Genomic DNA, 72,089 nt, shown 5'->3' with positions numbered 1-72,089 from the left:
GAGATCACCAAATGATAAATGTTTTGTGAGATTAGCCTTGCAGAATCAATGGTAGTGGTAAGAGTCTGTTCTTGGTAATACCAGTAAGGAGACAGCTGCAGTGACCAATGAGGGAGATAATGAGATCATGGATCAGAGTGTGTAAGGTATGACCGTATTTTCGATATGTTTTTAACAGGGCCGTAACTAGCTGTGTGCGAGTGATACCTCACACACAGTGCAGAGCCTTGGGGTTAAGGTGCTCTACCTGGCGCAATGTGTCTAAATGGCGAAACCTAGCATAGTGTGTCTAATGAGCTCTACCTGGCACATAGTGCCTAAGGAGTTCTACCTGGTGCAATGTGTACAAGTGGCACTACAGTGTGGTGTGGTGTGAATTGGTACTATTATGTGGCCCCGTCCCTATGTGTTCAGTGGGTGTGTGACACAGGGCACCAAAATGTCTAGTTAGGAAACTAATTTTTTATATGTATATAACATTATTCTGAGACAGATAGAATGTGGTTATATGGTTATGTATATAAGAAGAAACACTCAGACCACCGGAAGAAAGCTAAACCCACACAGTGGCTGCAACTCCTGCATTATTGCGTTGAATGCTCTTAACTGGTTAACAAAGGTAAGCTTTCCCCAATTGCTACAGAATAAGGCTAATTTATTTTCAATACTGCCAGTGTGATACAAGGGGAAGACTTACACCACTCAGGGCGAGATGTACTAAGCCTTGAGTGATAGAAATGGTGAGTGATAAACCTCCAACCAATCAGCTCCTACCTCTCATTTTTCAAACCCAGCCTGTAGCATGGCAGGTAGGAGCTGATTGGCTGGTGCTTTATCACTCTCCATTATATTACTTTTCAAGCTTAGTACATCTGGCCCCCCATGGGGTTACCTACTAACTGCAAGACTAAAGCAGTATTTCCAGAATGTAGCAGTTAGGTCTACAATATTTCAAGAAACCATTATGATTCTCTGGTCTTATAGTTGAGGACATAAGCAGTCTGTGTCTAAACATAACTATACCATAGCATTACAAATTCACACAAGCAGGTCACAGTGGGCCTTACTCTGATCGGTGCGGCCCGATCAGAATATGCGGCCGCGACCGTGCAGGCGAATCCCCGCCTTCCATACGGATCGCCACCTGCCGTCCGTACGCGGATATGTGGCGATCCGCATGAAATTGGACGGGGATACGCCTCCTCCGTCTTGGGAGCAGCCCCTGCATTCGATGGTCGCCGAACATCGAATGCAGGGCCGCACGCTCCACCAGGTCCCGCCACACAAGACCACACGGACACTTGTCCGTGTGAAATCATGTATGGGGGCGGGCAGCTGACATCCGGCGATGTCAGATGCCCGCCCCGTACCCACGCGTCACGGCCTCATTACCATGCATACGCCCCGCGTTTGCATGGGAACGCCCATGAAACGCGGGGCGTATGCATAGGGTAATGAGGCTAAGTAGCCCCTCACGCCCCTCTACGCCCCCTGTGCGGCGTATAAAGAATCTGTGCGGCGAAATCGCCTGCACATGCGCAGAGTGACCTCTGCACATGCGCAGACGATCAACATCGGCGGTCCGTCCGCATGCGGGAATATCCGCACCGATCAGAATAAGGCCCAGTGTGAGGATGTTTAACCAGTTTTATAATGCACCAGCAGCACTTCATACCATCCACTACGGCATGGTGGGACAATAGAATAGTGTGCCGGGCCTAAATCCTGACAAGTGCAGCGAGCCCTGCGAGGGTATGCGGTACACTTTAACGATGTCCAATTCGACTATGTAGACATTTGGGACAGAAAATCATGAAAAACTCAGGTCAACCTTTTTACTGTCAACCTTGTCTTTGTCAACCTAATGCATTGACCTAAGCCATGCCGACCTTCAGCAGACGGTCCAATACATGTCGACCTTATATGGGTCGACCTAATGAGAGCACCGTTAATTGTCGAATAACTCTTTTTGCAATGAAAAGCTTTTGCATGTAAAGGGGTGTACACACGGAGCGATTCTTCTAAGTGATTTTGACGACAAAGTCAAAATCGCTTAGAAGGTTAGTAAAGATCACTGTGAAGGTTAGACAAATCGCCCTATAATATCGCTTAGTAAAAAAGAGTTGCCAGGCAAGAATACTTTGACTAGATATCGCTGGCTGTCTGGTCAAAATTGCTGGTATTCACTGCTGAGGGCAATATAGTCAAAATCGCCCATAGACAAAATTGCCTAGTCAAAATCATTCACTAGCAAAAATCGCTCCATGTGTACACCCCTTAAGACCCTCATTGGCAGTACCACAGTAAATTGCAGCATAACATTTTAGTAGAGGGCAGTTAAAGTGGAGCCTTATCAATTGCTTTTGTATAAAAATGGCCAGAGGCGGACCTATCAATGGTGCAGCAAGTGCAGTGCACCGGGGCCCCAGAGGGCCCACTGCTGCCTCTGTTCACCCTCCTCTTGTTACCCACTATTTTTCCTCGTCCCACTCTGCCTCCCCCTACCTCTCCCTGTCACCCTCTGCTGTGTTTCATATTGTAAAAAATTGGGTTGGGGTGGTGGATTGGGGCCCAAATTATATTTTTGCACCTGAACCCACCAACTACAAATTTTGCCACTGAAAATGGCAATACTGAAACTTATATATAGTATATATACACATATACACTGGAGCTGGTGTGTGTTCGTCTGTGTGTGTGTGTGTGTGTGTGTGTGTGTGTGTGTGTGTGTGTGTGTGCGCGTGCGTGCATGCCTGTATGTGTGCGTGCATATACATCAGGCATTAATGCGAGGGTAGCAAACATCTGAATGCAGCCATCAAATGTTAAAATCACTACCACTATATAGACTTGCTTTCTCCCTCAAGGAGGCATTTAAGTGACAGCTGAAAGAGAAAGGGAGACAAATCAGCTAGAAAATCAAAACTGATCAATCCCTTTGCTGCTAGACTGTCAATCAATAAGTGATCCATCAAGTACAGCAACAGCATCATGGTTTACAGAAAATAAGTTCATTGCTACACAATATGAAGAACATGTTATTTGGGAAACATTAGAACTAAAAAGAATTAAATAGTATGAAATTAAAATGAACAAAGGAATAAATCTAACAAAACATCGGACCGAAAACGCAGTACAAAACTGTAAATGACGAGATTTGCCATAACCTGGAAATCACTCTTGCTATTTTTTCTGTTACCAAGAGTTTTGTAATTGTAATTGATTTAAATGTTTGCCTTACATAACTACCAAGGGGTAACATTAAGTATCGAAATATACTATTTTATGATGTCATAAAAACCTTAAAAGTTCTAACACATAAAAACAGCAAAAAATGCCCCCAAGAGGGAGCCCAACACCAGAGATATTTCAAAAGAAAATAATTAAATGAATAAATGTGCCAAAATGGAAAGCAGTATATCTAAGGAAACCACACAAAGGTTGAAAAGTTCACGAGCCGCTAGAAACCAGCCTTTCTAATTAAAAAACATATCACAGTAGAAAATATAATTCAGGTCAGAAGAAATAAATCTGGAAAATTGTGGTTTAACTGCTCAGTAAAGAAAAGGCTGTAAATTACTATAACTACACTTTGGTATTATCAGTATTAAATTTATCCTATTAAACAAATGCGAACAAGAGTATATAGAACTATATGTAGTGGTGTCCCGCTAATCTACGCACCTAACCCATATATTGTACCACATTATTATCACAGCAACTTTTTATACATATATTAGAATGATCACAATCCCTCATGAGGAACAATAAATACAATACATATAAATAAAGCACGTTATTGTTGCAAGCTGTAAGTAATTAGTACTCTGCTCCTCGATGATTAAAAACCACAATAGTACAGACATTTCTGCTAAGTGAGCTACTATTATATATGGGATCATATGCAGAAATGTTTATATAACCTGTACTTGGCCTCAGTGGCACAACAATAGCGCCACAGACCCCGGGACGGTGGGGAGGCTTTGACCAAGTTTGGGTGTCTGCGGTAGCTACTGTATTGCTACGCTGCCACCTGCCGGTGCATCTGCTGTGGTCGGGAGTGGACCCGCAGATTTACTAGCCTAGTCCGGCGCTCCTCCTGGTTGGCTCCTTATGAAAGATATTCCTATACAAAATGGCCTCCCCCGTGAAAGAAGACAGTTTTTGAGGATGCTGGGCCTCCTCTAGCATCCTTAACATTTTCATAAGGAGGCTGAGCCAGGAGGAGTGCCGGGACCAGGCTAGTAAATCTCCAGGTCCTGGGGCCCGACTCCCTACCACAGCAGATGCAGAGAGGTCATCACGTAAAGGAAGGTAAGGCAGGGCGGTGGGGGCAGAACTGGGGGCCCTGAAATTTTACCGGGGTCGGGGGCGCCAAAATTTTCCTGGCGGGATGGGTGGTTTGTCACATAATTTATTGTTACGTCACTGCTTGCCCTATATTGTCTTGTACTGTAGGTCACTTTTTTCTTGTTTTGTTTACTTGTTTATAAACTCTGTAATTGGGCGCTGCGGATCCATTGTGGCACTATATAAATGAATCATAATAATATTAACATGTACAGTATTTATGTTTTATAACGATAAGAAAATAGGGCTCTCTTGTCCTGCAATAAGAAATCTTGAAGTTCTTCCAGTTAAGGGAATGGCAATCTTCCTTTAAAATATGTGTGCACCGGCATTTGTTTTCATTATAGATTCAAAAGTCAAAACAGCATTAAGCTCCACTCGTACAACTACTGTACATTCATATTAAAATGTTGAGTTCATGTTTTCTCACCCAGAGCTGAACAAATGCAAGTACAGGTGATACAGAATAGTACACATCTGCAGCTATGTCCCCACCTGTGGCTGCAAGCAGTGGGGAAGTAGATACGTTTAATGAAAATGTGGTGATGAAAATATATGTCTGTGCATATGGATAAAATGGATTATAGGCATGATGATAGCTATGAAACCAAAAGGTATGGATTTGGATCGTCCTAATACACAAATCTGCCTATGGGCAAATAGATGCCTTTTTAATTATACATCCCTGCCTCTGCATTTATATATATATATATATATATATATATATATATATATATATATATATATATATATATATATATATATATATATATATATATATATATATATGTATATAATAACGATTTTCAAAAAAATGAAAACAGGAGGCGGCACTCAAAGAAAACGTGGGTAAATTGTATTAAAGCATAAAAGTGCAAAACTGGTCAGTATACATGACCATGTATACTGACCAGTTTTGCACTTTTATGCTTTAATACAATTTACCCACGTTTTCTTTGAGTGCCGCCTCCTGTTTTCATTTTTTTGAAAATCGTTATTATATACTTCTGATGTGGAAGGCACCTCACCTGTTGACCTATTGGATATACTAAGTGCCGGTCCTCTCGACCTCTATATATATATATATATATATATATATATATATATATATATATACATATATATTCATACTTTATAGCAGATTTTTTTAACATATGACAATTATTAAATTTTTGGCTACTTTTTTTGGAACAAAATACAGTATTTGAGTAAATTCTTCAAGATCATTATATTTATAATGATCTGTCTACTGATGGGGACCTCTGTACTGGAGGGCTTGCTAGTACATTTACACCAGTACCACCAGCTAGAGGTGAATTCATCTAGAGGTGAATGAGCCTAGAGATATATTTCTATCTGATTTTATGCCTGCAATCTACTGGGTTATGACCATAGTTGCCTACCCTCCTGCATTCTGCAGGAGACTCCCTGAAATAACAGCAATCTCCCTCCCTCCCTCATTAGTCTAGCAACCTCCCTCATTTCGCCTAACCCACATAATTGTTACATTTTGGGGGGGAAAAGGAATGAGAGATATATACATTTACATTGAATCATCAGCACCATTTGCTAGCACTTAATAAAGTATAGTAACTCTTATTAACTGTTTTGGGGCTCATCTACATTTGGATATAAGCCATTTTAAACTACACATCCACACCTGTAGGTGCCACGTTCACAATCTCTTTGCACAATCTCTCCATATATGGAACTAGACACACCCTTTGGGTGGAGCATTACACGCCCCCTCAATGTAGTGCTGTATAAAATTTTTTTACCAACTATAGTCTCCCTGAAACTAGTTTTCAAAAGTAGGCAAGTATGGTTATGACTGGACTATTGGATGACTGGTCAACGGTCGGAATCCAGACAGTCAGTATAGCAACGTCAAAATCCCAGCTGATTGACTGCCCAACAGTCGGGGTCCCAACCAACAGGGACTATTCTGCTCCACAACCTCCATTCAGGGAGAATAGAACCTGTGGAGAGCACAGCCCCATTGTCGGAATACCGGCAGTCAAGATTTCGATGTCGGCATACTGACCATCGGAATCCCGACCATCGGCCAGTCGTACCACCCCCTATGACTGTAAACCATCATGTACTGTTTTTATACTTGCTAAATCTTTATCAAGTATTAGCGCTGTACTGTACATAATTTACTAAAGTTCCATTTTTGGATTTAGGCCGCATTTCCCATATGTACTAAGGCCAGGATCCTCGGGGTTCAATCAGGGGGGTAACACCAACTTTTCCATTTTAGGGATAAATTTACTAAAGCTTATTAAAACAAAAAAGAGGTGATGTTGTCTATAGCACCTTTCCTTTCTTATAAGATTTATTAAATGTACACCTTAGAATCTAACCTGTAGATACACTATTGCTGAATGTACCACCAACACTGAAATTTATTTGAATTTCTGTTTTGACATTTTAAAAAACTTTGTTTGTTAACATAATGCAGACATCTATAAAAAAAATAATGACAAGGAAAAAAATTATAAATTATATAGTTTAATCCAATTGAATAGTTACGCTATAAGAAAACAGGATTTTTTAATACATTGTAGTCAAGTTGGCAATTTTCCTGTCAAACACGTCTCAGATGTGGGATTGCAGCCTAATAATTCTTACTTAGTTAATGTTACATTTTGCAAAATAAATTTTACTGCAGATGGAAATCAATCTCATGAAACTTTAGCACACTTTGACTATACCATCTTCAGCTTTAAAAAGGCAATTTATTCCTGACCAAATTTATGACTTATTTTACATAAAATATTGGCTTTTCAATCAAATATAGCTCAAAGCATTGGAACACTATGGATATTAAACATGTAACCTTACTAAAAGCACTCATTTGACAAATTAAATTCATTATAAGGTCATACTATATAAAAGGCAAATGGAGGGAAAAAAAAAACCCTCTGAATTCTCTCATAAACTCCAGAGGCGGCAGAATAAACTGGCAACTTTCCTGAAACACATAGGTAATTAGGCTTAGAAATATATGATTAAATACTATTAAGATCAGAATCATGATATCATAAAAACAATTCATAAGCCGTTTTCTTTTGATGAGCCAATGACAACCTTTTGTTTTTCAAGAAGTAGATGTAAAGTTCTATTGTATAAGCGTGTGGCTGTCACTATCCCTAGTTTCTGCTATATCACAATGGTAATAAGTAAGAAATGTTAGTGTCAATCATTCAATACAAGAATTTAAAGTTGAAGGAAAGGGTTTCAGCTGTAGGTATGGTAGCATATCTATGGGCTGCAGAATTACAGCCCCTTAAGTAAAATCCAATACTGTGGGAGATAATCGGTTGCAGTCTGTGTGACTGCACTGGCCTCACAGTGGGCGGGATGTACTAAGGTTTACTGCATTTTCAAATGTACCAAGGCACGTCCGCCGCATCTTCGCTGGCCAGGGTATCTCTACCTTTGGGTGGCAATACCCTATAGAAGCCTATGGGCTTCTTATCGCCGCCCACCACAGACGCCGACCCCACTAGTCTGTTCCAGTCTTCCTTCAAACACCTCCTCCCCCTAGAAGCATGTCACAGCTGGAGGTCCTTCTGGCTCCAGGGGGGAGGAGGAGGTGCCGAATCCTGGTATGTGACAGAGACATCACACACCACATCACAGGTATCGCGGGCGGCCTCCGTCACCGCATTGCGATGCTAGTCGCATATGTTAGTACATATTTGCTAGCATCGCTGCGACAGCGAGGGGCGGAGATGTATTTTAATACATCCCTCCCAGTCACTGCCAGTGATTTCTATTTGGAAGTCCTACCTGCCATTCACCCACAAATCAGGCAGTCCCATTAAAAGGTGTTTCCTCCCTTCTGGACTGCCAGGCCATCTGCGGTTACCATAGCGCTGACTTCCCGTAGGAAGCTACTCCCTGTCTGGTTGTCAGCCCTAGCCAACTTCTATGGCCTGCAGTCGATGCAGTCCACAGGCCTGTGTCAGTTGCTGAGTAGCACTACTTATGGGGACTAATGTCTCCCCTTCCCGCATGTGGCAGCTTGCATATTTCTTTTACATTTTTACATGCTTCCCGAATCTGGATATGGCCCCAATTCCCAATCTCATCTCCAATCTTGATGACCATGCCTTAACCATCTAATATGCACTATGGAGAACTTTGGACACAATTGCTACATCAAAGAAGAATATTTTGTATTGCATTTCAATCATTTGTGCCTCATAAATTATGTCATACAGTAGATCAACTATTTCTGAACTCCCTAATGCAGTGGTTCCCAAACTGTGTGCCGTGGCAACCTGGTGTGCCTTGGGGGACTTGCAGGGGTGCCTTGGGTTGGTGGTCCAGGACCAATTCAAGTTATATATGTCCAATGTACTGTAATAGTGAAATTTGGGGCAGACAGTAGTGAATCCTGTCTATTACCCTATAACTGATCCTAAGGATGAGTTATAAACACAGTTTATTAAATTAAATATGTGTTTCTGACTTTCTTAATGATAAACCTTTAGCCTAGGGGTGACACAAAAAATTTCTAGTGCATTGGGGGGCCGTGATTCAAAAAATTTGGAAACCCCTGCCCTAATGGATTTTTTATTTCCTATTCATACTAAAGCAGAAAATACTGTATGGCACCTGTTACCTGTGCTGGACTTCCACCAAATACCATTTGGATTAAATTTTTCCCTTTCCAAAAATAGTTAATATGATTGTTATTTGTTCTGTTAACATCCAGCATCAACATCAATTGGCTGTCGCCCAGATGACTTTATAGAAATGCTGCGGCAAACTCTATCCCTAGTGTACATATGTGCAGCTGAATGTATAGGGACTGAGATGCTCACGGTCAGCAGGAGAAACAATAATACCATCCAGTATTCTCCCCGTACTTGCGTAGGCTTCCTCCGGGTACTCCAGTTTCCTCCCACATTCCAAAAATAAACTGGTAGGCTAATTGGCTCCCAACAAAATGAACCCTAGAATGTCTGTGTGTGCGTGTGCATGTGGTAGGGAACATAGATTGCAAGCTCCACTGGGACAGGGACTGATGTTAATGTTCAAATATTCTCTCTGTAAAGCTCTGCAGAATATGTATGCGCTATATAAAAAACAGTTATTAATAATAATAATAATAATAATTGGTGTTCCCTTAAATCCCATCAAAGGTCAAACCATCAAAACTTGCACCAACCCAATGGCAGGTATACTGTAGTTTCTCCATCTGACTCTGGGTTCCTGAATGGACAATTTTGTGCTTCTCTGATATTTACTTCTCTGATACTATCTCCATCGCAACAGAATTTTGAGGGGAACACATTTTTTATTTAGTCATTTTTGTGCATGCACAGTTGCACAGAATTGCTGAACTTCATCAACATTAACATTTCACATGGATTAGAATCAGACCATTTAATTTAACTGCAAATATGGTAACCTGATGTAAACAAAATATGTTTAAAATTATTTTGCAACATTTCAGTGATTCTGAAGCCCTGTACACATGCATCTTATAGAAGAAAAATCGAATTGAATCCTAAACGAAATCGAATGGTTTTTGAGTCACTTTGGATCTACATTCGATTCTATGCGCACTCCTGTTTTCACAAAATCTAACAGAAAAATTTAATGTGCAGCCAAGGAAATATCGAATTCGATCTAGTAAATCGAATATGTACAATGTACCATGAATGTATATCGAATTTGATATCTAATGCAAAAGTACAGATCTAATGCCAAATCGAATGGAAAGATTTAATGCCAGATCTCATAGAAAATCAAATCTAACATCGAATCAAAAGCAAATCGATTTGAGGGCTTCAGTCTCAACCTTCAAAATTTCCCAAGCAGATCATGTTTGGAGGACCTCTGTTTGTGGAAGCAGGTGAGATAATTACTGACCTAGCAAAATAGATGAACTCCCCTGTGTATGATTAAAGAAACCAATAGGTTAGTGGAACTTGTGGACTGGAGTAAGGAACCGCTGCTTTATTACATTTCAATGTTTTGATGAGAATAAATGAACAGATACACTTGTGATATTTTTATTTCTTCACAATATAGACTAGTATTTTTGGATTAATTAACTTGTAACCTAAGACATTTAATTGTGTTTTATAATTGCATTATGTCATATAACTTCCGGTGGGGGCCGGGAATGGTCGCAAGCATGCGAGCTTCCATCTTCGGCCCCCAGAGAAAGGGCACCCCGTGGATGGAAGGAGGATGGAGGATGGGAGGGAGAAGGCAGAGGAGAAGAGCTGGCATAGAACATGGTGATCCCCACTCCCTCTGGCCGGGACAGGGCACCGCCACAGCCCCTGCACTGACCCGGCACTGAGGAGATGCACGCAGAGGAGACAGAAGTGGCGAGGAGGAGGGGGACCCGTCTCTGGATGCGGCACATGAGCCGGCCGCAGGCATCAGCTCGGCCCCCCCGGATTACAGCCCGCGGCGCACAGCTCGGCCCCGGTATTGACCCCAAATGCGGCATAGGACCTGGCCGCAGGTGCACAGCTCAGCCCCCAGAGGCGGCGCACCCCATTGGCACCTGGCAGCGGCACCCACCCAATGCTGCGGCACCCACCAATGCTCTGGGCGATACACACCTGGAGGCAGCCCCCCCCCAAGGGAGGAGGTAGTTTCAGACTATCCATGGCAGTTGCGTGGAACACAGCCCAGGGAGGGCCCAACTCCAGCCCCAGGCCTCACTGTCTCTCCCCAGGCCTCAGTGACTCCCCCCCCCCACCACCACCGCCCATGCTGGCTCTCCATGCTGGTTCCCCTACAGGAAGATGGCCTGTTGAGGTTCAAGATGGCACCGCAAGGAACTGTGCACTCAGCTATGTAAACCCGTGTCTTTGCTCTACTGTTACATGCCTGCCTGCCTGCTGACCCTGATGGGGGCCTAGGTGCTGTGCAGCTTGGCGGGTATGTGTTCCCTGTGTGATAACTATTCTGTCCATGCTGATATTGTTACCTACCTGCCTGCTGCAACAACCAGCTGATGGCTGCCTAGAAGCTGTACAGCTCAGCGGGTATGTGTTCCCTGTGTGATAAACTGTACTGTTCCTGCTTATACTGTCACCTACCGGCTGCTGCAACGACCAGTGGCGCCGCTGATGGCTGCCTAGGCGGTGTGCAGCTCGGCAGCCATATGTTCCCTGCATGTAATGTCTTAACCCCTTCACGACATATGACGTATATATACGTCATATGTCCGTTGCGGGGGAATCAAGCCAGCTCACGGAGTGAGCTGGCTTGAAAGAGAGCAGGTAATGGCTGTATATTACAGCCAGGTCCCTGCTCTCACGGCCACGAGCGTCGAGTTCGCCGATCGTGGCCGTTTAACCCTTTAAGCACCGCGGGCAAAGCGCCCGCAGTGCTTAAATAGCTGATCGGAGGGGGGGCGCCCCCCTCCGGCGCCGATCGGGGCCCCCCGCAGCGAGATCGGAGGGTGCCGATCGGTTGCCATGGTAGCCAGGGGTCTAATGTAGACCCCTGTGCTGGCCGTGTATGCATACCTATTACATCCTGCCTCAGGCAGGATGTAATAGAAAGTGCATAAAATCACTACGTTCAGCCATAGAGCTCTATGGCTGAACCTAGTACAGGCGATCGCGCCCCCTAGTGGTCAAGTACACTAGGGGGCCTTGTAGTAAAAGTAAAAAAAAAAATAAAGTTTAAAAATAAAAAAAAAATAAAAAAATATTAAAAGTTCAAATCACCCCCCTTTCCCCATTTCCCAAATAAAAATAAATAAAAAATAAAAAAAATAAACATATTTGGTATCGCCGCGTTCCTAAAAGTCCGATCTATTAAAATATAACATTAGTTATCCCGCACGGTTAAAGGCGTAAACGGAAAATAATCCCCAACGCCAAAACTACGTTTTTTGGTCGCATCGCGTACCCAAAAAAAAATAACTAAAAGAGATCAGAAAGTCGCCCATATCCCATAATGGTATTAATTAAAAAGTACACTTCCGCCCGCAAAAAATGAGCCCTCACCCAGGTCCGTAGGTGGAAAAATAAAAAAGTTATAAGCCGCAGAACATGGCGACGCAACGCAAATTAGAAAAACCGTAAAAGTTGCGATTTTTTTTTTTTGTGGTAAAACATAACGAAAACTATATAAGTTTGGTATCGCCAGAATCGTAACGACCCATAGAATAAAGATAACCCATCATTTTAAACGAACTATGAACTCCAAAAAAAGCGTAACCAGCGCAAAATTGTGCAATGGCGTTTTTTTTTTTTTTTACCCCACATTGAATTATTTCCTGATTCCCCAGAATATTATACGGTACAGTAAATGGTACCATTACAAAGTACAACTTGTCCCGCAAAAAAAAAGCCCTCATGTGTCTATATAGCCGGAAAATTAAAAAAGTTACGCTTATTTGAACGCAAGGAGGAAAAAAAAAAAAAATTACCTTAAAAGGCAATGTCGTGAAGGGGTTAATGTAATGTATGCAATGCCCCCCCCCCTCATCCCTGCTTGATGCTGCACTGTAATCCACAAAAAAATCCTAGTGTGCACAAGCACACATGGCCAATAAAGTTGATTCTGATTCTGATTTATGTCATTAGGCCTCCTTTGACTGCCAGGTCTATTTAAGCAGAACTTTTGTAACAAAATACATTTCACATACAGTGTAGAGTTTATTCTCTTGGGAAAAACATGTTTGTAGTTACTAAAGGCATCACTATGTGTTCAACTAAGACAATAGCAGTGCAGGAGAAAAAGTTTAGCAAGGTCAAACATATCTCCAATACTTTTCTGTTTTGCCGGCAGATGATTACTGAAATGACAGACCGGAGAGAGATTTTTCTGTTCAATGTCATCGGTAGTTCTACTTGGTATTCTGCTTTTCTTTTTGCTTCTATACATGTATCTAAAATGAACCTAAAGGGAATAAACAAAACAATTATCTTTTGTTGTAGTTCTATTTCTGCTACAATTAGTTGCTGTGTAATTTCAGCCTCCTATCGCCGCCCATGGGGGAATCAGCTACCTTACTCATACAAACATATTAGGCTGGAATTTGCAGAGCTGGATGGAATTTATGCCACCAGGTCATCAAATACCATCCACACCAAAGTCTCCAGTTGGTGCAGCATACATTTTTGGATTTTATAAGTGAATATGCGACCAAGATTTTGCTACTTACAGTACACCAGCTTGTCTCTGGATAGGCAGGTCATGGGCAATGTAACAGGGTAAGTGTCATTGGGTCTACCGCATGAAGGTCGACATGCATTGGGTTGACCACTGAATGACGACATGGGCTTAAGTTGACACCTGAATATGTCCACTAGGGTTTAGGTCAACCGGATCATTTGGTCGACACAAGCACTCGGTCGACTTGAGGAAGGTCGACCTTTTGACTGTTGACTTTCTCCATGTCGAGCTTATGCTTATGTCGACCTAATGACCTTGTCGACCTAAGCCCATATCGACATTTTCAGGTGTCGACTCCCAGTGGTCGACTCAATGCATGTCGACCTTAGGTGTGTCGACCTAAGGACCGTATACCGATGTAACATATACCAAGTGTAGTAATGAGTTTTTCAAATGAGTTTGCTCAGTTGTGAATACATGTGGACCATGTATTACTATTTGCAGTTGGTCAGAGGCGGGTGCAATTAATAATGATAATGATGAAGATGATGATGAGAAGGAGGAGGACTCTCATCAGCAATAGTGAACTGCTTGTGAATAGCTGGCTGCAAATGCACTGCTAGCACCCGTAGCTGCTTTCCTTACTACTCAAACATATACATAATGGCCCTTATTCTGGTTGACTTGCTCTTGCGCGAATTCGCAAGGGGGACCTATGTTTTGCGCATACGTAGCTGCATTTCGGCGCATGTGCATATGATGAGAGCGTGTGAGCTCTGCACTTAATCTGTTCGTTGATTGCACGCTCCCTGCCTTGCGAGCGGGGGGGGGGGGGTGGAAAGGGGTGTGTAGTGCTGGCCAGGGGCATTAGCATATGCATACTCCCAGCATTTCATACATATGGTAATGCGGTTATGATGCACGTGCCGTGAGCCGGCAGCTGAAATAACCGGATATCAGCTGACCCATGTCACTGCATTTCTAAGTTGATATGTATGAGTTGTCTGGACCACCCGTACATATGCGTGTACCTTTCCTATCATTCAATGGTCGGCGACCATCGAAAGATGGGGGAGGTTCCCCCTAGCATGCGAATGGTTGTTTATGTAAAACATCCATTCGCATGCCGGACGAACGAACCCGGCGTGCAAATGGGGGCGGGTGTACCACCATTCGCCGGGCGGGTTCTGGATGACTCGCAATGGTGTGAATTTGCGCCCGATCGAGTCACCCAGAATAAGGCCCAATGCAGTTTTCCGTGCTGTATTAGAAAAGGGCTTTACGTTTTATTGATGTCTAATTGAATATTTGCTTTCTGTGGACCACAGCTACTGCTCTTCTATTGAGAATCAGAGCTCACATACCAGCAGCCGCAGTGATTGGTTGCGGGGCCACAAGCTCAGTTTGAATGAGGAGCTATCACCATGCGGAATTTCAGGGTGCATTCTGTATAAGTGCCACTGCAGGTTGCATTCTGTATAAGTGGCATTGCAGGGAGCATTCTTTATAAGTGGCACAGTAGAGTGCATTCTGTATAAGTGGCACTACAAGGGACATTATGTGTGTAAGCAGCACTACAGGGGTTATACTCTTGCCCGGGTTAGCTTATCAGGGATTTGCTTCACCGCACCTGTGTATTCCGCTGAAGCTGTTCTTTTCATAGGATATCCCCATTAAAAAAAATAGTAAAATGGACATTTTTGGGGAAATGGAAATTGGCAGGTTGTCTGAGGATGAATGGAGTGAAGCACTTGCTTGTCCTCCAGAATCTACTGCTTCGGTTAGATTTCAGCAAATTCAATTGTTCATTCTGCATAGAACCTATCTGACTCCAGCTAGAATGGTAAAGTTTGGTGGGAGGGCTTCAGATATATGAAATAAAAATGTCAGGGTAGCGCTGGAACCTTTTGGCATTTATTATGGGACTGCCCGGTTGTGAAACCCTTTTGGGATCAGGTGATACAAGCTATGTTTTGCTGCCTTGGAGTGTCTGGTGACGATGTCCTGGACTAGACAGTATGCTATTAATCTATGTACATTGGCTGAAGTCTGCCTAGCTAGACTCTGGATGGCTTCCTCGGCTCCTGACTTTAAGGCCTGGACTTCCTTGGTTAATGCTACAGTACAGCATGAGAAATATTTATTATTCGTAAGGCTGAATTCAAATGTAATCATATTTGGTTTCGATGGCTTTCTTCAAAATATGCATCCCCTCAGCATTCCATTAATTGATTAATGCTCAGTATTTTTTTTTTTCTGGTTTCAAGGACAACTATTTGTAGACCATTCTAATTCAATTCTACTAACAGTTTGGTCTATACTGTAGCCTTTTGGGTGTCTCAGGGCAATTGATTTGTACTGTGTCCTAGATTAAAAATGAACATGTATTCTGTCTTCATAAATGTTGTAAGTGTAATGATAAAATTGCTTACCATGTGATATTCTTATATATTTATTTAAATATATAATCATATTTTTCTTTCTTACATTTTTTTTTTAGTTTGTTAAGTTGATGTTCATGTTTTCTATGTCCTGTGAAAAAATCAATAAAAAAATTACTCAATTCACTCCCAATGTTTTAGTACATGTTTAGGTCCATGTGCGTGTATGTGTATGCGTGTATGCCTTAATGTAATATAACAACTTATTATGTGCTAGTTATAATCTAAGCGGGGAGGCATTGGGTAATTCAGCACTTGAAAAGGATCTAGGAGTCCAATTAGATAAACTGGGGTGTAGTGCTCAATGTCACATAGCAACAAAAAAGGTCAACAGAATTCTAGCATGTATTAAAAGGGGCATGGATTTGTTTAGTTCTGTTAACTATTCGAGTTATAGTTCAAAATAAAAACAAAAATGTTTGTTTCATGCTATACTATAAAAAAAATTTTTTGGCACTTTTGGGCACCCATTGTACTCTTCTACAGAATTTTTATGTGTAGAATATATATCAGGAATCATTAGGCTGATATGACACTCTGCCCATGTATTACCTCTCTGTCATAGGAATAACTAGGAAAACTCATAGAGACAACACAACTTCAATATCGTTTAATATCACTTCACATGTACTATATATTGTTGAGCTATTACAACCATCATTGTACAGATATTTGATGTCTCAAAGTATTCTGTTGTCTATGTACCATGTTTAATGTGCTGACTCCTAATAAAAACATTTTGGAAAAAAAAAAAAAGGAGCATGGAAACTAGGGACTCAAAAGTAATTATGCCACTGTACAAGGCATTGGTTAGACCACATCTTGAATATGGAGTACAATTCTGGACCCCACACTATAAAAAGGACATCATAGAACTGGAAAGAACCCAAAGAAGAGCAACAAAGCTAATAAAGGGAATGGAGAATTTAAGCTACGAGGACAGATTAAACACATTGGGATTGTTTACGCTAGAGAAGAGACGTTTAAGGGGGGACATGCTTAACATGTACAAATATATCAGGGGACAATATAAAGAACTGTCCAGCGCATTTTTACTACACAGAAGGACTCTAGGACACGTGGGCATGAGTTTAGATTAGAAGAGAAAAGATTTTGTTCCCTTAGAAGGAAAAAAAATTTCACGGTCAGGGCAACCAAATTGTGGAACTCTCTTCCTGGTGAGGTGGTGTCAGCAGACACAATAAATATGTTTAAAATAAGGATGGACAAACATTTATTGATTAAAAACATCTAGGGGTACAATTAAGAAAAATGAAAATTTTAAAATAAAATATCAGTATTCACTACATGTAAACGAGGGTTAAGCTAATAAACCAAGGTTGAACTAGATGGACGCAAGTCTTTTTTTCAGCCTTAACTACTATGTAGTAATGATCTGCTGGTATAGTCATTTACAGTCACACAGTCCAGCTTCACAGTGCAAAGTAATAAACAGGATTCCTGAATCGTTATTGAAGATTGTCCTGCCTAAACATCAAGGCTAAAACATACAAACAAATCTAGTAACAAACAAGTTTTCTTTAAAAAAAAAAAAAATAGATGTCTATCAAATGCCACCTCTTGGTAGAGTGCGCGCATTGTAAATCTACTATATTGATTTACAGGGAAACATGGAAAATGTGACTTAGAGAATTCTACGTGACAATTATATCTCTCAATTTACTGGGGAGAATAATCCCTTCCTGGCTTCAGCAAATGCCAGTTAAACAACAACATGGATCGATGCTCTGACTTTTTAAACCTTTTTCAGAAAGTCTCAGTAGCAATTTTGTTGTCCAACATTTAATAGGAGTAGATTCACTAAATAGTGGTTTGCGACTCAAAGCCATAGTAATGTTTACCTACTAGGAGAATATGAGTTTAAGTCAAAGCTGCGCAATGCAAGTAGTTGTTCTCTAAATGTGTAATTATGTAATAACTGTGTCAATAGCCCTGTAAAAACTGCCATTCCACTGTGATGTTGTTTGTGAAAATAAGATGCTGGCTAATGGTGCCCATACATGGTGCGATCATTGCATGCGTTTTGGTCTAGATCGCATCGCACGCAAATTGCATGCGATACACTTGCGATCGGGACCTAGTTTAAAAGTATGTGCAGCACATACTTTGTTGAACTGCACGATGGGATGTGTGCGGGAGTGCGCATCACACCCGCAAAACGTACCATGTATGGGCACCTTAACACCAAAAAAGTAAGGAAAAAAAATAGATAACATTTAGAGAAAAACCCTTTGTATATGTTACTATGCTTTTGTCCCTACATGGTAAATATAGTGTAATGGTATCATACTTGCCTACTATTATTTTAACCTCTCTAGGAGAATCCTGGAGAGGCAACACATCAGGGGGGTGGGGACAAGGCTGACATCACTAGGTCCCACCCCCATGCTACAATACTCTGTGATTCGCGGGCCCGTGGAGAGGGGGCTGGGCATAAATGCCTCAAAATTACGTGACCATGTCATATTAGCCCAGCCTCCTCTCCGCTGATCCGCGATTTGCGGTAATTGAATCAGCGGGGAAGGGGGTTCTGGGGTTTCTGGCCAGAAAGTGAGAGACTTGCACACCTTCCCGGGGGGAGGCGGGGAGGCGTTAGACGGACCCGATTTTCAGGAGCCTCGCAGCCATTCCGGGAGTGTAAGCCTGACTTGTATTGACATTAGAGCTTGTGGATTCACACTATAATTTACAAAATAATGTGTTACAACATACACAGGGGCAGATTTATTAAGCTTGGAGAAGAGATAAACTGGAGATAAAGCGGAGAAAAGGTAAAAAGAGGTAAAGCACCAGCCAATCAGCTGTTTTGAAAAAGACAGTTGGGACTTGATTAGCTGTGCTTTACCTCCTTTTACCTTTTCTCCGCTTTATCTCCAGTTTATCTCTTCTCCAAGCTTAATAAATCTGCCCCACAGAGTCTAGTTACAGCACGCTAACAGTATGTATAATTATATGTAGATTACTAAAAAATTGGTGTATGTTCACTAAGGAAGAGAATTGCTGGACTGGTTTATATTGCACATGTGTTTTACATGCATTTGAATCTAGAAATGTACAGTATGTATCTTTTAGGGGTAGATTTACATACTAAAGCTTCTTCAAATGATAAATGGTGGTGTTGCCTATAGCAACCAAGCAGATTCTAGGTATTTTTTCTATATTACAGTTTACAAATTGAGAAATAGACCACCACTTTTGTAGAAGTAAATCTTTTTTTTAAGAATTTCTCAATAGGAAACTTTTGGCCTAGGGGTGCCATAAAAAAGATCTTATATTCGAGGTCGCCACGACTTAAACATGTTTGGACTCCACTGCCTTAGATTGGTATTGGTTCTGGTAAGCAATACAAACTTTGTTGCTAACCATAATCCTTACCTTAACCTCCTGCCTGCAGTCTAAAGCTGGATACTCACTTGTCCAATCCTCTGTAAAATCCAACTCCTGACTAACCGGTTTGTTCAAAAAGTGTGTACCCTCCACTTTACATCCCCGGGCAAGGTCCTTCGGTCCTGACTTGGCCAATGTAATAGCCTGCGAGTTTATAAAGTTGAGGTTACTATATTGTGAGATTGAGTTTTTTTCATATGTAAACTGACACATTATAATTTGAGATTCATTACAAGGTGTAAGTTTTGACATAAGCATGCACAGATCAAAGAGTTAAGAAAGAGTAATAAAATGAAAAAAATATATATAATGTGAGGGTCTTACCCAAAAAACAGAACCTGAATAAACTGCAGATGCTTCTTTGCTCACTTCACAAAATAATTGCCCCCACTGGTTTAAAGTGTCTATAAAGCTGATATGCTTATGTTATACTTGCCTACTCTCCTGAAAATTGAGGGAGACTCACAATTTTTAGGTAGTCCCTTACACCCATGGTAGAGAAGGCAAATCTCCTGCATGCCACCCATTTCCTAGCGAAGCAGGTAGGATGTGGAAAAAGTCACCAACATTGCCCCGCCTCCTAACCCTAGAACCGCAAACCAATGGCAGTTTTCTCTGGGGTGCTCATCACTCACAAGCTGGAGATGAGCAGGATAGGAGACTGTGTAACTGGATACAATTACCAATTACTGCAATCACAGCGGGTTTAATCTTAAGGTGCCCATACACTAGTAAGATTTATCTTCAGATCTGGCTGGTTGGAACAAAAACATGGGTATGGATGAGTGACAGTTTGTCAGTTTTCCAGCATTTCCAAGCAAATGGTCAACTGTCATTTGCTCTCATCCATAACCATGTTTTTGTTCCAACCAGCCAGATCTGAAGTTAAATATGCGTGTGTATGGCCACCTTTAGGCATTCTTCCTTTATTGGTCTTATCCTCATTCTACATTGTTTGTCAATTCATCTGTATCTAATATGGAATTATGTCATTCTTACCTGTGATCATGTAATTTTACTGATGCTGGGCATCTTGACAAACAATTTCCACATTCTGATTGTTTTATATGTGTCTTGTGAATAAATCATATTTTTTAAGTTTTGTGAAGTTTTGTAAAACGGTTCTATTAAGATATATACATTTGTACAATTAGAAATTACCAGTTGGCTTATTGTTGCAACCTCTTATAACATGTGTGTATATATATATATATATATATATATATATATATATATATATATATATATATATATATATACTTGGTTGTTCTGTTTTATCAAGAAGAACATACAGGATTCTATTTGCATTTGTTTTTTAGCCACTGTTATTATTCGCTAGTGTCCATCTCTGTAATTACTCTTTCCCAATCGACAGCATTCAAACTCCTATTTGTTCTGCATCTTTCTCAGTGTCTGACACATCTAAATGTACCAAATCTCTGCTTTAACTTTGTCGTTAATTCCACTTCCCAGAACAGCAGATCATTATAAAGTCTCGCTGCATCACTTGTTAAGTTTGTTTTAGTTCAACTTCTCAGCATTTGTGCCCATAAGTTCTGCAATATGTTCTGTCTCCAATCTGTGCTCTGTGCCTTGTCTCTCTGTGTCTCAACATACTCTATTCATTTGTCTGAGTGAGTTCTCCAACAGCATTTACTTCTTGTGCTGCTGCCTCCAGCGCTTTCATATTGGCTTCTGATGCTTCAAAGGTTCTAGCAATTTTTTATGTCTGCTTTCTACTGTCTGTGTCTTTGAACATGCAGTTCTGTGCAGTTTTATCTTAGTTAGCCACTCCTCTATTAACTTATGTTTTCTGTAACAGAGAGTTTACAATAAGCACTATGGGGGTGATTTTGGTCTCTTCGCTCACATGTGAATTTGCATGTGAGCTTGATGTTTGTGAAGTGTGCATGGGCACGTGCCGGGTACGTGCAGCCACTGTGTTCTCACCGGGTGCACACACACAAGTCTGTGGGCCTGGGGTGGCGGGCTGGGGTATTCACCCATAGGAACGCCCAGCGTTCCCATGGAACTCACCCAGCGACCATCGCATGATGTGAGTGTTTCCCAAAGGCATGTGAATGGATGTTTATGTTAAACATCAATTTGCAGCCATGCGGGTGAAATTGCAGTGCGAGGGGGGGAGGTAAACCGGCAAGCAGCATCTGGGAGGACTCACAAGGCTGCAAATTCACAGTCTTGTGAGTCAACCAGAATAAGGGCCATATATTTGTCTCTCAATGTCTTATTTCGCATTTTCTCCTGCAGACACACCATGACAAGCATTAGGTTGACAAATGGAAAGTTGACAGTAACATAGTAATATAGTAACTGACTTGTAACTACTGACTTGAGTAAGTCATATCGGTACTTATGTATTATCTGGGCTCCCATGTTAAATGCACCCCATTTTTTCATACCCCTACTATGCAACTACGCATGGAGTTGATGTTAGATAGTGTGGCGAGCGCAGCGAGCCACCGTGCCCGAAGCGAGGCGAGCGCAGCAAGCCCAGCGAGGGGACGCGATCTCATAAGAAAAACGGGAGCCCAGATATTACATAAGTACCGTCATATCTATAGGATTCCCCTAGTGGCGAAAAATGTATCCAGTTTTGATTTAAATTCATTAACAGCAGTTTCTGTAATCACCCCCACCGGCTATGAGTTCCAGAATTTTACAGCTCTAAAGGTGAATCCTCTTCTTAATTCAGTACGGAATTTATTTTCCTGGAGCAGTCAAAAGGTCAACATAAGTCCAGAAATAAGAAAGAGTCCAGGGATAATAAAGTTATCATCTAGTAGTTATCCAGTTAAGGCAATCAGGAATGTGTATGATACAGGGTGACTGGCCCACAAGGGTGGGTCCCAATGCTTAGGGGGCTCAACTCCCCATCGCTGTGCAGTACTGTGTGCTGAGCGAACTTGCTGAGCGATCTAGCATCTCTCATATCCATGGGCAGATTTAGCGAGGCACCCGGCACGTTCCCCCTCCACCCCCCCCCCCCCCCCCCCCTATCGTTTAGTTTTTTGGGGTTTTTTTTACTATTTTTTTAAGCTGCCCCAGACACTATATAACATAAGGGCTGGGCTGGCTGTCAGTCAGCCTGTAAGCCCTTCCTTGTTGGCTGGTATTTCTCAGGATTGGCTCCCTTACACACGTGATATCTGCGTAGTGTAGAGGAGATAACTTACGGACGTCGCCCGCCTTCCCGCCCACCTTCCCATGGTTGTCCACAGCGCAGCTTGGGGTTGGGGCCGGGTGTCACTGCCAGTCACTGCCAGTGACTTCCGGTGACTCCCACAGATGCACGCCGGTGGCCCGGCTATGGCATCAGTGGAGCGGCTGAGGCTGCAGGGCTGGCACCCATTGGAGGAGTCTGGATGCTGACTTCCTGGTAGTCCTCCTGGGCTGGTCTGGTGACTCGTAATTAGTGAGTTTGAATTATGAGCATCAGGCAGCTCAGCTGCACATGACAGTGCTGCTGTGGGGAGAGGGGCAGCAGGTGGCATGGCAACAAGCCTGGAACTCCCCATCTCAACAGGCATGTAATCCTCCCATGGCAACAAGTATGAAACCCCCTGTGCCAACAAGTACAAAATTGCTGGCATTGAGCACGTAGCTCCTGGCAACTAGCATGTAGGTAAGCGCACTTATGTGACGTAATGTATAATAGGCATTATGGCGTGTGACATAATATGTAATGGGCATTATTTCATTTGGTATAATAAGTAAATGGGCATTACCGTGTGGGGCATAATGTGAAGTGGGCATTACGATGTGGGGTGGCATGCTGTATAATGTAAGAATAAAGGGGGGGTTGAAACCGCGCTCGCTAAGAACATGCAACAGGTGTGGGTAAATAATGAAAAAGATTTTTAATAAAACATGAATAAACTTAAAATAATCAGATAAATCTTGTATCCGTTAAAATTGGGGGTACCACAATGTATAAACGAGAGCAAGAATAGTCACCCACAGTTCAGCCGTGTAATGTCCTGTGTCCGTTCCTATAGTGCCTCCGGATTATTGTCCCATTTAGGATTGCCAATACAGGGAAACTTGTTTTAGGAGAGGTTCTAATCTCCAATCCAGGGAGTGCCTATTGTTGGGAGGTGCTCTACCTGGTGTGCATGGAAGTATTATCCCTTGGTTCCTGGCTATGAGAGTAGTTCTGGAGACTGGTCCGGTCGCAGGAAATGAACAGTGGGGCGTCTGGATAATTAGGGTGTCCTTGCTCCCCTCACCAACGCGTTTCGCTAGAAAGCTTTTTCAAGGTGATCGCTTTCTTCTAGCGAAACGCATTGGTGAAGGGGAGCAAGGACACCCTAATTATCCAGACGCCCCACTGTTCATTTCCTGCGACTTCCCAATTTTAGAAGCCGCAGCTCCAGCAGATCAACTCCTCCCAGGCGCCCTTTACGGCCACTTTGGTGACCTATTTCCTTTCTACATGCGTTATAATGCGTAAGATGCATTACATTGTGGAGCATAATCTGGCCATGCCCCTATTGTCATGTAGCTACTCATTTAGTTTCATTTGACCACGCCCCCTCACAAAACATGGCCATACCTGCTTTTGTCGTGGGTGCCTATAGCGCGCACTTATCGTACCGCTAAGAAGTAATTTCTACTTGCACCAATTGGTACAGCATTCCCATTTGAGGCCACAACCATGTTTTATTAGGCCATACACCCTTTTCTAGAAACCTGCTCACACAACGGCACGCCTCTTTATTAATTGTGGTGCCCCCCCCCCCCCCTATAATTTTTTTCCTCAATCCGCCCCTGCTCATATTGCTCAGCAAAATCTCCCCATGTTTAAGCACCTTAAGTCAGGTCAGACACAGAACATGTGCAGGACCTGTCCTAAATTCTATTTGTTACTTCTTGTAGTCTTCTTATCTGCCTCTTAATTATAATTATCTTCAGAATGACATTGCATTAGCTCATCAGAATATGATAATTGTTCAGATCTGCTGTCAAAATTTTAAAACCACTATTTGGCAACAACACTAAAGGCCCACACACACTAGAACGATTTTTTGTCCAATTTCCGACAGATCATCCAATAAATTGGCTGATTTTTTACGATAATCGGCAATAATCGACCGGTTATTGCCGGTTATCAGTAAAAAATGGCCGATATATCGGACGATCTGTCGGAAATTGGACAATCTGACAAAAAATCGTTCTAGTGTGTGGGGGCCTTTAGAGCTACTATGCGCCAATCGCAACATAATTATTTACTGTCAATATTTATCATCTTTAGCTTATCACTGACAAGTGCAGTTTGTTACATTAGCGCCACTACTGTATCACTTTCTGTTTTTGCTGTTGTTGCTTCTTCTGGTGTTGGATTAGTTTACCCAAGGACAGCCACAATAATTAGTGGGCACACACAATTGCAATTCAATTGTTTCTGTGCACCCTTAAATCTGGCTTATCGCTCACAAATAGTGTTTAGCTGCATAAAGCTGCAAAACTTTACTAAACTAATAAACATGATGGGAAATGATCGACACCTGACTTTTCTCATATTTCATCTCTGGATGGTGGGAGCTAAAATGGGACTGCAACAGCTAATGGACGTCTGATGGAATAGCGCTGATAGATGACCATTAATTTAGATGCCCATAAAAAAATGAATTCCCCCTGTGGGCAATATTTTGAGTCACAAAAATGATCAATATTTTCAACTTTCAATCTACAGTAAGTACTGTAGCTAAAGGTGTACAGAACATTCACCCCATGGTGCATATGTACAGAGTAACAGTAGTGATTGAGAGGCACAGGGGGTGATTTACTAAGATGGGAGATCTACTGAAGATGGGATGCTGCTATGAGCAATACATCATATTATATCTATTATCTTTTAGAAGGTGCTAAAGAAATAAGTAGATTCTTATAGGTTGCTACGGGCAACATCCCATCTTTATTAGACTACCTCACAGTAATCCAGGGCAGATACTGAGCAGTGACTATTCAATGGCACAAAGATGTGTTGTCTATTGAGCATGTTTGTATCGTATGTGTGTACTGTTTAACCCCTTGATTGGTGTGTTTTGCTGGGGCAGGACAAACCTACCAGGGCAGGTTTGTCCTGCCCCAGCAAAACCCACCACAGATCATAAGAAGCCTCCACCGCCCCCCCCCCCCCCCCTCATCTTTGCTCCGGCGTTAGCACGCCGGAGCTCCCCTGCCGCCGCTGCCCCAGCTGCCTGTCAGTCATCAGGCAGGCAGCAGGCTCGGGAATGTTTCACAGTGGCTCGGGAGGACTTGGGTGCCTGAACCCTCCCGAATCCCCCCGAGCCACCCTGAACATCCCCGAGCCTGCCACCTACGTCACTACAGAAGGATGAGCAGAGGGACCCGGGGGGAACAACAGGAGTGGTGGGGGGGGGGTGGTGACAGGGGGGGGACCCCTAACGGTAGTGCGCCAGTGGTGCTCCAATGGAGGCACCACTGGCGCGCACCTACTACATAGTGGTATGCCCGGAAATTTTCCAGGACAGCCCGCTGCGGCATACCACTTAAGTGGTTAATGAAGTAATAAAAAAATTGAACCATGGCTTGTTGTATTTGTGGCCACCGTATATACTACTGTATCTAATAGTAAAAAATGTTTTATACCCCTTAACTCTATCTGGCACATTTCTCACCCCCTGTACCACTCCCCTCCACATCACTCACAGCCACGCAGCACAGGCTACACAACATTGCTAATTCTGTGCTGCAGAGATCCCATTTCCCTCCTCCCTTTAGCCTGCGCACAAGCCAATCAGGGTGCCGCAGGCTGCAGTTTAAAATTCGCTCAGCTGTTCATACTTGCGGCTGTCAGTGTGTGCACCACTCTGCAGAGAGAACTGATAGAAGGAGCACAGTAGCGCGGATCGGATCCTTAATAGAGATCCCTTCCATGGCGAGTTGCGGGGGGCCCTTTCAGTGCAAGAGTCCTAGGGTTACCTACCTCCAGATCCCTCCCTGCACTGATCCAGAGACCTTAAATCCCCCAGCAGAGGGGCTCCCGGGAATCTGCAATAGTTGTCGTGGACTCAAAAGAACCCTTTGCATGGTCCTGGACTGATGCCTGCTCTCTATGCCCCCTCCCAATGGTTAACACCTGGTGGCAAAAGTCTCCATTGCCTCAGAGAGTTATGCCACTGCCTCCATCCCAGTTTGTCAGTAGTTTGGGCTTCAGAAATGAGAGAAGAATATCCATTCCAAGCACACAGGTATATCCATTCCCAGGTGACACTAATAACCCTGTGGAGGTTAGAAATACTGTATTCATACTAATAACATGAGACACAATTACAGTCCATAGTTCTGTACTTATGGCAGAATGTAATAATGACTCAATTGGCTGTAAAGTTCCATTATAACTGTATGAATCAGTCCTGGTGTATTGTACTCAGAAGAGTCGGTATGACACATGCACGTGTTCAGTGACATAATAGCCAGTGTACTGACAAACAATCACTCCAAATAATATAGAACAGCACTTGGACTGTGTATAAGTCTAGGTCTCACCAATAGATGTCCACCAACAGGAACGCGCTTCTTTATTGGTCCGTTGTTAATGTTCTACATGGTGTGAAAGTGATTGCTTATTTCTGGGACTCAGGTACTCTTTATTGATATAATATTTTGCATATACAGTTTTGATGTGAATTTGCAACAGCATTACTGTATTTCAATAATAAAATGTCTTAATTATATTTAGCTTGCTCGAATAATACAGTTTTTATATTAATATGTATTTGTCTGACCAGTGGCGTATCTATAATGGGTGCAGTGTACGCATTGCACACAGGCACCCAGGAGCGCTGCAGAAATTGCTGGGAAAATGGTGCATCAGCCATTTTTAAGGCTATCTGCGCATGCGCAGTAGAGTCTGCACGCTCTAGTGCTCAGACTCCATAGCACAGCAGAGGATTGTGCCTGCACAGGTCTAAACACTAGAGCACTCAGATTATTTATGTCCAAGAATACTTCAGAGCTGTAGTTACAAAAATTGGTTACAAAGATTCTTACTACTGTACACTGTTATGTAAGTGAGGTAGGAAACCCAACGATCCTGGGACAAAACTAACATTTTAAAGGGATTTTTTCATGATCCTTTAATCATAATCAGTCTAATTCTCCTTCTTTGTCCTTTTTATGAGAAAATTCTGACAATACCGTGGCAACGGCTGCATAAGAAAAAAATTGGAGGAAGAAACAGTAAAAGATAATTAACGGAATATTTCTATGATTACACTGGCTAAGCCCCATCTTCTCCACCTAACACATTTTTAACCTGCAGGGATGGAGGGTTGAGGGGCAGGGGAAAGAAAAGTATACTTACTCTGTCAGGATTCCCTCCATTGGGAAGCCAGCATGGGTATTCTGAATGCTGGCCTCCCCACGGCCAATCATCCGTATGTATCCCCATAGCATCTATAATTTTCTAAAATGGACCTAACATTTCAGGATATGAAGTAGCAGCAACCAGGGCTTCCGAGAGGGGGGAGGGGGGGCAGGTACAGTTTACCAGGGCCCAGGCTTGTCAGGGGGGCCCGGGTCCAGACACACACAGTTTTTATAAAAAAAATTGGTGGCAAGTGCGCCAGAGCTGTGTAGCGGTGACAGAGGGAGCTGGGACGTAGACTGGCATGGGGGCGGCAGCATCACAGAGGTCTTTCTGAGAACCATTCTGCTCTCTGGCTCCAGGGCCTGTTGAGAGCCCGCCACGTGACTCAGGAGTTTACCGTGGCTCGGCGACAGTAGGATACTTGAATACTTTGGGTATGTAGTATGTAGTCCCTGGGTGCCGGGAGGAGCTGGAACAGAGAGAGGCCACCTCCCATGGGAGTATCGCCCACTCCATAGCATCCTGCCTGCCAAGCTCCCCACAATCCTGTCCCAGCCACTGCCAGCTGCAGCAGGTGTCGGTGCCATGTCTCCAGCCCAGCAGTCCCAGATCTGGTTCCCCACCCATGTCCAGGTCACTGTGTTCCAAGGTGGAAGGTGGGTAGCTGGGTGCTCTGTGTCTGCTGCCTCCCTGCATGCTGCTGTGAGGTTGTGCGTCAGCTTGTTTGTATATTCCCTTTTTGCGAGTTTTATACCTCGAGTCAAGGAGTTCCTGGCTTCTTTGTACTGTGCCCTGTCCCAGCTGCTGTATGCCTCCTCCTTGGCTTGGCAGAGTTTCCTGAGCTGGCTGCCGAACCATGGCTTGTTGTTGTTGAAGGATCAGATTTGCTTGGTTGGTACACATAAGTCCTCACAGAAGCTGATGTAGGATGTGACTGCATCCGCTAGTTCATCTATGTCAGAGGCAGTGGCTTCGAACACCGTCCAGTCAAAGCAGGCCTGAAGCTTTTGTTTTTGCCTCGATTAACCAGTTTTTGACAGACTTGATAACAGGCTTTGCAGTCTTTAGCTTCTGGATATATGTCGGAAGAAGGTGGACTATGCAGTGGTCGGAGAGACCCAGTGCTGCATGGGGTATGGATCGGTATGCAGACTTTATGGTGGTGTAGCAGTGGTCTAGCGTTTGCCCCTCTCTTGTGTGGCACGTGACCTGCTGCATGTATTTTGGGAGCTCCTGGCTCAGGTTGGCACAGTTGAAGTCGCAGAGCACAATGAGCAGTGAGTCTGGGTGTCTATGTTCGGTGTCCGTTATCAGAGTGGCCAGCTGTAGTTGGGCTTCTGTTGGACTTGGTTGTGGAGGGATGTATACTCCTACTAGGATAATAGAGGCAATTTCCTGAGGGGAGTTGAAAGGTTTGCATTTGATGGTAAGAGTCTCTAGTTGGGGGCTGCATGACTTGCCCAGGGACTTTATGTTGGTGCACCACCTTTCGTTAATGTAGACGCAGATGCCCCCTCCTTTGGATTTGCCCAAGAGCTCTTTGTCGCGGTCGGCCCTGAAGAGGCTGAAGCCTGACAGAGTCACTGAGGATTCAGCGATATGGTCTTACAGCCAGATTTCTGTGAAGCATAGGATGGAGGATCTTGCAGTGGCCGACCTTGCATTTTGTAATAGCAGAGACAGCTCATCCACCTTGTTAGCAAGAGATCTGGTGTTTGATAGCAGGATTGCTGGAAGGGCAGATCTTTGGCCTCTGCGTTTCCACCTGACAGCAACTCCGGCCCGGCAGCCCCTATTGCGGTTACTGCACCATTCGAATATGCCAGACTTCTTTGCTGGCCGCAACTTTGCTGCATCCTTTCTGCACAGGGCAGTAAGGGCAGCTTGGACTGTGAGGGCTGCCAATCTGCCCACTTCCTGCTCCGTCAGGTGGTCTGCTCCAGGGGTGAGCTCCATTTCAGAAGGGCTTCTCTGCTGTGCTTCGTCACCACACTTGGCAGAGTAACCGCACTTGATGGGGGGATGAACGAGGACAAGGACAGGGGGAGACAAGGGAAGACATATAGTTTGGTTAAGCTGCACAGCTCCGAGGCAGCCTTCTGCTGTGCCATATTTGTGGTATCCAGTATGATGAAAACACTTTTGCTCAAGTCTGTGAAGCTCCAGGTTATTTCTGTGTTAGGTTATGACATATAATATAATATGTAATGGGATTGTGACATGTGTAATAGGGAATATGGTGTAAATGTTTGGCGTGCACTGTCCCTGTATATGTCTTGGAAGCAGCGACGGAACAACAAGTTGCAGACCCTGTGGTGGCTTGGGGGAGGCAGCACCAGCAGAGTGTGCAGGGAGCTCTGTCCGTGGGGGCCCACAGAAAATAGTTTTATTGGGGCCCAGGATTTCTCTTGGCAGCCCTGGCAGCAACTGAGTGAAAGTTACCAGGAGTTAAATAATACATAAGAATGAGGCTGACAATTGTCTTGATTGGTGTTGGATTGTCTTGCTCACTCAGGACTTTATCTTGACTATAGTGTAAGGCAGGCTTTCCCAACCACGGTCCTCAAGGCACACCAACAGTGCAGGTTTTGTAGATATCCAGGCTTGAGCACAGGTGACTTAATTAGTACCTAAGTGATTCTGATTAAACCATCTGTGCTGATGCCTGGATATCACTAAAACCTGCACTGTTGGTGTGCCTTGAGGACCGTGGTTGGGAAAGCCTGGTGTAAGGCATGAGCTATATATTCTTTTCACAATACTCTGCTTTAAATGGGGCGCCATCAGCAAATCAAAGTTGGAAGCCCATCATTGTTGGTGTTTTGTAAGGGAAAGTGGTTGGAGGATGTCCAAAGTATTGGCAACCTTTCAAGCACCATAACCCCCCATATTCTGTATATGGCTACATAGCTTGCACCCCACTACCTTTTGCTTTGACCCCCACTTTCCACGTCCATTATAAATTCCAAGTCTAGCCCTGTTAGAAAGCCTTACCCAACTACTTGCATAAAGAACACATATGCACTTTGAATAATTGTATTAGTCATTATAATGTACACAGTAGAGTACATAAGCCCTGTCATTTACCTTCTGTCATATAGATAACAGAGTGTGATCTTTCAAGTCATTAGGAGAAATGATTGGATAGTTCCGCATTACCTAAAGCAATGACATTTATTTCCATAACAGCCAAGTCCTACCAATAAAAAATGTAACAGGAAATTAATTTTTGAAGGTCATTTATATAACCACATTTTTTTATTCCATTGATAAAATGGACCCATTTTTTTATTGTTTCTTCCTTTGCTGTATACCTTACTGTCTTCTCAAGCATATATTGTGAGCAGACAGATGAAATCCTTAACCTTTTGTTATACACGTGTGACACTATTTAATTGAAGCTTACTGCAACAAATTGTTTGGAAATTATAATAGGTACTGAAAACTGGTACATCTCCAAAATGTCTTTATATCGGGAATCCAGATTGGCTTCCAGCCCAGCTACTATAAATATAGAATTTTTATTCATGCCAAGGGTATATCAATCTCTGCAATTGGAAATGTAAGTTATGGCAGTAAAAACAAAATGACATTTAAGATATAAATGTGACTAGAACAAAATCCTAAATTAATGCAGTTGGCACATCTGAATATGTGTATTTATGTTCTATAAGACACTGATAGAAAGACTGTTTTCTAACATCAATAATGCAAAAGGTAGTTTATTAAAAAAGGAGGTAATTCATTGTCAAAAAAATGAATGACTGACCAAAGTTCTAGAGTAAAAAATGGAAGACGTCCTATGCGAAAGCAACACAGAAATAGCAGTACATACTGTAAAAGAAGATTTGTGAAAGGCTTTGTCAATTAACCTACCAGTTTGTTTTTGGAATGTGAGAGGAATCCAGATCAGCCAGCAGAACCCCCCACATATTTTATTTAACTAACCCAACAGATCAGTCTATGTTCCTTTTCTGGGAAGTTGGCCCTGCCCCCTCTCTGCTGTTCTCCTTTACACATCCTTCTGTCATGACTCTGTTCCACCCACATCATGGCTGCATCATGACACCCCCTTCCCCATTTCAACTCTTGCCCCATACTTATCCCAATAGCCAGTCCTCCTCTCCTAATGATGTCCCACCTTTACAGTGTTCGGACTTGTGTATATGAGATATCTGTCCAGAGTTATAATATATAGAGAAAATACTGGGTAGCTTGTGCACTTACTTTGACTTTTTCCTGCATACTCCGAGCTGCAACGAAAAATGCACCCTCTAGGACTTAATGCGTTGGGTGACCCATAGATTCTGGGCACTTAAAGTGAAATGTATGGGTTAATGTCTGTTACCCATGTGGGGAAATCAACTATTATTTATATAGCATTAAACACAGTGCTTTATTTGAGTTGTAAACACTGCAGCTTATTTCATCAGCCCCAGAAACTACACAGATGCCTTGGTCACATTCAAAGCTGATTTTTCTGTAGGTGGCGCCATGAAACTACACAAGTACCCTATTGAATGAGAATGTCTGTCCTTATTTTGATTGGTATTGTACCTATACCCATAATACCACTTCCGGCGTGCCGGACCGGAAGTGACGTTACAGCACCTGGCGTTCTGCTGTGTCAGGATGCCAGGGTTGCCTGGGATACCCTGGATGCCGGCAACGGTAACAGAAAGTTCTGCGCCTCAACAGAGGACTATGGGACATGTAGTTTTACTCATTAATTAGAGTCCAGCTGAGGCGCAGGAAGGGACTTACTATTTAAAGAGTTCATGTACAGGGATTCAGGACACCTTTAAAAAGTCCTCTGCTGAGGAAGAAACGCGTTGGTGGACTGTACACGAATTTCAGAGGAGACCGTGGAACCGGGATTTGGACAAAGAAAGCGCCCAGCTGAAGTGCCATTGTGGGACTGTGTGTTTGAACGCATTTGGAACTGTTTACATTTCAGTTCCCACAGAATCCAGTAATCCTCAGTCTCAGTTCTATTTAGGATACCTGTGCACTTTATCTACAGTGCTTATTGTGTGTGGAGATTTTATTCAATGTTTTATTCAATGTCTTTTTAAAGAAATCGCTGTTATTAAATGATTTGTTTGTGATGGACGTACTTCACTATTCTATTAATTTATTCTTTCATATGTGCTGAGTGAATTGGAGACATCAGTATAATTGGAAACATCGCTTCGCTCGCCCGCGCTGCGGGCTCGGTGGCTCGCTACGCTCGCCACGCTATTTAAAGTCAACTCCATGCCAACATGGATAGTGGAGGTATGAACTATCCATGTTGGCATGGAGTTAAGTTACTTTTTTGGACATATTTCGTGGCGAGCGTACACCCGGAAGTAGCACGGTGCCATGCTGGCGCCGTAAGACTACACAAGTACCTTCAATAGTTTTTATTTATTTCAATTATTTTCTACATTGTAGATTAATACTGAAGACCTCAAAAGTATAAAAGCACACATATGGAATTATGTTGTAAACAAAAAGTGTTAAACAAATCAAAAAAAAGTTTTATATTTTAGATTCCTCAAAGTAGCCCCCTTTTGTTTTGACGGCAGCTTTGCACACTCTTGGCATTCTCTCAACCCAGTTCATGAGGCAGTCTCCTGGAACGGTTTTCCAACAATCTTGAAGGAGAGTTTAATGACATCACACAATACATTGCATAGTGAATATTAATAATAAAACAAATACATTGAATATACCATATAATTATTAATTAAACAGTGTGGTTGGGGGGCCCCAGAGATATCCGTGTACCGGGCCCCAAGATTTCTGTTCTCAGCCCTGGCAACTCTACAGTAACGTTTAACCCCAATCGGTATTTCTGATTCAAGTCTTACTACATAGTCTTATTCTCTAATATATATATATATATATATATATATATATATATATATATATATATATATATATATATATATACATACTGTATATAAACTGGGATCCACAGCAGCACTCACTCGGATTCCTAGCGATTAAGACGCCACGCAGTGGGATTTAGTGTATAGCCGACGTTTCGGATGTGACTCCTTTATCAAGACCAATAATCCAACAATACACACATAGACAGAGTTTACCTAAATATCGTGTCCACCAGTCACGTCACCTCCCGCCCTGTCCGCCGCCGGTATGCTATGGTGTCCATGCCGCTTCCGGGTTCAAACTGACCTCCCACCTCACATGTCAGCATCGTGACGTCAGAGTCTCCCCGGCTCAGGCTTGGGTTGCCAAGCAACCAAAAGCTGCTACTCCAGGTGGATGCGTGACCTGTAGAAGACATACAAAAATGTGCTGCTGTGGATCCCAGTTTTCATTGTTTTTTTGCAGCACCCCGGTCACATTGATGGTTGAATCCTGGAGTGCCTTGTCCTGTACCATATGCTATTGAGTAGATGGATTGCTTCTCTATCTCCTCCTAATAGTGCACCCGGAGCTTGATTGTTACCATATCGTGCACCAGAAATCCTACAAGTGTTGCACCACCATTATTTCCCAGCTAAGGGACACATGGTATAACGGTAGACTTTTATTGCACTGGGTGCTGTTCTCATCATACTCAGATGGTAACGATCAGATACAGGGTACCATAATGGCCACAACGAGGGGTGCTGCATCGGACGGAGATGGCATTGGCTTCACAGCCTTCCCAATGGGTGAGAGACTGCGGTTTTCAGATGATGAATCCACAGCTGTACTCTTCTCAGAAATACTGGATGAATCCAGTGGATGTCCCACGGTGGAGGATGTATACAACAATTTATTAAAATTTAAAAAGAAGGAGGTTGAGTTTTTAATGCATGGCGTGACCCTCTCGGAATATTACCGGGAGAAGAAGATCCCGAGAGGGTTCAGAGTCAAAAATGTGCCCTCCATAGGGCGATATAGCAGCAAATTTTGTCGAAGGTGGGTGGCAGTTTTAAATAACTGCTCCTTCGATTTGATGACTCTTGTTATCGAAGAATCTGCAAGAGAGATGACAGATACACAGAAACGCATTGCTGACTATCAATTGGCTCACCTGAATATGCTGATCGAGGATAAAACCGAAGATTGGCTAGCAAAACTCAATACCACTGTGACAGCCTTTAAAAAGGAACTAGTTGCCAACGGGTTCCACCAAGAACTTTAGGAGGAACACTCGACAGCATCGTCAGCCTAAATAATGGAATCTTGAGACTGAATCGAGTAGTGAATCCGCCAGTTCTCATACGGAAACCAGAGACCACCGGGCTTCAAAAAACGACAAGCACCCAGCGATTGGGGTTCGCACCAGGGCGGGCATAGAAAGAGAGACCGACCCCAATGCAGGGGTGGGCAGGGGAGCAGGATCAAGAGGCAGGGGGCGAGGAAAGATAACTTAATTTTTAACTTGTACAACAGGACTTTAACAGAGGTAGAGACGAGGGTCTTGAGTCGGGGGCTCTCATTTGTGCCAACACAAAAATGTGACGATTTTAAGTGGAAGAAGGACTTACACCGAGTACACCGGAACCTCAAATTAAAGGACTTCTTCAATAGAGAGGAGCCTGTTGGTGAGGTGGTCCCACCCACAGAATTTGAAAAGTTCAAAAAGAAATCCAGATTCGACCCACCATCTAGTAATACCTCGATTGCTAGTTTTGTCAGAGTTCTCGATGTCCAGGTCCAGGCCTCTGCTTCACAGACCGCTGCTTATTCTAACTTATCGAAAGATGAGTGGGGTGCTCTCAAAAACCTTAGATCATATGAAGATATAATGATCCTTCCTGCCGACAAAATATATATATATATATATATATATATATATATATATATATATATATATATATATATATATATATATATATATATATATATATATATATATATATATATATATATATATATATAGAAGAGTCTTGACCCGGCACTGTGTAAATTGGTAAATCTGCTGCGGTCGGTGCCCCCACATCCAAAGAAGGAAAATATAGCAAACGTCAGCGTGGCACTCCGGACAATAGTAAAAGAATTTTCAGACGGACACCAACTGTAGTCAACGTTTCATTTCTTTTATCAGAAATTTCATCAGGATACAAATAGCAGTGAATTACATACCTTATATACCCCACATAATCAATGCCGAATAGGTCCCACGCCTCCGGGAGCCACGCCGCGCCGCCGGCACTTGTGACGTCATCAGTCCTGCGTCCACACACGCGGCCCAAAGGAGACGCGTCACCATAGCAACTCACATCCATACAACAACGTGGTGCCATGGAAACAGTACTCCTACGGGCTCACGCGGTGGACACTGAACGAAAAATGCGTCCAACAAAATACCGTGGTTACGTCGGCATGGTTACCCTACAGCGCTGACCTTACCAGCTGCAATATACAAAATACAAACAATCCCATCACATACACCCAACAATATGAAAACATTAAAAACACCAAATATAAGCATATGTGGTACAATGAATAGCTGCACTTGAAAAAGGGATTTTTCTAAAAAACACAAGGAGGCATACAAGAAGCATAAATTCATAAATCAACATTACAGCAGTCGTTCAGTTCAACCCGTTCTCTGATCTTCCATGACCTGAAAATATCCCCAGAAATAGATGGGTTAGTACAACCTAAAGCTACAATTAATTAATGGGTACATCATAGTATGCTAAGGCGATACTGAAACGATATTTACTTAAAACATGATAATGTGATATTCTCATTCAGGCCCAAGGGTGCCAACACCTTAAGCCTGTGAATCCAAGAGGATTCTTTACACAGCAACATACGCCCCCTATCACCTCCTCTCATAGATGGGGCTACCCAATCAATAATGCGATATCTGATGGTATGTATGTTATGTCGACACTCAGCAAAGTGGCGAGCCACCGGCTGCTCGCTAGTACCTTGCTCAATCGCTGCCCTGATTGCCGACCTGTGTGCCGTCATTCTTTCTTTGAATTTACACACGGTTTTGCCTATATAGGCAAGACCGCAGGGACAGAGGATTTGATACACCACGAATGATGATTCACAAGTGAAATGTTCTTTAATTTTATACACAATACCATTGTGTTTAAATGTATTCCCTGTGAGGAGATATTTGCAAGTAATGCATGAGCATTTAAAGCAGCCTGGTTGTTTAATGGCCAAAAAGTTTTTGGCATTATTAGTTTTTTTAGTTACATCTGCTTTAACTAATAAGTCCCGCAAATTTTTAGGTCGTGAGTAACATGGCATGATTTGTGTTGTTTTAAGACCGAGCTCTTGGTCCGATTGCACAATAGGCCAGAGCCTCCTAGTGTTCTTAAGTACAAGGTCTGATTGGCAATGAAATTTATTCACCCAGGGAAGTTTATTAATTAATTCTTTAGACGGTGATTGTAATAACAATCGTTCCCGTGGGATGAGCATCACCTTCTCTTTAGTGGTCCTAAGGGCTGACAAATCATACCCCCTCTCAACAAATCGGGTGATCAGGTCGTCGATTTGTGTCGATGCATTAGACGTATTGTCATTTATACGTCTAATGCGTAACATCTGTGAATAAAGGAGGCTGTATTTAAAATTTTTTGGGTGGCAACTGTTACTGTGTAGGAAGGAATAGCGATCTGTATCCTTAGAGAACACAGTGGTGTGTAATGATCCGTCAAGGATAGAAATTCTTACATCCAAAAAATCTATTACATTGCTATCAATCTTAAATGTGAATTTCACTGGGCTATCACTGGCATTATGACTCACAATAAGGTCATTGAACTCAGTCTCAGACCCTGACCACAATAACAGCAGGTCGTCTATAAATCTAGTATAGAACACAATTTTTTCAGAAATACATTTTTGAGTAAAGAATAAAGATTCTTCCACCCCAAACATATAGGCGTTGGCATATGCGGGTGCCACCGACGACCCCATTGCACAACCCCTAGTTTGGAGGTAGAAGACCCCATCAAATATAAAGTAATTTTTTATCAAAATCAATTCAAGCATGGCTAGCAGGATCTCAATCTGCGCACCATCAAATTTACCATCTGCTAGTAACAACCTCTTAACCGATTGTAACCCTTCCTGATGCGGAATCACCGTATACAGGCTTGTTACATCGGCCGTTATCAACAATACATTATCCAATTTACCTTCCAAACAATTTAATTTGTTTAAGAGAGACGTGGTGTCCAACAAGAAATTAGGGTGCCTCTGGACCAGGGGTTGCAATATAGTGTCCAACAAAACCGACGTTGGTTGTAGTAGGCTATCCTGGGCTGATATAATTGGGCGTCCGGGGGGGGGTTTACCCCTTTATGCACCTTCAGTAAGGTGTATATTAACGGGACCAAGGGGTGTGTTGGAATCAACACTTCGAATGTTTCCTCTGAAATCAAATGAGCATCCCTGGCTTGAATCAGTACTTCTTTAAGATCTTTTGTAAATACCGATGTCGGGTCTCCCCTCAATCTTGTGTACACACCAGGGTCATGCAATTGTCGAATGATCTCAGTCTTATAGTCCCCAATGTCCTGAAGGACAATTGCTCCCCCTTTGTCCGCTGGGCGTATAATTAGGGTATCATTTGCCCGTAGGTTTTTAAGCGCACTTTGTTCACTACTGGTCAAGTTAGGTGGATGTTTAGTTGCTGTGGCAACGTTGTTTCTAACATCATTGTCCAGAACGCGGATAAAGGTCTTGATACTTGAGTTGTTGGACAACGGGTCAAACCTGGAAGGTTGTTTGAATTGTTTAAGTTTCTCAGGTATTTTTACATCACTCCTGGTTGGTTTATCAAGGAAGAATTCTTTAAGCTTTAGTTTACGCTGGAGTTGATGTTTCTCCACATTCCAGCGCAGGTCATCAAATGATTGAGAGGGAGCGAAAGACAGCCCCTTAGACAGAAGGCTAATCTCACTCTCACTCAATTCATGGCTTGATAAATTTATTACTACTTCCCTCTGCCGCTTGCGGGTGGTTTCTTTGTTTTGGCGTTTGCACTGACCACCACGTCTTGTGGGTTTTCTTTTGGGGTTCCTCGTCGTGTTGTCACCCCTAAAGGGATGGTCGGGCCCCTCCTTCTATTACGTCTGGTGTCGTTCTCACTTGCTGAGCTCACACCTTCTGTAGAAGTGTCAGTGTCAAACAGCGTATTGTGTTGTTTATTGCGGCGAAAGAATGGGCGACGATTAGTGTCCTGATTGCCACCAGACAGCCATCGGTACACCTAATGGTTGTCATAGTCTTTCTCAACTTTCAAAAATTTTTCTTTTTTAAATTTAATTAATTCCTGCTTATAAGTGGCCAGCTGGGATTGGGTTTTGTCTAACCAGACAGTATCTTTATCAGCTTTTAATACTGGTAGGTGATCCTGTTCAAACCCGGTAATCTTGGTTTGCAGTGCGATCATCTCTTTATTTGATTGTTCAATTACCAGCAAGGTTAGATCTGCTGAACATTTGTTCAGTATCGAAATCCATTTACGGCAAAAAACTGGATCGAACCGACCAATAGTTGAGCAATTCCGTACTCTCAGACCCCGTGGGATCTTTTTTGCACGGAAATAGTCACTGAGTGTGATAGCATGATAATTAAAGTCTATCTCCTTTTTCTTCATTCTCAGTAAATCAAAATAAATAGATTCAGGTGTGTGGGCTTCTGCTAAACCCAATAGGTGATCCTTACGCAAGATACAGTCACTGTCAGGCTCGGAATAACTGAGGAATTCCTGTAATGGAATCAATAAAGGATTGAATTGCTCACTCATTTCTGAGTTACCTTCCGCCATTGTGTCAGCACCCACCGTACACAGCTAATAAACTTAATGTGCACAGAAGATCCACGTGAAGAGAAGGGTGATTTTGTAAAAAGCTGCTGTCAAGCAGAGATTCCTGAGCATATAATAACAACTTGTGTATATTGCTCACGTGCCTTGGTCTGGTTCAGTCCCAATGTCCATAGGCTGTTCCAATATATAGAAGAGTCTTGACCCGGCACTGTGTAAATTGGTAAATCTGCTGCGTCCGGTGCCCCCACATCCAAAGAAGGAAAATATAGCAAACGTCAGCGTGGCACTCCGGACAATAGTAAAAGAATTTTCAGACGGACACCAACTGTAGTCAACGTTTTATTTCTTTTATCAGAAATTTCATCAGGATACAAATAGCAGTGAATTACATACCTTATATACCCCACATAATCAATGCCGAATAGGTCCCACGCCTCCGGGAGCCACGCCGTGCCGCCGGCACTTGTGACGTCATCAGTCCTGCGTCCACACACGCGGCCCAAAGGAGACGCGTCACCATAGCAACTCACGTCCATACAACAACGTGGTGCCATGGAAACAGTACTCCTACGGGCTCATGCGGTGGACACTGAACGAAAAATGGGTCCAACAAAATACCATGGTTACGTCGGCATGGTTACCCTACAGCGCTGACCTTACCAGCTGCAATATACAAAATACAAACAATCCCATCACATACACCCAACAATATGAAAACATTAAAAACACCAAATATAAGCATATGTGGTACAATGAATAGCTGCACTTGAAAAAGGGATTTTTCTAAAAAACACAAGGAGGCATACAAGAAGCATAAATTCATAAATCAACATTACAGAAGTCGTTCAGTTCAACCCGTTCTCTGATCTTCCATGACCTGAAAATATCCCCAGAAATAGATGGGTTAGTACAACCTAAAGCTACAATTAATTAATGGGTACATCATAGTATGCTAAGGCGATACTGAAACGATATTTACTTAAAACATGATAATGTGATATTCTCATTCAGGCCCAAGGGTGCCAACACCTTAAGCCTGTGAATCCAAGAGGATTCTTTACATCTATGAGAGGAGGTGATAGGGGGCGTATGTTGCTGTGTAAAGAATCCTCTTGGATTCACAGGCTTAAGGTGTTGGCACCCTTGGGCCTGAATGAGAATATCACATTATCATGTTTAAATATCGTTTCAGTATCGCCTTAGCATACTATGATGTACCCATTAATTAATTGTAGCTTTAGGTTGTACTAACCCATCTATTTCTGGGGATATTTTCAGGTCATGGAAGATCAGAGAACGGGTTGAACTGAACGACTGCTGTAATGTTGATTTATGAATTTATGCTTCTTGTATGCCTCCTTGTGTTTTTTAGAAAAATCCCTTTTTCAAGTGCAGCTATTCATTGTACCACATATGTTTATATTTGGTGTTTTTAATGTTTTCATATTGTTGGGTGTATGTGATGGGATTGTTTGTATTTTGTATATTGCAGCTGGTAAGGTCAGCGCTGTAGGGTAACCATGCCGACGTAACCACGGTATTTTGTTGGACGCATTTTTCGTTCAGTGTCCACCGCGTGAGCCCGTAGGAGTACTGTTTCCATGGCACCACGTTGTTGTATGGACGTGAGTTGCTATGGTGACGCGTCTCCTTTGGGCCGCGTGTGTGGACGCAGGACTGATGACGTCACAAGTGCCGGCGGCGCGGCGTGGCTCCCGGAGGCGTGGGACCTATTCGGCATTGATTATGTGGGGTATATAAGGTATGTAATTCACTGCTATTTGTATCCTGATGAAATTTCTGATAAAAGAAATGAAACGTTGACTACAGTTGGTGTCCGTCTGAAAATTCTTTTACTATTGTCCGGAGTGCCACGCTGACGTTTGCTATATATATATATATATATATATATATATATATATATATATATATATATAGTCAGTTGGAAGCGGCACTCTTCTCTAGCCAATTTGTGGTAAAGAATAGTAGCGGCGGTGCCTTCCTAGTAAGGACTCCTTCGGGTCAAATTGAATTTTCGTCAGGGTGCTAATACAACAATACATACATAACAACTTACTTAAATACCCTCAGTGCAGGTCAGAGACCTCCCCAGCAGGGCAGGGCGCGCCAAAAATCAGGCATCACCTGCACCTGAGAGGGGTGGGCTCGGAGTGCACCTGAACAAACATGTGAAAAAACAAACAAATAGGAAGCAAGCATTTGGTTACCTAGGTGACTAACATCATACTGAGCTCGCCCAATAGAAAAACCATTTACAACATGTATTAAATCACATTTTGTACATAAATATACATAAGTATAAAGATACATAATAAATATACAGATATAATGTTCAAACACAGAATGTATCCTGAAAAGAGAATTTAGACAAAACACAAAAGACCGAGCTGTTCATTTAGGCCACGGGGTGACAGGGTATCTAACCTGTAGATCCAGCGGGACTCAGCTTGCAATAGCCACAGACCTCTGTCACCTCCGCGCTTGTTCTCAATAATGTGCTCAATGATCCGGTATCGCAGAGACGCCAGATTATGTCTGGCTTGTACAAAATGTCTGGCCACAGGATGATCACTGTGGCCAGCTTGCAGCGCTGCTTTGATAGTGTGTCTGTGCGCTGCAGCCAATTTATATATATATTAAATTTTGTTTCAAGACAAACTCTTAATAAATGCCATGAACTATAAGCAATGTATTATTTTAAGGCGCACCAAGACTGTATTACTCATAGCTTGCATAGGTACCCCTTCTCAGTTAAATATTTTAAAATGTTATGAACTACTGTATGCAATGATGCAAACTGAACATTGCCTGAGCATGTTAATGAGGAAACATACATTCCTAATTTGCCGAAAAGGTTTCAAGCAGGATCTATCCCAATTTATATGCAAAACCTACTGCTGTTTCTGTGACTGCTGCCCCAAGGACATGCTGCCTAATCTTATGATGGACAGTTAATAAATGAGTGACCAACTTGTAAACCTCAGGGCTTTTTCTTGTTTTTTTAAAGAAATGAAAAGAAATACAGCTGATGTGAAAATAAACAATTTCGTTATTGGCTTTGCCCATTCACATTAAGTATTCTGGAATTATTGTTAAATATTAATTATGTAATAGCTTCTAGTATTGAACTGCAGAAACTTAACCTGTGTGCAAAGGAGAACTCAATAATTGGAACAGTTGCCACTTTCATTTTAAACTTTGCAGAAACACAAGTCTAGTGCAACGGATTGCTTTCCATTGATCTGTTCTTTTGTCACACTGTAAAACTCAAACTGAACGAGTATCACTGAATGAAATACTGATTAACTGGACAAGTAGTAGCTACATTATTATCATTATCATCATAATCATCATTATTATTTACAACTATTATTTACAAAGAATTTACATTTATGGTATAAAAGCACAATATAAAAACAAAGGTAACAAGGCTGTGCTCTGCTTTACAGTTTTGAAGGTGACCAGATAGTCAACTTTGCTTAATAAGCAGGGCTTTACTCTGCAGACTACCAAGACATGTGGACACTTGGGGCAGGGTTGGGAAAAATAAAACTGGTGACATGCTGCCAACACTTGGGATATATGCAATAGCCTGTCAGTTGCAGACAGGGTGGAGATTCCGCCAAGTCTGGACATATATTTAAAGGCAAACCCTACCTGCTTTTCTCCTTCTGTATGATTGCCTCTTTGAAAGTATGCCAGGATTTGATGGAAGACGCCTTCATCTCGCAGGCTACAGATAAACCAGCCTGTCTCTCTTTTCTAATACTGACCGGCTCATCATTCGATGATTCATTGAAGTCTTCTGTGGAGCAATTCCCTGTTCTTCACCTCTGGCAACTTAACAAATGGTCTGGTCTGATTTAATGGTAATCTATTCAGATGTGCAGAGCAAGAGCAATAGATGAAGGAGGAAGTGAATACTGTGAGATAAGTTTCATTTAAACATGTGTGTAGTTATTTAGTTTCCTGGAAACCCACATACAAAGTGGATGCTTGAATGATAGCCCCACAAATCCCTTTATTAGCCTTTATGGTGCAGTCAGCATCCCGGTGGTCAGGATGCCATAATTCAAAATGTTGACACATCATCTTGACTGCCACCAGAGGACCAGTGTCAGAACCTCAAATAGGATTAGAATGCCAAAATACAGACAGTCGGCTTCCCTATCAGTAAGTACGCGGGTCAGGCTAACATGCTACTGGGGAATGGGTGGTTTGGTTTAGGCACTAGTGGGGAGAGTTAGGGTTAGGCTGCAAGGAGGCAATGGTTATGTTTGGGCTGCAGGGAGGGGGGTTAGGGTTAGGCACTTAGTAGGGGAGATAGGGTTAGGCTGCGGGCCAGGGGGGGTGGGGTTGGGTTAAACAGTGAGATATAAGGGTTAGGTTTAGACACCTAGAAGGGAGGGTTAGGGGAATTCAGCAGGAAAGGTTAGGAGTAGGCTGTTGCAAGGGAGGGTTAGGTGGTAGGGTGATAAGTTTAAAGTACATACAGTATGGGGCCCCTGTTGGGATTCCCTTTATTGGGATGCCATGTTCAGCCTTTTGATTGCTGACATCCTCAATGCCAGGATATCATATGTCCTTAGCTATATTATACTTTAGACTGCATAGTGTACCAGTCCGTTCCTTCCTTCCATGCTGTCCTCATATCACACAGATGGTGCAATTAGTAGATAGTGCATGCAGTCCCCCATTTGTATCCAGGAAGAGGAAAACATAAATGTCAGCCTCTGCAGCATCACATTGTATCATCTACCTATGGGACAAAACAATTCACCAACACTATCCTTTCCCAGAGCTACACTATTAACTGGTACCTAGCTTTTGCCTGGACTGTATCGCATAGTTGTTAAATTATAAGAAGGAGTAGGTGTCTGGTATCCCTTTCACATTGCACTTATAACCTGGGTTATTGTCAGGTTGCTGCCTGGCTGACCTGGGTCGAGGTGCATGTGATAGCACCAAACCTAATACCCCAGGTTGACAAACCCAGCATTTTGACCCGGGTTATGAGAAGGGTTAAACCCGGGTCACCCTGTGCATAAGGGGTGACTCTTGTTTAGTGTGAAAATGCCGGACCCCGGTCAAAGCCAGGTCGGACCTAGGATCAAGATCCGACCTCACTTTGCATAGTGAAAGCTGTATGGGAGATTCACAGCAATGGTGTCTCTTATAGGGCAAATGATAATATCAGTCCAGTTCAGAAGGGATCCAGTGCATAGAATACAGTGTCACAGTCTGCATCTCAAGCAAGGTTGTTCCTTTAACAGTTGGCGTGAAGTTTTTTTTTTTTTTTTTATAGTGAGCATGTTATTCAATTTATTTGTGGGATCACAGTGTTGCTTATTTATTTTAGGTGGAGCATTGGGACTATTAGTAAGTTTATTTATCAAATGAGAGTACAGTTCAATTAATGTCCTAATATAATGGGTTGGAAACATCTATTTATGAAGTTTGATTACTATTAATTTAATATTTGGGTTGTCTGGTTGCAGGGACAGATGAAGGCAGCAGAAGGTGGTGGGGAGCTTCCTGTCGCTACTGGGGGCGCGAGCGTCTCGTGCAGCAGTATCTGTATGAATGAACCAATAGTTAATTAAAAACACACTGACACCAGAAAAATAAAACTTTATTACACTCAGTGCCCATTCATACAGATACTTACCTATCTTGACATGTAGGTAGGTCTTTGTCCATCTGATGGTCCTGAAGAAATCCAATATGGGTACCTGTGGAAGGAAACCATACTCACAGGAGTCCTCCAGCGTAGAATGCTTCCTCTTCGGTCCAAGTAGCATCCACAGGTCTTGGCAAAACAAAAACACGAATCACCCGGCTCCAGTATGAACTCCGGAGGAGATGCAGGAAGTGTCACGGATCACAGAGGAGGACACTACCTGTGTGAGAATTTGACTGTACCTGAGCAGAGGCGCGGAGTCTAACCGTGCCAGGGGTTTTCTGCCAGTGACCCCTCCAAGCGGGATTTGGGCTTTTGCGGCACCTGGCACGTCGGTCGCGGCCCTCTGCCCAGGCTTCTCGTACAGGTGCTGGTTACACTGGAAGTAGCAGTAGTCAGACAAGGGTTTAGCAGGTGCAGGTCACAGGTATAGCCGGGTCGGTAGCAAATAACAGATGGCTGGAGGTACACAGGGATTGAGCAGGTTCTTTGTCACAGGAATAGCCAGGTCAGTACCAGATATCAGGGAGCGTAGTGCAGACAAGGATTTAGCAGTTGCAGGTCACAGGGATAGCCAGGTCAGTACCAGATATCAGGGAGTGTAGTGCAGATAAGGATTTAGCAGTTGCAGGTCACAGGGATAGCCAGGTCGGTAACAGTAAATCAGAAGGCTGGATACACACAGGTATAATGCTGGAATGGTGTGAGTACCTGAGACACTGGACACTGATAATACTATGCAGCACTGGATGACTTCAGGTATGAGCTTGAAACCAACAAGCAGTGAACAGAGACTGAATGAGCAAACTGAGAGTGGATCTCCCCAGGTACTGTGCAGATGGTGATTGCAGTCAGCTGTATAGGCAGGTAACACTGGAGTTTGCAGGATGAGCTTGGTGAACAGGTATTTGCAGGATTGATTACTTGCAGACAAGTACTTAGCTGGAGTGCAGGGAATTACAGCAACTGCAATTCTGGGCCAGATAACAGAATCTTTCACTTGACATGGGAGACAAGGAACAGCATGTAGCTCAGGGAAATAACACCTTGCTTCTGGCACCAGTGGGAATTCTCACAGGGAGTATCACTCAGCTGTAGGGGTGTGATAGGCTGCTGAGATCAGCTGACAAGGTGATGTCAGAGTACCAGGTATTCACACAATATAACAGAGTGTGACATTACTCCCCCCTGAATGGGTGGCCTCCGGACACCCCTTGGACTGGTAGCAATTAATGCTTTCGACGACTCTTCTTCCCTCCTCGGGAACGTCTTGATCTACTTGGAAGAGGTGGAATCTCCGGTTCAACAAAAACTGCTTTCCGAAATATAGGACCACCAGGAAACGGTGCTTCATCCATTACGGGATCAAAATCAGAATCAGAGTCCTGGTCTAGTGTTAGAACCATGTTTTTCTTTTTGACAGTAGTATCAGAAATGGATGAAGAATCCAAAGAACCAGAATACCTAGAGGAGTCGTCATGAAGAGAGACCAAGGAAGCAACCCCGAGTCTCAAAATAGCAGTCTGTGGACCTGGTACAGATCTTGATGCTTTTGGAGCAAACCTTTGTAGAACTGCTTCAGTAAAAGCTGAGAGATCTTCTAAAATAGGATCCTTGGTCTCTATGAGTGGGTTAGCCCAATCCAAAGCCTTACCCCTAAAGGCCAAAAGGAAATATTTCACAACCTTGGAAGAAGAAAGCGATGTCAGCAATCCCGAATCCACATCGGCAAGATATTGACGAACCAATGCATAAAACTGATCCAGATCTCCATCGAAATAAACGGATGGTCGACCATCCTCTAAACTTCTAGGCAGAGAATCAAATGAAGAGTCCACAACTGCTGGAATATTATTCATTTCAGAAAACTTTACTTCTTTTTTGGGACCCAGTATTGGAAGGTTTCCACTTGACTGTATAGACAGAACTGAACTAGGACTGGAGGCACTGGAGTCACTTCCTGAAACTGCCAACTCAGACATCTCCCCTGGCATTAGAAGCTCAGCTGCCCATCCTGGAGAAAAAAAATCATACACCCCTTCTGGAGTTACAAATTCAGATGCCCTTCCTAGGTCTACAAGACCAGATACCCTACTGGGACTGGAGATCTCTCCTGGGGCATGGCATACTGTGACCCCTCCTGGTGCATGGCACACTGATCCATCTTGGAGCACGCCACACAATGATCCATCTTGGGGCACGCCACACAATGATCCATCTTGGGACACCATACTCTGAGGGCGCTCTTGGGGTATGATGCTCTGAGGCCCCTCCTCGGGCTGGAAGGCCAGAATCCCCTCTTGGGGCTGGATTGGCAGAGCCCCCTCTTGGGGCTGGATTGGCGGAACCCCCTCTTGGGGCTGGATTGGCGGAACCCCCTCTTGGGGCTGGATTGGCGGAACCCCCTCTTGGGGCTGGTTTGGCGGAACCCCCTCTTGGGGCTGGTTTGGCGGAACCCCCTCTTGGGGCTGGTTTGGCGGAACCCCCTCTTGGGGCTGGTTTGGCGGAACCCCCTCTTGGGGCTGGTTTGGCGGAACCCCCTCTTGGGGCTGGTTTGGCGGAACCCCCTCTTGGGGCTGGTTTGGCGGAGCCCCCTCTTGGGGCTGGATTGACGGAGCCCCCTCCTGGGGCTGGATTGACGGAGCCCCCTCCTGGGGCTGGACTGACGGAGCCCCCTCTTGGGGCTGGACTGACGGAGCCCGCTCTTGGGGCTGGATTGACGGAGCCCCCTCCTGGGGCTGGACTGACGGAGCCCCCTCCTGGGGCTGGACTGACGGAGCCCCCTCCTGGGGCTGGACTGACGTAACACCCTTTTCAGGGTTTTCAGAATCGGGTTTTTGGCCTTGGAACCGATCATCGATAGAAACATCGGTCATTCCTCCTGATGTTGCAGGAACAGATTTCCCACTGACTTTAAGAGATTTGAAAACTCTCTTTTGAAGTCCAAACCTGTAATTGGGTGCTTTTGTCACAGGACCCCAATCTTGAACTTGAATTCCTCTTTGGACACTCTCCTTAACACCCATAGTCTGAATGGTGCAAACTGGAACTGATGAGGACCCTCGAGATGTTTTATCACTGATGCCATTACTCTGATTCCTGGATTTGCGCAGGGAGCAATTCTCAATGAAATGATCAGGACCCGCACAATAAAGACAAAGTTGCAATTCCTTGCGCCGTTGGCGTTCAGCTTCCGACAACTTGGGCCTTAGAAAGCTCTGATGCCTCTCTCTTTTCTGTCCAGAGAACGTTATCTCAGTTTTTAGGGCTCCTAAATCAACAGACTCCTTAAATGCAGTGCCTTGCGCTGGGGTTTTAATGGAATCAGGCATTTTTTCAAAAAGTTCTGGTAGAAACTGAATAATCCTGATTAATATCTTTTGCAGCTGCTCTAACATCTGCCCAAAAACTCTCAGTCTCACAGAAGTCTGGATACCTGGTGACTGGAAGGTCTGTGAATAATTGTGAGTGGTCCCTTTAACTGAGTCATCTGTTTTCAGATTACCAGCAAATTCATTGGAAAAGACTGGAGGAATGCAAGGGTTAACTGAGTCAGCAAAAAGTCTTTGGGACTGAGAAGCCATGGTAAAACAATCAGCTAAATAATGCAACATGGATGCTTGCGACCTCTCACATATCTTCATTAAGTCCACATGAAGGTCTGTCACCTGGGTCTGACCAGCAGTGTCCATTTTTATTGGGCCAGAAGCAATCTGTCACGGATCACAGAGGAGGACACTACCTGTGTGAGAATTTGACTGTACCTGAGCAGAGGCGCGGAGTCTAACCGTGCCAGGGGTTTTCTGCCAGTGACCCCTCCAAGCGGGATTTGGGCTTTTGCGGCACCTGGCACGTCGGTCGCGGCCCTCTGCCCAGGCTTCTCGTACAGGTGCTGGTTACACTGGAAGTAGCAGTAGTCAGACAAGGGTTTAGCAGGTGCAGGTCACAGGTATAGCCGGGTCGGTAGCAAATAACAGATGGCTGGAGGTACACAGGGATTGAGCAGGTTCTTTGTCACAGGAATAGCCAGGTCAGTACCAGATATCAGGGAGCGTAGTGCAGACAAGGATTTAGCAGTTGCAGGTCACAGGGATAGCCAGGTCAGTACCAGATATCAGGGAGTGTAGTGCAGATAAGGATTTAGCAGTTGCAGGTCACAGGGATAGCCAGGTCGGTAACAGTAAATCAGAAGGCTGGATACACACAGGTATAATGCTGGAATGGTGTGAGTACCTGAGACACTGGACACTGATAATACTATGCAGCACTGGATGACTTCAGGTATGAGCTTGAAACCAACAAGCAGTGAACAGAGACTGAATGAGCAAACTGAGAGTGGATCTCCCCAGGTACTGTGCAGATGGTGATTGCAGTCAGCTGTATAGGCAGGTAACACTGGAGTTTGCAGGATGAGCTTGGTGAACAGGTATTTGCAGGATTGATTACTTGCAGACAAGTACTTAGCTGGAGTGCAGGGAATTACAGCAACTGCAATTCTGGGCCAGATAACAGAATCTTTCACTTGACATGGGAGACAAGGAACAGCATGTAGCTCAGGGAAATAACACCTTGCTTCTGGCACCAGTGGGAATTCTCACAGGGAGTATCACTCAGCTGTAGGGGTGTGATAGGCTGCTGAGATCAGCTGACAAGGTGATGTCAGAGTACCAGGTATTCACACAATATAACAGAGTGTGACAGGAAGTTTGCTTACATCCTGCAGCTCTTCCTCCCAAATACCGCTATAGTCGCTAGGCGGACAATAGCTGTATTTGGGAGGAGGAGCCGCAGGATGTAAACATGCAGCGGCTTATCCGGAGTTTGTTCTGGTGCCGGGTTGTTTGTTTCTTTGTTTTGCCAGACCCGTGGGTGCCTACATGGACCCAAGAGGACGCAATCTACGCTGGATGACCCTGGAACGTATAGGTTTCCTTCCACAGGTACCCATATAGGATTTCTTCAGGACCATCGAACAGACGGAGGAGACCTGCCTACGTGTCAAGATAGATAAGTATCTGTATGAATGGGCTCTGAGTGTAATTAAGTTTTAGTTTTCTGGTGTCAGTGTGTTTTTATTTAACTATTGGTTCTGCTGTGGAACCAAGAGTCCCAGCAAGCCCATTAATGGGCCGTATGTTGGGACTTGTGGTTCTCCAAGTCCCAGTATGCGGACCAGGCTTGCTGGGACTCATATTTCCACAACAGAACCCTTTTTTCTATTTTTTGACACATTTTTACACATTTAATCAGCCCGGCGGCCACCGCCCCAGGGCCACCGGGGACAACCCCAGGCTTCAGCCTGAGTAGGTAAATTCTGGAGGGGGGAGACCCCTTCATTGGGGGTCCCCACTTCCCCATGATCTCTGCCCAGGCTGACCGGTCAGGGGGTTAATGCTTTGACAGGGGGGACTTGTATAAAAAGTCTCCCCCCGGCTGTGGCATTTCCCTGCTGGCTGGGTGGGCCTAGTGCTGGTTCACAAAATACGGGGGACCCCTTCAGTTGTATTATGTTTCAGATTTCAAAAGAGCCTCTTAACTCACAATGAAAAATGTTCACCATTAACTTTAGAAGTTAGAAAGATTTTTTTTTTTTAAATAAAGTTTACAACTACAGTATATTATCTTTTCAATAATCTACCACTAAGAGAAGTCAATAATTTGCTTAGAAATCGCCTAGGCAAAAAAAAAAAAAAAAAGAAAGAAAAGTAATGCCTTTAGGCGCTAATTAAAATGTTTATAATTCAGCAGCTGCCAACTGGAGATTGTGTGATCTCCCAACTAAAAGTAAATAATAATGGCTGCACTCCAATTAAAAAAATACAGAATCTTTAAAGTTAATTATAAAATATAGCAAAACAGCATTTCACATAAAATCAACTTCAGTCTCACAGTTTAGGTATAAGGTTTCCTATGAATTTTGATACTTATTTGGATTATGGGCTTCAAATTCTCAGAAACTGGACAACACGTTTACAGTGGTATCCAATCACCCACAATATTTCCTCATGGCTATTGGATTTGCCTGGGGCTATACAATTAACCCTGAAAAGATGGCGAGAGATGCCGCTTATCAGCAATTTTTTTTCACCTGCCTCAGGCCATGGAAACAAAATCCCAGAAAGCAGCCCAGTTTTCACACAAAAAAACAGGCTGCGGGCACAAAAACACACAGGTTTTACAGAAATTGTGTATTTTCTAGAATATATTTTTTGGGGAAGTGTCCTAATAGGTTTGCTTAAAAAAAAAAATTGGTAAAAAAATAAATAAATTATTAAAACTTACGTCTGCTCTGATGTATGAAGCTGGAATTACCTTTAAGGTCCTGGGTCATTCCAACTACATTCAGCAAACCCTCATTTGAATTCCAGAACAGTAATTCTCAACAGGTATGTGCCCTTGCTAAAAGTAAGAAAGATTATTTTCTGCAGAGGTAACTTGATCACGGGCAATAATCATAATCTGTAATGTTAAAAAAAGTCTGCAGACTAAAATGGACTGTTGTGTGAGGGTCAAGGCTAAATACCCAAGATTTGGAACTTTAATATATATATGTCCTATACCAGCTGTTTGCATACCTGGACCAGATGGCTAATATATGGGTAGGAATAACCAGATATTAAAAAATCATACAAATGAAGGCCAGAGTTCACTTGCAAAAGTCCAAGAAAGTGAAAATTAAGGATTAGAGTGAAATCATTGATTTAGAAACAATTCTGATTATTAGTATATTATATAAGTATATTAGTTATATATTCAAAAGTTAAAATGTGAGTGGGCTGGAGTAATATATAAGGTTGTTGCAGAGGCACGAGAGGGGACTAGAGTAACATATGAGGTTGTTGAAGCGGCACGTGAGGGGACTTAAGTAACATATGAGGTTTTTGGAGTGGCACGTGAGGGGGCTAGAATAACATATGAGGTTGTTGGAGTGTCACATGAGGGGTCTAGAGTAACATATGAGGTTGTTGGAGAGGCACGTGAGGGGGCTAGAGTAACATATGAAGTTGTTGGAGTGGCATATGAGGGGGGCTAGAATAACATATGAGGTAGCTGAAGTGTCATGTGAGGGGGCTAAAGTAACATGAGGTTTTTGAAGTGGCATGTGAGGGGGCTTAAGTAACATATGAGGTTGTTGGAGTAGCACATAAGGGGGCTAGAGTAACATATAAAGTTGTTGGAGAGCACGTGAGGGGGCTAGAGTAACATATGAGGTTGTTGGAGTGGCAAGCGAGGGGCATAGAGTAACATATGAGGTTGTTGGAGAGGCACATGAGGGGGCTAGAGTAACATATGAGGTTGAAGTGGCATGTGAGGGAGCTTAAGTAACATATGAGGTTTTTGGAGTGGCAAATGAGGGGCTAGAGTAACATATGAGGTTGTTGGAGTAGCACGTGAGGGGGCTAGAGTAACATATGAGGTTGTTGGCATGGCATGTGAGGGGGGCTTGAATAACATATGAGGTTGCTGGAGTGGCATGTGAGGGGGCTAAAGTATATATGAGGTTGTTGGAGTAGCACGTGAGGGGTCTAGAGTTACATATGAAGTTGTTGGAGTGGCATGTGAGGGGGCTAAAGTAACATATGAGGTTGAAGTGGCATGTGAGGGGGCTTAAGTAACATATGAGGTTTTTGGAGTGGCAAATGAGGGGCTAGAGTAACATATGAGGTTGTTGGAGTAGCACGTGAGGGGGCTAGAGTAACATATGAGGTTGTTGGCATGGCATGTGAGGGGGGCTTGAATAACATATGAGGTTGCTGGAGTGGCATGTGAGGGGGCTAAAGTATATATGAGGTTGTTGGAGTAGCACGTGAGGGGTCTAGAGTTACATATGAAGTTGTTGGAGTGGCATGTGAGGGGGCTAAAGTAACATATGAGGTTGTTGGAGAGGCACATTTGGGGACTACAGTAACATATGAGGTTGTTGGAGTAGCATGTGAGGGGAGCTAGAATAACATATGAGGTTGCTGAAGTGGCACGTGAGGGGGCTAGAGTAACATATGAGGTTGTTGGAGTGGCATGTGAGGGGGCTAGAATAACATATGAGGTTGTTGGAGTGGCACGTGAGGGGGCTAGAATAACATATGAGGTTGTTGGAGTGGCATGTGAGGGGGCTAGAATAACATATGAGGTTGTTGGAGTGGCATGTGAGAGGGGCTAGAATAACATATGAAGTTGCTGGAGTGAGGGGGCTAAAGTAACATATGAGGTTTTTGGAGTGGCACGTGAGGGGGCTAGAATAACATATGAGGTTGTTGGAGTGGCATGTGAGGGAGCTAGAATAACATATGAGGTTTTTGGAGTGGCACGTGAGGGGGCTAGAATAACATATGAGGTTGTTGGAGTGGCATGTGAGGGGGGCTAGAATAACATATGAGGTTGCTGAAGTGGCACGTGAGGGGGCTAGAGTAACATATGAGGTTGTTGGAGTGAAATGTGAGGGGGGCTAGAGTAACATATGAGGTTGCTGGAGTGAGGGGGCTAAAGTAACATATGAGGTTTTTGGAGTGGCATGTGAGGGGGCTAGAGTAACATATGAGGTTGTTGGCATGGCATGTGAGGGGGGCTTGAATAACATATGAGGTTGCTGGAGTGGCATGTGAGGGGGCTAAAGTATATATGAGGTTGTTGGAGTAGCACGTGAGGGGTCTAGAGTTACATATGAAGTTGTTGGAGTGGCATGTGAGGGGGCTAAAGTAACATATGAGGTTGTTGGAGAGGCACATTTGGGGACTACAGTAACATATGAGGTTGTTGGAGTGGCATGTGAGGGGAGCTAGAATAACATATGAGGTTGCTGAAGTGGCACGTGAGGGGGCTAGAGTAACATATGAGGTTGTTGGAGTGGCATGTGAGGGGGCTAGAATAACATATGAGGTTGTTGGAGTGGCACGTGAGGGGGCTAGAATAACATATGAGGTTGTTGGAGTGGCATGTGAGGGGGCTAGAATAACATATGAGGTTGTTGGAGTGGCATGTAAGAGGGGCTAGAATAACATATGAAGTTGCTGGAGTGAGGGGGCTAAAGTAACATATGAGGTTTTTGGAGTGGCACGTGAGGGGGCTAGAATAACATATGAGGTTGTTGGAGTGGCATGTGAGGGAGCTAGAATAACATATGAGGTTTTTGGAGTGGCACGTGAGGGGGCTAGAATAACATATGAGGTTGTTGGAGTGGCATGTGAGGGGGGCTAGAATAACATATGAGGTTGCTGAAGTGGCACGTGAGGGGGCTAGAATAACATATGAGGTTGTTGGAGTGGCATGTGAGGGGGCTAGAATAACATATGAGGTTGCTGAAGTGGCACGTGAGGGGGCTAGAGTAACATATGAGGTTATTGGAGTGAAATGTGAGGGGGGCTAGAATAACATATGAAGTTGCTGGAGTGAGGGGGCTAAAGTAACATATGAGGTTTTTGGAGTGGCACGTGAGTGGCTAGAATAACATATGAGGTTGTTGGAGAGGCACATGAGGGGGCTAGAGTAACATATGAGGTTGAAGTGGCATGTGAGGGGGCTTAAGTAACATATGAGGGTTTTGGAGTGGCAAATGAGGGGCTAGAGTAACATATGAGGTTGTTGGAGTAGCACGTGAGGGGGCTAGAGTAACATATGAGGTTGTTGGCATGGCATGTGAGGGGGGCTTGAATAACATATGAGGTTGCTGGAGTGGCATGTGAGGGGGCTAAAGTATATATGAGGTTGTTGGAGTAGCACGTGAGGGGTCTAGAGTTACATATGAGGTTGTTGGCATGGCATGTGAGGGGGGCTTGAATAACATATGAGGTTGCTGGAGTGGCATGTGAGGGGGCTAAAGTAACATATGAGGTTGTTGGAGAGGCACATTTGGGGACTACAGTAACATATGAGGTTGTTTGGAGTGGCATGTGAGGGGAGCTAGAATAACATATGAGGTTGCTGAAGTGGCACGTGAGGGGGCTAGAGTAACATATGAGGTTATTGGAGTGGCATGTGAGGGGGCTAGAATAACATATGAGGTTGTTGGAGTGGCATGTGAGAGGGGCTAGAATAACATATGAAGTTGCTGGAGTGAGGGGGCTAAAGTAACATATGAGGTTTTTGGAGTGGCACGTGAGGGGGCTAGAATAACATATGAGGTTGTTGGAGTGGCATGTGAGGGAGCTAGAATAACATATGAGGTTTTTGGAGTGGCACGTGAGGGGGCTAGAATAACATATGAGGTTGTTGGAGTGAAATGTGAGGGGGGCTAGAATAACATATGAAGTTGCTGGAGTGAGGGGGCTTAAGTAACATATGAGGTTTTTGGAGTGGCACGTGAGTGGCTAGAATAACATATGAGGTTGTTGGAGAGGCACGTGAGGGAGATAAGGAGACATGTAGAGTAACACTTGCTTTTTTAATGTTTTTTTATGTGGATCTGTCTATTTTAATGTACAGTACTTTATGTAGAGTAATGTTAAGTACTGTAAGTAAATTATCATTTGGATGTAACGACAAATATGGACCTTAGACTTATATCTTACATAGTGTCCTATGCGTTCATCATTTGCCTCTGAGTTGTACACTTGTTTCCAGCAACCAGTAATAGACACGTTATACTGTACAGTCATTTTCAGCTCCCAGGGGGTTTCTAGGCACTAAGAAACCCTCTCGTTGTGAGCCTCTACTTTTTCCCCCATAGAGCTACAGTACCTGTATATGCATTCATCAGTACTCAGTTGTTACAAAGTCTTGTGCAAAAGTAATTGTGCAATATTATACGGTTATATTACTAAGTTGGTGTATACGGAGGATATACTGATGATATATGCTGAAGCAGAGCAAATACCAGATACAAATGTTTGACAAAAGTTAGAAATCAGTTGTAATAAAAACTACAGTTGGGACCTCAGCAAGGGGGGGGGGGGGGCTCAAGAGTTAGAGCTGCAGCACAGATCAAAATTCAAATAGGTGATCCACAACAACTGCCATTCCAAACTGACTCACTGGCAGTTGTTGCTTCTCCCCTATTTGAACTTTGAACTGTACTTCAGCCCCACCTCTGTAGCCGCTGCTGGTCCTCATTCACCTTAAAACTCAGGATGGCTTAACAGTTCAAGGCTACAGATACTACAGTATACACATTCAAATAGACAATTAACAGTAATTTATTAAAATAAACTGCAGTCTTTCAGTCTCCAATACACTATAGAACCTCTTAATAACAGTGAGGCTCATAGCACATACTACAGTAATTCTGACAGGAAAATGCAGTGCACTTTATAAACAGAGGTTGTGGCCGGTTGGTGCATGATGAGGCCTGTGTACACTGGCTAGTACAGATACAGTCCTCAGTGGAAAACGCAAGATTTTCAAAAGGTGGTTTCCAGAGGGGCGGAGCAAAGCACGGAGATGGACACTTAGGTGACCCAGTATATGCCGGGTCAGTTAAAGTATTATAGATAGACCAAATGTATATAAATAATAATAATAAAAATAAATGATATATATATATATATATATATATATATGTGTGTACATACATACATACATACACATACATACATACATACATACATACATACAGGGGCATCAACAGCAGTGTAGACCCCTGGGCATAGCAATGTATTGGGGCCCCTACCGATCCTCCAGTGGTAGGGGTGGGGGAAGCTTTGATGTCCCGCGGGTGGTAGGGGGTATTATATCAACCACTAAGCATGTAGGGCCTAGATCAGTAATTTCCACTAATTACCCCTTTACTGCACAGATGGTGGGAGATGAGGTGGGAGAAGGGGGCATTGGGCTGAATGAAGGGGCCCTGATACATAACTTCCAGGGTGGTAGAGGATGTTTAATATGCAGAGGAGGGGTGTATAGTGGAGTGGGCTCATTATTCATAATTTTCTGGTGGGAGGACAGCTTGCTTGACTGCGGATATCTCCAGTTCCCGGAAATAGATTTATTAGATTTTAATGGAATTAAAACTAGAGAATCCCAACTACCAAATGGTATTGGAGACTAGGGGATCATAGTTCAGGAGGCAGAGCAATCTGCCAATGAGTATATAAAACTACATACCAGGTGTGTGGAGCTGGAGCAGTAACTGGCTGCTGGAAGGCTGATGTCTCTGGTTCTGGGAACAGGAGAGACAAGCTACTAGTGTCCATCAAAGGGGGAGAGTCCCAGCTTTTGGAATATACCCTCAGAAAAACTCTAAAGGTGGCCATACACACGCAGATTTATCTGGTTGGAACAAACACATGGTTATGGATGAGAGCAAATGACAGTTGACCATTTGCTTGGAAATGCTGGAAAACTGACAAACTGTCACTCATCCATAACCATGTTTTTGTTCCAACCAGCCAGATCTGAAGATAAATCTTACTAGTATATGTGTGATATATGTATGCATACATTAAGTTGCCTATTTGAATGAGATAAAGGGTTAAATGAGTTAAAAGGTAAATACCCCTCCAGGATGGAGGGAATGGACTATCCCAGCCAAACTGTGCTTTTTGCATTTTGTTAAATAAAGTTACAGGACAGAGAAAGAAACCAGGAAGTGGCTGAGCATGAGGAGAGCAGAGAGAGCAGTGGGAAGCTTTTGGAACAGCAGGTTATACTGGGATCTCATGTAAGTTTGTGTAAATGGTCACTTTAAGAAGCTGGGCAAACAGAATTCATCTTTAAGTGACCCTCTCCCAAATCTAACCAGCCACATCAAGAAAGACTGTCATGTTTATAGACTGTATTAAATAACTCCAGAATTGCTCAGTGGCAGGGGGTGAATGTATCATTGGCCCATGTTGTTACAACTTATAGAAGAGGCAGCTGAGTTACCCAATATCCTACTGCATTGGTTTGTTTTAAATCTCTTAAAGTTGGATCCTCTTGAACAAAAGACTGCTGCAGGAAAGACATTTATTATCTCACTAAGTATGTCCAAAACCCAGTGGATTACAAATATTCAGTACAAGTTTATAGTCCAAAGCAGGAACTGAACTGACCCTTTGGGATCTCTGTGATAGACTCTAGACTTTTAAGGGGTGATTGAACTTTCCTCTCCCAAAAATTCTATAAGGACTAACAGTAATATCATCGCAGGTACTAAAAGTGCACTATAAAATATGTATTATTGCGCAATAATAATTCTCTGTTTATTGTTATGCATGCAATGACATTTCTCTGGTTATCTTTGCCTATGCAATAATAATTATCTGTGTTGTTTTGATTTATGTGAATATGATGCCCAAGGTTATATTCAATTGAGAGTACCTCCTTGACAGTGGTGCAGTTAACGGTAGCAAGAAGTGAAAGGCATTGATTATTTGTTTAACCCTTGTTTTGGAAGAAAAGGGGACGTAGCGATCCCTGTGATCGTACTTAGATAGCGGATGTGGAACATTATTCAACTGTCATTGTGTATTAATTACGGATATTTAAACAATTGGTTGTTTAGCATGGTGAAAATAAAGTGTTAACCATTTTGAGCAATATCCAGTTTCCCGCCTTCAATTCTTCCCCAAGAAGAAGAAGCAGCACCCTCCAAGTGGCAATACCGGTAAGAGAGCACAACTAACATACACCTGTGGTTATCACATTTGGGCACCTTAAGTCAGACAGAAACTGAAATATCTGACTGGGAAGAGCAATTAACAGGCTTAGATGGGGTCCACTGCTTTGAAGTCAGATATCTCCGGTTCCCAAGGGCCGATTTTTACAATTTTTATACCCTTAGAAAGAGGGGACCCTCAGCTTTCAGTGCCCTTAGACTCCTGGGAGGGTTTCTGGGTACTCAGAACCCCCCCCCCCCCTGCGTGCGCTACTGGTCCTAATTCATTACAAAATAGTTTCTTTCAGTACATCTTTTTTTTTAAGATTTTTGAGTGAGACTCTTCCACCAAATGCAGGCACAATAGACTTGATTGGTGGAAGTATGATCTCTGAACCTAAATTATTCATATTCTCTCTGTACTGATCCTCACACCTCAGTGGCTTCTATGTAACTGGTTTTCTGTACAGACTTGCTTCACTCAGTCCTCGTGTCTTCACCTCTCAAAATAGCTGGGACATCTGGGGCGAAATGTAATAGGTTGCGATTTTTGGACTAGTTCCAAACTCGCCAGAAATCGCACCTTTAAAAATCATGGTTTTTGCAGCGAATTCGCATATGTAATGAGATGCAAATTAGCAGCAAAAAAATGTGATTTGCCACGATTTCGGGCGATTTTCAGTCATGAAAATGTGCGCATTTTCAGTCATTAAAATGTGCGCATTTTCATATATGTGATTTTGGGTAAAAAAAAAATGGTACTTGTTTCCTAGCATGGCCACAACGATCTTGATCTGGGGCATCGTCGGTCGCATCGCAAGCGGGCTAAAAAATCGCATGCGATGCGACCGACGCGATGCCCGCGATTTCCCATAGGGAACAATGTAAAATGCCTCAATTTAACCAAATCAACATAGGGAACAATGTTAAATGGGCCAGAGACCCCAAAAAAACCCCGTCCTCCGACCTTTTCATACCCCCACTATCCACGTCGGCGTGGAGTTGAGAATAGATTAGTGTGGCGAGCGCAGCGAGCCACCAAGCCCGAAGCGTGGTGAGCGCAGCGAGCCCCGTGAGGGGACGCGGATACCTTCACAGGTAAACGCGTCCCTTGGCGGACTTCACAGGTATCCGCGTCCCCTCGCGGGGCTCGCTGCGCTCGCCACGCTTCGGACTCGGTGTCTCGCTGCGCTCGCCACACTAATCTATTCTCAAATCCACGCCGACGTGGATAGTGGGGGTATGAAAAGGTCGGAGGACGCGTACCGCCACCCCTCGCGGACTCGCTGCGCTCGCCATGCTTCGGGTTGACGTTGATCATGGGGTGGCGTTAACTATTTTTGAGGGGCCATTTCACTGGTCAGGGGGGTTTTTTGGAGTCTCTGGCCCATTTAACATTGTTCCCTATGTTGATTTGGGTAAATTGAGGCATTTTGCATTGTTCGCTACGGGAAGCCGCGGGCATCGCGTCGGTACCATCGTATGCTTTTTTTGGCCGCATACGATGCGACCGACGCGATTTTGACTTTTTCAATGCATTTCAATGGGAAATCGCGGGCATCGCGTCGGTCGCATCGCAGACCATTAAAAATTACCCGCGATGCCCGCGATTGTGGCCGTGCTAGGAAACAAGTACCAATTTTTTTTTTTTTTAAACGGCGTGGAGTCCCCCCTCCTGAGCATAACCAGCCCCGGGCTCAAAGAGCCAGTCCTGGTTTCATAAAATCAAAGGAACAATCAAGTTGGGGCTCCCTGGATTTTATAAAACCAGCACCAGGCTCAAGGGCCGGTCCTGGTTCCCAAAATACGGGGGACAAAATGACTGGGGGTCCCCCATATTTCAAGAACCAGCACCGGGCCCAACCAGCCAGCAGGGTAATGCCACAGCCGGGGGGAGACTTTTTATACTTTGACTTTTATACTTTTATACTTTGACTTTTTCGACTGAGACTTTTTTTTTAAGTCCCCCCGGCCAAAGCATTCAGCCCTCTGACTGGTCAGCATGGGCAGGGGCCCTGGGGGAGTGGGGACCCCCCAAAGAAGGGGTCCCCCCCTCCAGAACTTACCAGCCCATGCTGAAGCCCGGGGCTGTCCTCGATGCCCCTGGGCTGTGGGCATCGAGCTGATTAATGGTGTAAAAAAATAGATAAAATCCTATTGTGTATTGCTGTGGAACTATGAGTCCCAGCAAGCCTGCACCACATGAAGGGACTTGGAGAACCACAAGTCCCAGCATGTGGGGCAATAAAGGGCCCGCTGGGACTAGTAGTCCCACAGTACTACAAATAGTTAAATAAAAACACACAGACAGTACAACTTTAATACACACCAAGCCAATTCATCCAATACTCACCTATGTTGACACAAAGCTTCGGTCCCCTTGTCCAGTAGAATCCAGAGGGGAGGCTGTGGAGAGAAATCATACTCACCACAGACGTCTTCAGCGCTTCCCCGGGAGCCCTGCAGCATTTTTCCCACGATCACCGTCCTCCGGTGTTCTGTTTACATCTGGGACTCCGCCCCCAGACCGGGACTTAGCCCCGCCTACCAGCCAATGATGGTCCGGGAAAACCCCCATGCTGGACCATCATTGGATGGTAGGTGGGGCTAAGTCCCGGTCTGGGGGCGGACCCCCAGATGTAAACAGAACACCGGACCGTGGGAAGGATGCTGCTGGGCACCCGGAGAAGCGCTGAAGACGTCCGGTGAGTATGAATTCTCTCCACAGGCACCCCAGTGGATTCTACTGGAGAAGGGGACCTATCCTTCGTGGCAACATAGGTGAGTATTGGATGTATGGGCTCCGAATGTAATAAAGTTTTACTGTCAGTGTGTTTGTGTATTTTTAACTATTTGTACTACTGTGGGACTACAAGTCCCAGCGGGCCCTTTATTGCCCCACATGCTGGGACTTGTGGTTCTCCAAAACCCTGCATGTGGTGCAGGCTTGCTGGGACTCATAGTTCCACAGCAATATACAATAGGATTTCAGCTATTTTTTACACCAATCATCAGCTCGATGCCCACAGCCCAGGGGCATCGAGGACAGCCCCGGGCTTCAGCATGGGCTGGTAAGTTCTGGAGGGGGGGGACCCCTTCTTTGGGGGGGTCCCCACTCCCTCAGGACCCCTGCCCATGCTGACCGGTCAGAGGGCTGAATGTTTTGGCCGGGGGGACTTGTATAAAAAGTCTCCCCCCGGCTGTGGCATTACCCTGCTGGCTGGTTGGGCCCGGTGCTGGTTCTTGAAATACGGGGGACCCCCAGTCATTTTGTCCCCCGTATTTTGGGAACCAGGACCGGCCCTTGAGCCTGGTGCTGGTTTTATAAAATGCACAGAACCCCAACTTGTTTGTTCCTGTGATTTTATGAAACCAGGACCGGCTCTTTCAGCCCGGGGCTGGTTATGCTCTGGAGGGGGGACCCCACGCCATTTTTTTCCCTGTTTTTTTGTAAACCTTTTTTTGGACAGAACCATGCACAGATCACAATGATCAGTGCATGGTTCTGTCAAACTCGCCAGCCAGAACCTGGTCTATTTTTTTTGCGATTTTTGGTAACCTTTACCAAAAATCGCACCCTATTACATGTGCGAGTTAGATGCTTTCCAATGGGAAAACATCTGGATGCGAGTTGAAGTGTGACTAAAAATCACCACTTCAATATGTGCGATTTCGCGGCAAAAAAAATGCATACGGCATATTTTGCGGGAAACAACGCAAAAAAAAAATCGCCACCCATTACATTTCGCCCCTGGTCTTCTCCTCACACTTTCTTCAGAAAAACTGCTACTCACCAACTGCTACTCACCAACCAACTGCCTCTTCTCTTCCTCCAGCAGTCCCAGGCCTTCCAGTGGGGCTGCTCTCTTCTTGTTCTTGTGTAGAAAAGCACAATGCTGTGCAGCAACTGTAATACAGGGAGATTCAACAAAACCTCCCAGATTTTAAAGGTTGATAAAAGGGATGGTAATACTATACACAATTTTAGTACATCAGTCAAAAAATGGATGGAATACAGTTAATTTTTTATTGGGTTTGAATTCAATATTGTACAGACGGTGGCCTTCATTCCTCATATTTGAAGTTGATTTACGAAATTTCTAATCTCTGGCATTATCACAGCAATTTCCTGATGAAGCTCACTTTTGTTTATCTGCCTAGATTGACAATTTTCGTTACTAGATTGAAAACAATCTTGCTCAACTTCACAAAAGGCATCTGCACAGCCAATGGGACATCTGAGAGCCTAGACTACAAGCATCGACCAAGAACCAAGACACATCCCCTAGCATGTGCCCTCAGCCTTCCTTATTGCAACATGCCATCAAAATCTGTCAGCAGGCTACAAAACTAGTAGGAGTTCCTGGCTTGGACCCTGATATAGCTTTAACACCTTAATATAGCTTGAGCTTGTCACGTTACAACCACACTTTTTGTCCTGTAGGTTTTCCACTTTTGGACAGTTATATGATAACGGATGAAACGTGGGAATTTCGGTGCCGTAACATAATCATGGGACTAGGAGGACTGGAGTGTGTACAAAGGAAAGTTGTGATGTCTGACACCATTTTAATGGTCGAATACCGTCAAATGATTTATCCAGGGCTCGCAGATGCTACGTTTCAGTGTGTATGGTGCTATGTTTCAGTGTCCATGTCGACTGAGTTGAAATTTGGGACCAAAAAATTAGAAAAACCCAATATCAACCTTTTGACTGTCAACTTCCCCATGTCGACTGAATGCTTGTGTTGACATAATGACCATGTCGACCTAATCCATGTCGACCTTCCTGCATGCCGACATTAATGCATGTCGACCTAATAACTGTCGACCCACACTTGTAGACCTAATGACCATATCCCGATCCATGCAGGCTTCTCTGTGTAAAAATAAGACAAATTTATAGATCATTTTCAAAACCGGTATAGGGTCTCCTCTTTGAGCCGGTTCTGATTTCTCGAATACTGGGAAATAACTAAATGGGGTCTCCCTGTATTCAAGAAACCAGCACGAGGCTCTTGGCTTTAGTTTAGGAAATCACCAAGGTTAATTAGGTCAAACCACACACTAAACCTTATTAACCTTTGTGGTTAATTTAGTTGAGTTTGCCGGCCATGTGGGATTATGCATTTTTTTAAAAGGGCAATAATTTACAAGGTATAGTTTTGTCTTGTAAGTGATTTCCCCTTAAGAAAAAGCCCACGTTTGGCCAGCAATGCGCATGGCTGCCAAATTCGGAGACTATTACACCTGGCCCTTTTTCTTTACATAATTTCAAATTTGCAACTGAACATAGGTCTGGAATAGAACTAGTGAATGTAGACCGTGTCGGAGTGGGACATGTAGGGCCCACCAGGGAATGCTGTGTGATTGGTGACCTTGATTAAGGGTGTGGCTAATCTCCATAGGGGCTGTAGCCAGCTGCCACAGAGATTTGGCTTACCTTTAGAGAGTGAAATATCAATGGCAATGCACTGTAGAAAATACACCATAACCCCAAGAGGAGGTAGAACCCCAGGAAGTGGGATGTACTGGGGGTTTACCCTGTACCCCTGTGGGTCAGTCAACCCTCAACATAGCAATGTGGCAAATACATTTTTGTAGACATTTATAAGAAAAACAGATATTATGAGACAGATGAGAGAATGTATTGGGATAAAATGGGGAAATGCTGCTACATTAGTGAGAGGGGAAAATGTGTTACAATAAGGAGGGGAGGTGAGAGGGTGTAGGTGTATATTTATTTAGTGTTGAATAATTTAATTTAATTACACTGAACTTGTATTTTTTTAAAGGATTTAAGGGCCTAAAAAAAATTTACTTGTGCAAAAAATTTCTACAGTGCAAACATCTACAATAAATTTTAATTTTCAGATGACATATTGACACATGTACTTTATATTCTTTTAGTAGTTCAAAGCCGGTGTATAATTTTTCTCTATTTTGGGTATAGAGTTGCTATGGTAACATGTAAGCCATTAATCACTTAAAGGATTTAGTGATCCACTAAGGAAATAGTATGCTTTCTGCAGCTATTCTTTTTTAAAAGGTCCCATGGTACACCGAAACATGATTGTCGTTAGCGATAGATTAGTAAAAGACTAGCTGCTCTATTTTTTTTCCTTGAACCAGCTTCTGTCATTTGTTATACAAGTGTCTTGGGGACATTTGTTAGAGCATTAAGCTTTAAAAGGCATTTTATTGTTAAAGATGTCTTGATAATCTGTGATGCTACTTAAACATCCAATTGCTTCATTAGTACAGGTAAAAAATACAAATAGAGCAAGCTATTCAGAATGGTCTACCAAACTAAATTGTGCCAGACTATGCCATTCTACCCCCACCCACTATTTCTATAATGGTAGCTCAGCACAGAAGTTATGTTTGTAGGTGTCATGATGGCATAATGATTAGCATTGTTAACTTGATCTATTCAAAGTCATGTTTAAATTGGTTTTGTCCATGTACCCCAGTTTCCTCACACAGCCCAAAAATATGCTGGCTTATTTGTTTACTCAACAGAACCTTGCATATTAATAATACATAGATTATCCAAACAGTAATTGCGGATTCAAGAAAATGCATCCCAGCTAACACTAAATGGATGAAATGGTCTGTGTTGGGAATACATTTAAAAAAATGTTGAGGTGTGTGGTCAATCAGAAGCTCTTCGTGTACATGTAAACCTTTTTGTATTCCAAAGGATTTGTAGATGAAAGACAAAAGAGGATGTGGTACCCATGTATATATAGTGTGGTGGTGTGAATACAGGTCAGAGTTGCTTTGGTTTGAGAAGGCAATGAGCCAAGGAAAAGGCACAAAAGCAACAGCACACCACCTCTGAATCAATGAACATATGTTGGCTTGGGCAGAGGTGTATGAGATGAGACAGCCTACGGGCAAATTAATGTGCAGGAGGCTGAGCAGAGATACGGGCATCCAAGAATCATCATTATACACTTGGACGGCAATTATATAGATGAAATTAAGTCACTGGACCTCATACACAGGATTAAAGCAAACCTATCGCCCATAGGGCACAGGTTCAAAGGCGTTAACATTAAGTGGTCCAGCATAGTACCCAGGAGGTGCTGGCATAAACCATTAGGGGACTCATCCCTAGACGAGGCCCGGAAGAAAATCAACGCAGTGGTTGGCAAGTTCATTGTTTCAGAGGGAGCAGGGTATAAGGCATGGGCAAATGCAGTTTCAACGGGAGCATTTGTATCAGACAGACGTCTGAGGCCGGCCAACAGCAGTTTAATGCAGAGTTGCTAGGTTTGCTGGAGGCGAGGGAAGGTTGCAGTCTGGTGGCGGGCTATGATTCGAAGAACCTAGCGTTGGTTGAAGTACTGCAGGCCAGCAAAGGTGTGGCACCAGGAATACCGGAGGCACCCCCAGGACATGAGAATGAGGCTGAGAGTATAGTACCACTAATATGGGGGGGTCACGTTAAGGCCATTGCGATAGAGAGGGGAAGGCATTAACATCAAGTGGAGTCAGTGGAAAGGCCTGGTGTCAGCGGAAAGAAACGGTAACCCCGGGTGGCTACAGGTTTCAGTTGCGAGAGGGGCTGGTGTCCAGCTGTGACCTTTTTAATTTGCCATCACTACACATATCTGTCTGTTTATTTCAGGTATTAAGGAAAGGTGAGGGGTGGTTTGACGGTTTGGGGTTTGAAGAATGGTGAGGGTATCAGACACTCAGCAGTTTATGCATGTTCTGGCTCCCTGTGTGACAGCCCGCCTCCTCACATCAATCCCCTGATTTAGAAGTACACTATGGCACTCTCAGCATCTGCCTCCTGTGCAATCACACTCTGGGTGGGCTAATGGGATTTGATCGTGGCAGCTCCTGTACTGGTTTGTCCTCCTGCGGTGAGCATCAACATATGGAAAGACAGCCTCCCTTGTCTAATAATCATTATATAGGCATTTATTCAATAATACCAAACTATATAGAGACAAACTATATAGAGAATTCTGTAGAGAATAGAAAAAAAATATGTATGTAGAAAAAAATATATACATATAAAAATGAATAAAAATCAATAAAAAATCAATAAAACATGTTCCAGTTTAGCAGATTGGGGCTCCATTGGGAAGATAAGCAGTGTTTCCATGATACCAATAAATTGTATAGTTACCAGACTTGGAATTTGGGATAATGTGGTCTCCTTAGACTGCAGTAGAGGTAAATAAGTCCCAGAAGATTGCCCAGTTTGGATACTGAATTGACTCAGAAGATGTGGTAAGAAGGCAGTGTTATGGTATATGAATACCTGGCTTGGTGGCTGCTACTATGCTAAGGGTTTGTTACTTTTGAATAAATGCCTTTATAACGATTATACAAGTTGTCAGAGTTACCTCATTCAGTCAAACCCCAGCGCTGTATCTATTTTTTCTTTATCTTACCTTATAGAGAGATTTACACCCTCTCCTTACAACAGCTGTAGTTGCACTCATGGTTCATCCTATCTTGTCTTTCCCTTGTATAATGAATTGGGACAATGGAAGTGCTACTGGCCACCGCTGGGATGTCTCCTGGTGCTCACCTCTGATGAATCAGGACTCAAATCTTCGACAGAGCTGCGTAGGAACAAATCCATATACAGAAATACTCCTTCATCGGCTTGCTGTCAGCTGAACTTTGCTGTCCTTTAGACAGTGGCGTAACTATAATATATCCCCCCCCCCCCCCCTGAAAGTTAGGGAGAGGGGGAGGGGGAGCGATCAGAAGATCACTACCTGACTACAGCACAGAACAGGGGGCATAGATGGACAGACAGATGAGGGCATGGGTAGACAGGTGATGGTTAAGGGGACATAGATGCACAAACAAACAATTATATGTGGGCATAGTTGGTCAGACAAACAGACAGAGCATCATATGGGGGACATAAACGGACAGGTGGGGGGGAAGGGGACAAGGGTGGGTGGGGGGAGTAGGGGACACAGACATATGGGTGGGGGGGGACATCGACGGATTAGTGGGGGGAGTAGGGACACAGACAGATGGATTGGTGGGGCAAAGGACATGGATGGGTGGGGGGAGTAGGGACACAGACAGATGGCTGAGGGGGGTAGGGGACACAGACAGACAGATGGGGTGGTAGGGGGCACAGATGACACATATAGAGGCAGATAGATACAGGGCAGGATTGAAGTAGAAAGTAGAAGACCGACCCAGAAAGCATGCCGATTCACACAAAAAGTACTGTATCACTGACTGAGCCCCCAGCACACTCTTATACTAATACTAACAATAACAAATATTTACATAGATCACCAGCACCAGGTCGAGGGCAGCTGGGTACCTGAGACTCCATAAGGTGTACAGCAAGCCACCTGTGTAACGCCAGGACAGTAGAGAGTGGCTTCTTCCAGGTGATTCCAGTGCATGAATCAGAAGCGCATCATTTCCTCAGACACCCCTCAGCAAACAGTGACGGCCACATCATCCTCCCCTTCCCACAGCCCTGGACGTGACAGCTGCCTGCCTGTGCGCAAATGCCGGAAGAGGTCAGGGGGTCACAGGGATCAATTAGCATCTCTTTCTCTGACTCCCCTTCATCCTCTCCCCGGCCTTCCACATGCAGACAATGCCGGCCACACCATTGTCACTACAGCCCTGGAGGCGTGACAGCCTCCTGCTTCAGAGCTCAAATGCCGGGCAGGGTCACAGAGATCATTAGCACTGTCTCAGACACCCCTGCGCCCTGACCTCCCCCGCAAGCGCACAATGCTGGGCAGCGCTGGTGGCTGTGACGGCTGTCACAGAAGACAGCAGCACCACGGATCGGTAAGAGAAATCCGATCCGTGGCTGTTGGAGGGGGCCCTTTCAAAGAAGGGGGGCTGGGGGTTCAATGGCTTCACTGGAGCAGCAGCCAACTTACTTATAGCCAGGCCCATCTGCTCTTCTTAATGGGTGTGTGAGCGGGGATTGGGAGGAGCTGGGAGGGGAATGACGGAAGCGACGGAGGAAGTTACCACTGTCGGAGACAGACAGCTCCCAGGGCCTGTAAAGCGGTACATAGCATAAATGAGCTGCGGCGCTGATTGGCTGAGTAGACAGGGGAGCCCCAAAAGAAAATTAGTGCTCAAAGAAAGTGCCGGTATGTCATACCGGCGTATACCGTCCCACTTCGAGCACTGTTCCTCCCTATGTGTTTTTCTCTTTCAGGAACTGTGGGAGGCAATGGAGTCACCTGCCTCTAAGCTTTTTCTCCTAAGGGGGCCCTTCTCCATTGCATCCCACTGACCGCTGATTCATCCCTGCAGTTTTCTTTTGAGAGCCAACAAAGGAGCTGTGTCATGATAGCTTCCTCCTTTTATTCACTTTAGCACATAGTGAGCCGGCAGCTGGCTGACACCAGGGGTAGCTCCAGCGTGCAGCTCCTCCAGGGCTGAGCAACTCTCCGTTGGTGAGATGGGTGCTGGATGACGCTCTGACCGGGGGGATCCTGACAGTTAGTATCCCGACATCGGAATCCCGACTGCCAGTGCTCCGACAGGGGGATCCCGACCCACAGGGTCTATTCTCCCTCGCGGGGGTCTACGACCCCCATAGAGGGAGAATAGAACCTGTGGCAAACGTAGCGAGCCACAGAGCCCGCAGGGTGGCAAGCTCAGTGAGCCCGCAAGGTGCTACATTGTGCTTGCCCCCCTGTCTGAGCACTGGCATTTTGGATTCCGACATCGGAATACCGACCGTCGGGATCCCCCCTGTCGGAGCACTATACCACACCCCAGTGAGATAGCTGCCGGTAGGCACTGCCAGCAGCTATGTGTGTGTGTGTGGCGGGGTGCCAGGGGGTGTTTTAAATGTTGCCAGCAATGATTTTATGTGCTTACAGCTTTTTAGAGAAAGTTGTTCTTGATTTATTGAAATAGGAGTGTATGTGTGTTTTTAAATAAAAAGTGTGTGTGCATCTGAATAAAAAAAGGCTTGTGTGCATGTGTGTGTGTGAGCGTGAGTGTGTGCATCTGAGTGAATAAGGTGCTTGTGTGTTTCGTGTTTGTGCACATGTTTGAGTGAGATATGTGTATGGGTGTGCGCCCATCTGAGTGAGAGGTGTGTAAGCAAAAGTATGTGTTTATGTATGTATGTGTGTATATATATATATATATATATATATATATATATATATATATATATAAACAGTTCACGATCCGGCACTCCCGGTAAGGCGGTCGATGGCCTGGGTGCCCCCGCAATAGTATACAAACACAGAGGGGTGACGGGAAGCTCCTAAGAGGGACACAGTCACCAGCGCGGCACTCCAGGACTTGTGATGCAAACGAGATTTATTGTGCAACAGTTTCGGGGAAACAACTCCCCTTCCTCAGGCTGTCCGCCTGAGGAAGGGGAGTTGTTTCCCCGAAACTGTTGCACAATAAATCTCGTTTGCATCACAAGTCCTGGAGTGCCGCGCTGGTGACTGTGTCCCTCTTAGGAGCTTCCCGTCACCCCTCTGTGTTTATATATATATATATATATATAAATATATATAGAAATGGATGGTGGGTCCGGCACTCGTGCATTAATTTCAAAGTTGATGCTGAGGTGCCTTCCCAGGAAACAAACAGGTTGCTCCAATGTACATATGCGAAGAAAGCGGCACTCTGCAGACTTTGTTAGGTGAAGTAAAAAGCCTTTAATCCGACGGCGTTTCGGGTGTTACCCCGTTCTCAAGGACATACAAGTGCATATAACAAACAGCAGTATATATATAGTAAACAGAAAATCCCGCCCCCAAATCAATCAGGCAGCACCTAGACTTACCGGTTTCACCTGCAAGTGACTGCGGCTGCCAGCGTCTGTTTCACAATCCACGTGTGTGTGTCGCATCCTGATGACGCATCACGCTACACCAGCGCAATGACGGCACCACTCTGCTTTACCCACACAGTCAGAACTGCTCCCATATATATATATACACAGTATCCCAAATAGATGTCACTCAGAAGAAAAAATACAGACAAACGATCGTTTGTCTGTCTTTTTTCTTCTGAGTGACATCTATTTGGGATACTGTACAACTATTGTTTGGATGAGCACCAGACTCAGCTGCTTATACGCCAGAGTGCCGGTCAATTTGAGACTGTATATATATACATATATATATATATATATATATATATATATATAATTCAGTCTTGAGCCCGGCACTCCTGTGCCAACAGGAAGGGTGGCAGTAGTAACCTGCCCGGGTGCCCGCACTGAGAGCTATAGAAACTCTCAAATATAAAGCAATGAAGGAGAGCGTCACTCCGGGACTTGTAGATAAATCAAAGGTAGGCTTTATTAAGCGTTATGTCAAAATGTCCAAATACAATCTGTAGGATCCACATCCGATGAAGCAAAAAGGAGATATCTTCCAATATTTGTTTATTCGACTTCACAGGATTATCAAGAAAAAAAACGCTTGTAGAGAAACCCAACACGTTTCGTCTCACAGAGACTTCATCAGGGGAACATAACAGTCTTTCTTTTAATGTTTAACGTATGAATAAAGTTGAAAACTTCCTTTATTGTGGTGATGTCTTTCAGTTCTTACAAACGGGATGTGGTAATTCTTTGGCCCTATGTATTTAATATACCAATTTCCATTAATTCGTTTGTGATAAGAAGCAGTATACTGCCTATAATATTGGTGGTTCTGGTATTTCAGTTGGCCTCCTCTATTATGGGGTTAATAACTGAACCTAAAATACGGATGACAGTCCTTCATCCGGCGGTAATCTGTGTCCAACTTTATTCATACGTTAAACATTAACATAAAGACTGTTATGTTCCCCCGATGAAGTCTCTGTGAGACGAAACGCGTTGGATTTCTCTACAAGCGTTTTTTTCTTGATAATCCTGTGAAGTCGAATAAACAAATATTGGAAGATATCTCCTTTTTGCTTCATTGGATGTGGATCCTACAGATTGTATTTGGACATTTACACTTTTACCTTAGGCGCCATACCACTATTGGGTAAAAATATTGTGCTTTGTTTGTTCCCTAACCCTCAGGGAACCTAGTGGTGAGGCTGCCGAATATCAAAAGTAAACTTGTGAAATAGGCTTTAGCGTGAGTTGGAATATTGGGGATATATATATATATATATATATATATATATGGGTTCCTTAGGTGGCACTCCAGGATAATGTGCTGTGCTGGGCAATAAATGGAGCCCCAAACGATGGCTGGTGCCTTCCAGATAGGGGGTGCAGATGCGTCTCCTATATAGATATGTAGACGGGGGCGGCGGCACTCGGCGAATAAATAGACAGCAAAGCAGGGTTTTGAAACATGTATATGTATATATATATATATATATATACTGTATATAGCACCAACATTTATCATGCCTCTGGGCAACTGGTGCAAACTTACACCACTTTGCATGCCTGCAAGCCAGTCCCTTTTACCTTTTTGTCACTCTGGCCCTTATTCTGATCGGTGCGG

At 43.8% G+C, this 72,089-nt stretch overlaps 1 long non-coding RNA gene across 1 annotated transcript; it reads right to left on the bottom strand.

Moving 5' to 3' along the window:
• Positions 1-19,345: 19,345 nt before the first annotated feature.
• On the bottom strand, positions 19,346-68,349 carry LOC146026447 (uncharacterized). The gene is made up of 4 exons (XR_014454460.1): positions 67,949-68,349; positions 67,047-67,220; positions 62,441-62,539; positions 19,346-19,457 (listed from the first exon to the last, which is right to left on the bottom strand). It is a non-coding gene; the product is annotated as an uncharacterized LOC146026447 (long non-coding RNA).
• Between the last annotated feature and the right edge of the window lie 3,740 nt (positions 68,350-72,089).

This window comes from Crinia signifera, chromosome 1, assembly GCF_055691185.1.
Source record: "Crinia signifera chromosome 1, ASM5569118v1, whole genome shotgun sequence".
Classification (NCBI taxonomy): domain Eukaryota; kingdom Metazoa; phylum Chordata; class Amphibia; order Anura; family Myobatrachidae; genus Crinia; species Crinia signifera.
Note: the sequence above shows the minus strand (reverse complement) of the source record. Positions and strands in the feature narration are given on the sequence as shown.